Source organism: Orbicella faveolata, unplaced genomic scaffold, assembly GCF_042242905.1.
Source record: "Orbicella faveolata isolate gen_17 unplaced genomic scaffold, um_ofav_v1 contig_25, whole genome shotgun sequence".
NCBI lineage: Eukaryota > Metazoa > Cnidaria > Anthozoa > Scleractinia > Merulinidae > Orbicella > Orbicella faveolata.
In genome coordinates, this window is record NW_028301553.1 from 11,161,315 (window position 1) to 11,231,452 (window position 70,138).

At 38.7% G+C, this 70,138-nt stretch overlaps 7 protein-coding genes, 1 long non-coding RNA gene and 1 pseudogene across 11 annotated transcripts in view; 5 read left to right on the top strand and 4 right to left on the bottom strand.

Moving 5' to 3' along the window:
- Nucleotides 1–6,689: 6,689 nt before the first annotated feature.
- Nucleotides 6,690–8,630, top strand: LOC110044085 (methyltransferase-like protein 27). Its single transcript, XM_020749604.2, has 2 exons — nt 6,690–6,860; nt 7,924–8,630. The coding sequence occupies exons 1-2, from the start codon at nt 6,762–6,764 to the stop codon at nt 8,476–8,478; spliced, it is 654 nt and encodes a 217-aa protein (XP_020605263.2). The 5' UTR covers nt 6,690–6,761; the 3' UTR covers nt 8,479–8,630.
- Nucleotides 8,588–14,357, bottom strand: LOC110044086 (uncharacterized). Its single transcript, XM_020749605.2, has 4 exons — nt 13,535–14,357; nt 12,124–12,172; nt 11,397–11,526; nt 8,588–10,190 (listed from the first exon to the last, which is right to left on the bottom strand). Exons 2-4 carry the CDS (start codon nt 12,164–12,166, stop codon nt 9,770–9,772), a joined length of 594 nt encoding a protein of 197 aa, XP_020605264.1. The 5' UTR covers nt 12,167–12,172; nt 13,535–14,357; the 3' UTR covers nt 8,588–9,769.
- Nucleotides 14,358–16,398: 2,041 nt separating this feature from the next.
- LOC110044091 (uncharacterized) lies at nt 16,399–24,945 on the bottom strand. Of its 3 annotated transcripts, none has more exons than XM_020749612.2 (6): nt 22,798–22,936; nt 22,614–22,699; nt 21,787–21,816; nt 20,823–20,928; nt 19,636–19,804; nt 16,399–17,810 (listed from the first exon to the last, which is right to left on the bottom strand). In XM_020749612.2, exons 2-6 carry the CDS (start codon nt 22,687–22,689, stop codon nt 17,577–17,579), a joined length of 615 nt encoding a protein of 204 aa, XP_020605271.2. In that variant the 5' UTR covers nt 22,690–22,699; nt 22,798–22,936; the 3' UTR covers nt 16,399–17,576. The 3 variants fall into 3 exon arrangements, with proteins under 3 accessions (XP_020605271.2, XP_089149347.1, XP_089149348.1); XM_089293221.1 differs by having other exon boundaries at nt 22,900–22,914; XM_089293222.1 differs by lacking the exons at nt 22,614–22,699; nt 22,798–22,936 and adding an exon at nt 24,872–24,945.
- A 67-nt stretch (nt 24,946–25,012) lies between these two features.
- LOC110044057 (uncharacterized) lies at nt 25,013–32,149 on the top strand. 2 transcript variants are annotated; one of them, XM_020749578.2, is made up of 6 exons: nt 25,013–25,281; nt 26,419–26,448; nt 26,977–27,082; nt 29,954–30,059; nt 31,421–31,660; nt 31,874–32,149. In XM_020749578.2, the coding sequence occupies exons 1-5, from the start codon at nt 25,203–25,205 to the stop codon at nt 31,643–31,645; spliced, it is 546 nt and encodes a 181-aa protein (XP_020605237.1). In that variant the 5' UTR covers nt 25,013–25,202; the 3' UTR covers nt 31,646–31,660; nt 31,874–32,149. The 2 variants fall into 2 exon arrangements, with proteins under 2 accessions (XP_020605237.1, XP_089149349.1); XM_089293223.1 differs by having other exon boundaries at nt 25,014–25,281; nt 31,421–31,505.
- LOC149108944 (uncharacterized) lies at nt 27,820–28,891 on the bottom strand (annotated as a pseudogene).
- Nucleotides 32,150–33,678: 1,529 nt separating the features above from the next.
- LOC110044059 (uncharacterized) lies at nt 33,679–48,204 on the top strand. Its single transcript, XM_020749579.2, has 6 exons — nt 33,679–34,071; nt 35,201–35,230; nt 35,786–35,891; nt 45,898–45,991; nt 47,470–47,682; nt 47,929–48,204. Exons 1-5 carry the CDS (start codon nt 33,993–33,995, stop codon nt 47,665–47,667), a joined length of 507 nt encoding a protein of 168 aa, XP_020605238.2. The 5' UTR covers nt 33,679–33,992; the 3' UTR covers nt 47,668–47,682; nt 47,929–48,204.
- Nucleotides 40,171–41,869, bottom strand: LOC149108945 (uncharacterized). The gene is made up of 2 exons (XR_016208269.1): nt 41,662–41,869; nt 40,171–40,455 (listed from the first exon to the last, which is right to left on the bottom strand). It is a non-coding gene; the product is annotated as an uncharacterized LOC149108945 (long non-coding RNA).
- Nucleotides 48,205–50,946: 2,742 nt separating the features above from the next.
- On the top strand, nt 50,947–56,989 carry LOC110044090 (uncharacterized). Its single transcript, XM_020749611.2, has 4 exons — nt 50,947–51,456; nt 54,601–54,639; nt 55,103–55,199; nt 55,862–56,989. The coding sequence occupies exons 1-4, from the start codon at nt 51,387–51,389 to the stop codon at nt 56,292–56,294; spliced, it is 639 nt and encodes a 212-aa protein (XP_020605270.1). The 5' UTR covers nt 50,947–51,386; the 3' UTR covers nt 56,295–56,989.
- An 8,764-nt stretch (nt 56,990–65,753) lies between these two features.
- Nucleotides 65,754–70,138, top strand: part of LOC110044050 (uncharacterized) — a 5,189-nt gene continuing 804 nt past the window's right edge. Inside the window, exons 1-4 of the mRNA XM_020749569.2 lie at nt 65,754–65,966; nt 68,175–68,217; nt 68,838–68,934; nt 69,450–70,138. The exon at nt 69,450–70,138 is cut by the window's right edge and continues 804 nt beyond it. Of these exons, the coding sequence (XP_020605228.2) occupies nt 65,955–65,966; nt 68,175–68,217; nt 68,838–68,934; nt 69,450–69,615 (318 nt within the window). The 5' untranslated portion in view covers nt 65,754–65,954 and the 3' untranslated portion in view covers nt 69,616–70,138. The remainder of the gene's footprint in view (nt 65,967–68,174; nt 68,218–68,837; nt 68,935–69,449) is intronic.

Genomic DNA, 70,138 nt, shown 5'->3' on the forward strand with positions numbered 1-70,138 from the left:
TGAATTGAATTTTGAAGTATGCAGTCACAAATGAAAGGTGTTCATTTGTCATGGTGAACTTGAACTTTACATTCGCACATGTAAACATCTTACTTTTAGGTTTTGGGTATGTCTCTTGAAATTTAATATTGAACAGTTGAAAGCAGATCATTGAATGAGTGCAAATATTACAGCAAGCCATTTTGTTGTTATCCACGTGGAATTGAGCATAAATTTAAAACAAAAATTTGAAATGCATGGAGGAAAATACTTGAGGTTTACAAATGTGTGTTTCAAAACCCGATGTAACAAACAAAATTACCCGCGTTCATTCACACAGATTTGTAGGAAATCTGGCGTTCTGTTCTTTTGTAGTAAAACTGGTTTCCTGGGGAACCTACAGACAGTAAGGCCATTGTCATTGTTATTGCGGTCATGCCATTGAACCAGTTTCCAAGGTTAAGTTTAGGCCGGTTATTTTCGTTTTGTGAATAAAGTTATTATGTCTGACTTGAGAAGAACACAAGAAGAGAAGAGGTTTGTTTCAGACACAGAGTGAACTTTTTAATCTTAGTTAACTGTTTTTTCAGTTTTTACTGGCCAAGTAGCAAAAACAACGTGGAGAGGTAACTTAACACCACTTGAACAGCCAAACATTCGCCCTGTTGTTCAAGTTATCGCTGCTAGAAGCACATGAGAGCTGACCTTCAATGAAATTATATCGAATTGCTCTGTGTTTCCTAATATCTCAAAACACTCCAAACAGTGTTTCGTCACCGCACTTCCAAACACGGAGAAGATAGTTGAAAATACTCCATAGAAGCCTCTTCGTAATTTAAGCTCTGTAACTTGTGTGCGCCGCCAAAGAGCAGGAATTCGAATCGATTTGGTCTGAGATAAGACTGAGATAGATTACAGATTTCGATCAACTTGGCCTGAAATAGGCACCCTGTCAGCTCTGGCCTGGTTTGGGTATGCCCTTAAGAGGAAACTAAATTTCTCTCACTAGAATAGAGAAATTTAAAGCCCTTTTCACCTATTTACACCAATAAAAGCCATTCCGAATCCGGGAGGGGTGTACTCCCTTATATGGGCTAAGGAGGTATGTGCGGCCCCAAAGGGTTGGTCGTCTAGCTTTTTTGGCCAGAAATAAGGCATTAGTTCCATTTTTATCTCAAATAGGGTATTGAATTTTTTCTGGTCAGGTCATAAATAGGGCAGCGAAAATCGCAGATTTTGGTCTTAAATAGGGTAAGGGTTATGGAAAGCGGGCCGCTCACCAACCCAATTTTTATGCGAGTACCCCCTCGGTTTCTGGTTAGTTGAGGTCGTGTTTTTGAAACGTATGTTAAATTTCAGAAGACTGGAATAGAGTATCGATTTCTTTCTAGACAGGTCTGAAAGAGGAAATCGAAAATCTCGTATTTTTGTTTGAAATAGATTTATAGTTTCAATTACCCGAACGCGCTACATACCCCGACACAACTTTCGTGGTAAGGTAAGGTAAAGCATTTATTTATACCTCCAGAGTACCCCCTCAGGAAAATACAACACAAAGCGGAGTTTTTCTTGAAGAACTTGCAAGTGCATAATAAAATTTTTAACAACTCACACATAGATGTGTATCTTCTCAACAGAAAATGAAGCTGAGAAGAAATTAAGACGCAGAAATAAAATCAATTCAAGTCTGATTTCACTAATTTATGTCTCCTTAATTGTCACAAAGTGAAACTCAACTGTGTTCTTATTGATAAGTAGCCATAGCTTACTAGGTTGGGAAGTAAAATACTAAGTTTAGGACGGGGCACGTTGCATGTAATCTTTGTTTACTAAGAGGCCTAAAGCAGAGTAAAAGAAGATGCTCTTTCATATGACGCTCTGTATAAATTGTTTATCTCTATATTATCACTATATTATTGTCTCAAAAAGATTCTCTTTTTCTGTCTTTGACTTTTGCGATTGTATCTCCTTGCTTGCCTAGTTCTAGGACGGCTTTCTCCCAAGCCTTCACGGTCAATTGATTTTGGTGACTTATCCGAGACGAACGGCCCGAAAACGATTGACCGAAGTGGAATTGGGGAGTACTTTCAGAAAAGCTGGGTGAGGGTGTGAGGCTCACTTTCCAGAACCCTTACCCTATATTTACGACCAAAACCTATTTATGCCCTAGCCAAAAATTTGATGCCCTCTTTATGACCGTTGCGGCTGGCACAGTTTCACTAAACATAAGTTATAAAGGGCTTTTGTTGACAGTCCTACTGGTAATGATGAAAAGGTAGCTTCTTCTAAGAAACGTACCCAATTCAAGACTAGAGTGCTTAAGCGTACCGTATTTAAGACCAAAATGGCTAAAATCGATGCCCTATTTATGATCAAAACGGATGAAAAACCCTACCCTTTGGGGCCGCACATACCTATATGGCCCATATAAGGGAATCCGCACGGAACGTGGAACATCGAGGCCAAGGAATTGGGCAAGCTCCTTGTTTGTTGTCGGTGTTTTCGGCTTCTTTCTTTGCTCCACCATTTGTAATGGCTGCTAAACTGCATCAACAGGTTTCCTACGAAAGCTTTTCTTTCATTAGGCCAGCATTTTGTTAAAGCATTTTATGGACGTAAAAGCACTCAAAACACTTCCAGCAATTTAGTAAATAAAATCACTGTGAAACTATTATTTTCACTCACGTTACACGGAAGAACTGCCAAAAACTCGAACAAAAATCGCTCAAAAATGAACGCGCATCACGATCGAATTAGAAATTTAGTGTTGATTTTAAAAATCTCGCCATAGAAATGTGATTAAGCTATAAAATGAAACTGAAACTCATTAAAATTACGCCAAACAGTGCAGAGATGAACTTCGACTATAAGCCAAGCCTTGTTTTGAACATTTATTTTTCCGAGCAACCTTTTGCAGAGTACTCCGGCAATAAATTTCGCAATTCTTGGCCTCGGTTATTCTTGATGAAGAAAGCATGCAACAAATGTTGCTAATTCGCTCTAGGAAACGCCTCTCCGCGCTTTGTCGTTTAATGGCTCTAGTTGAAGAAATCCATTGCGACCTCCAGCTACAAAATAGTGGAATATTTTGAACCAGCCTTTTAGCTCCTAGCTAGAAGTTACGTCAGCAGAGAAATAAATGATTGACTGACTAACTGACTGCCTGCCTGTCTGACTGACTGATTAACTGACTGACTGACTGACTGACTGACTGACTGACTGACTGACTGACTGACTGACTGACTGACTGACTACCTGACTACAAATTACGGGTATTTGGGAGACTCCAATAGCGTTTCCGTGACATTTATTTAGACTTAATGTATTAGTAAACTGTAAAGAATATCGCGAATCTCGTAAATAAGTTTCCAAAAATCCAGAGAATGCTGAGAAATTTGGGACGACCTTCCAGATACATGACATTGTACATGGTACTGCCGAGTAAAATAACGTTTATTTGAATATTGTCATCCCCAGCGCCTGCAGACAATGTCCTGTGAAACTGTCATGTGACAATGGGAGACCAATCATTGCATCGACCTTGCCAACAGTCAAGATTTTAAAAACCGGTTAGTTTGATCAACACGTGACAATCATATTTAACAGAGGACTATTAGAACGAACTAAAAATACAAACATGAGAACCCTCGAAGGCCTCATTACTTTATACTGAACATGGCCGCAAATTCCACCAATTCAGACTCATTCAAATTTGGTTTTCGCTACAAGAGAATAACAGACTAGATGCTTGGCTAAATGAACAGAGAATCACACAAGTGACTGATGAAATTTCTTTATGTTTCCGCCCCTTTTGAAACTCCTTAGTAAGTGAAAAACTACCGTGGATGTCTTTGGCATCACGAGAAACTCTTTTTAAATGGCAAACAGTCTTTTCAGTATCATTAAAAATTAAACAACGGTATCGAGAAAGCAAGTCAAACATCACGGAGAAATTCACGAGTCCTGTACTAGTGAAAAAATAACCATAATTCGAAGAAATTTCCGCCGAACTGCGTTCAAACTGAGGAAGTGACTTCCATAGGTCTTAGATATCGATAACCTCCAAGGTGATCGACAGTAATAGACACTAAAATTCTGGAGAGAAATGAAAACTGAGTAACGGTAGGTTTGCGCTTTAATACTTCACACGGCGGAGAATATGAGTGAAGTCAGCTAAAACAAATAAAATCTCAGCCAAAGTTTCAGCGAAACAGCTTCGATTCTAGATCTCTTCGTGATAAACCGAGGAAATCTTTGAAACGCACGTGATGCCTGTAGGGACTACATCTGCAGCTTTTCGAGAGAGCGGAAAAGTAACAGTGCCGGGTACCAGTCAAAGTACTTATTTGAAAGCTTTGCCAACCTGCCTAATTGAACGCTGGAGGAGTTGATAGCTTGTCAACAAGTAGGCACCAGCAAGGCAGAAGTGACCAGTTGTATCATTAATTATTCACGGATACCAGCCTTACCCAGACCACAGATCAAAAGACATAAAGTTTCCTCGTGGAATTGATTTTGTTTTCACCGGTGGCCTGTAGAGGTCGATCAATTCATGTGCTTTTGACCTGTGGGACAATGAATTAATTTTAGAAACCACGAATTAATTAGCATCCGGGTTCGCTTTCTTTTAAGTTTCATATCAAACCGGTCGAATGGCTAAAGCCTGTGTCTGAATAGAAGTCCAGAAGTTTGCGCGCTTAATTTTCCCCGCGAGGGAGAAAGCATTGCATCCCAATCTGAGAAAATCATGTTGATGACGTAAGACTTCAGAGATCTTTGGAGCCTTTCTCACTGGTTGCGGCTCGGTAAAAAAAAATTTCACCCGCGAGGAACAAACCGTCACAAAATGTTATGCCAGAAACAAGATTTAACGGAAACGAAAAACCTTCCAGTACAGTAGTAACGCAAAGAGTAATAATTCTGTACTCAATAAACAGTAACACAAAAATGTAATGAAATCACGTTGTAACTGGCATGGCTTTTGAAGGCTCGATATAAGGTATCGACAAATTAGTAGCTCGGGGAACAGCTCAAAGTCGGTGTTTGAGCTTTTGTTGCAGCTAAAAAAGGGTTTTGACCTATATGTGTTCGTTTTTTTCCATCTTTTTTCTTGTAAAGTAATGTTATTTAGTCAATGTAAAATATGTAAATTGTACGTGAAACAATAAAAAGTGTAGACAGTAAATCTTTTTCAGGACTGACATATGAATAAGCCGTTACCATGATTTAATGATACAGAAAAAAATTCTAGCAAGTGATAAGCGCTTTTTTTGTTTACCAGTAGATCATAAAATTACTACGTTTCATAAATTAGCTAAAAATCTTAATCCAACAAACAATTACCGTAGCTAGCTACTTTCTACCCGGCTTCCAGGCCTCGCGTAAATTTGGGCTTTTGTGATTGGCCCCTCAGTTCGGTTCCAGGTCGGCTCCGTGTAAATTCTCACCGTGTCCGCCATCTTGGAAAGACCATGGGAACGAGGTTGCCGTGGACCAACTGGTTAACAGCCTTAGGGTTTGAAATTCAATGTCAAAGGAGCTACGTCGCGGTTTGTGCATCTTGAAAAGTTAAGCCTAAGTTCTTTATTTGTAATCCGTGTCCATCTTCTCGATCCTTATCCATTCTTCCGTGATCCTTTATGATATTATCTCTTTGGTGTTTTTCTATCTTAAACTACTATTTGCAGGTGTCCCTTAATTTTAAGCTAATTTTGTACAATTCAAAATGCCGTGACTGAGCTCCTTTGAAAAGCTACCAAAGCTGTTCCTTTTCAATGAGCCTCCGATTATTGCTTGATTCCTTCCCTTGAATATCATGGTGAACAAATGATGATGATGATGATGATGATGATGATGATGATAATAATAATCGTTTTTTTTTTTTGATCTCGGCAGATCCCAAAGAGGGAGGTTTGTTTTCCCATTACAGACCACGTGATATTCTCTAAAGAATTGTTTTTCTTTCTTTTTTTTAATCCATCCTAAAATTATTTATTCATATACACGCGAGTATCATCACATGGTCTGAAATAGGGCAACAAACCGCCCAAGATATAAAGGTCTATTTGACTTGATAATTAAGTTGATCCGAGTTGCATCATGGGATACTTGAATATTTCTCGTTCGGCAGATCCCAAGCTATCTAGAACGGACTACGAAGTCAGATGGTACTATTTACGGGGGTATATTTAAATTTCCAACCTTAAAAAAAAAGATAAAAAAAAATATCCTATTCAGACCGAAATGGAGAGGTATGAAGATTAAAACGTGACATGTCGCTATGTCAGTTTTTTGTTGTTGTTGTTTTTTTTTTTTAACCAGAAATACTCCAAAATTTACAATTTGGACAGCTTTTCTTTTCCATCTACTCAGAAATCTTTGCACTTGTTAAGGTTACGATCCAAGTCCTGTTATTTCTATGAAAATAATCTATGTAATGCCTTATTCACTTTTCACATTTTGAACGTTGCGTCACGCAACGCTCTTTTGCGTAATGTCAAGGAGATTTTTCTCAGAGTACACAGTCTACACAATGTGTTATGAAAATAGCAACATTTGGATTCATCGTGTTTACTTTTATCCCCAGCCAGCTTCGGCATGAATTTGATAATACCCACACTGCCTTTATTACTGTAGACAATCATTTCTCTTGCATCCAATCGTATTTCACTATTCAGGACATGTGTTAATAATGTTATTGTTCCCGACCGGCAGTGGTTAATATTCTGCCACGTCGTTCGACTCGTCGTGTAATAACTGTAGTCGTGCATATCAGCGTCCTAATGTCTAAGATGGAAAAAGACAACTGTGGTTATAACAAACACGAAACGTTTGGCAAGCTCATGGAATTCTACAAAGAGGTAGCTCCAGATTACGACCAGGTAAACAAAAGCATTTCTTATATTAAGCTTACATTTTCAATGCGGTATTTGTGTAAATGAGTCTACTATTAGAATCGCGGCGTCTTCGCGGTAAATAACCTACAAACGTAATCTTGACTTGTTTTACACGAATTGTACACTTTTAGAATTTCGTTGCCTCTTGTTTTTGCCTTGAATGGCGTTTCATGAACGTTGTTTTGTCCTTTTAATCGATTTCGCCATTATTCACCGGTTGGATGGATTCACGATGACATTAACTAGTGTTAATTTGCCTTGCAGTGAACAATATTTATGACATATTCGCCTGATTTTCTCTCATTGTTTGATTTAATGAACGCAATCCCATCGTAAACAAGAACATTTTTTTGGTTGTTTCATGATTTATGTTGTCAAAGTCAAGGAAGATGTATCGATTCCGGCATGTGTCGTTTCCAAAGAGCGGAAAGGGGAAGAAGAGCCTGCCTACATCGCTTAAAATTCTGAATTCTCAGTTCTTCTTGCCTCTTTCTTCCCCACTGAAAAGCCTGCTCGCAGGCTAGTATTATTATTACTACTAGAACTGAAAAATCTCAAACCGTTGATAGACCTGTCATTGATAAAACCTGGATAAAATGATGGGTTTGACTTGGGTTTGCGACCTGTGTCACGCAAGTTAACAATCTGTGGTTGTCACGCACAGTATATCACGGTTTGCACATCATAGTTTCGCATGACACAAGGCATCACATGAGTTGGTCGTTATAATACGTACATTTCTGTAATAGTTAGTCAAGAAAGAGGTCAATTTTCTTATGGTATCAGAAATTCAAGACCTCCCTGCTCATGGCAATCCCATGCCGACTTCGTACAGAGCGTGAGTTTGGTGGGCTGGTGGTCTCTCAGATTCCATTTTCGTCTGTACGAGATGTGGCAATGTATGTAAAGTATGTGTGTATGCTGGTCAGCAACGAATACACAACATTAATGTCCCAAAATGTTAGAATTCGTTCGGACCTTTTATTCAAAAAAGCTTATATCCTGTGGAAATTGTAGGAGTTTTAATGTTCCGGCTTTCTTTTGACAGGATGTAGAAGTCAACAGAGGGTACGTTGGACACGAGAATAGCGCAAAAATATTAGCAAACGCCCTAAAACAATTTAAGTTTTCTGAAGATTCAAGAATTCTTGATGTTGGTGCCGGAACAGGTCTGGTTGCAGAAGCATTGGTTAAGAGGAAGTTCACCAACATTGATGCTTTAGATGCGTCAGAAGATATTCTCAAAGAAGCGGAAAAGAAAGGAATTTACAAGAATTGTTACGTGGATGTACTGGGTCCCAATCGACGTTTACAGCTGGAAGACAACTGCTACGACGCAACCATTGCAGCTGGTGTTTTTACGTTAAACCACGTGAAAGCTGAAGGGGCCATGGACGAAATGGCGAGAGTTGTAAAGTCGGGTGGATTGGTTTGTTTCACGATTAGGGAAGATGTGATGTTTGAAGCAGAGTACGGGTACCAAGACAAAATGGACCAACTGTGCCGCGAGAAAGTCTGGAAGCTTGTATCACAGAGCAGGGAACAGTACCATAGCAAGAGCGACTGCATGAAATGTTTTGTGTACATTTACCAAGTTTTGTAAGGCTTACTGGTTCTTTCTTTCGTTCTACGTACAAAGTTATAAGGGAGGGCAAAGTGGAATTTTGGTCAAATCAGGATCAACCCTAGCCAGGAAAAACTTTCAACGTTGATTTCATGAATAAAAACTTTTATTAAACAAACTTTATTATTCTATCTTCAGATTTACTTCTTCTTCTTCTTTTTTATTTAACTCCGATGTAGGGTAATATACTTTAGTAATAAATCCTTTTAATCAGCATCGGCATTTTTCTTACTGCTCCAGCTGAACATGGTAGATTTGGAAAATGTAGTTACCTTGGGGACAAAAATCTCAGAAGTGAAATGATCCAGTCCATCATTCCGGTAATCATATCCTGTTTGCATTCAATTTTACATTTAGGACTGACTGTACTCACTGCTCAGGGTTTTTTTTTTTTTTTTAATGCAGCTTCCGAGATTTTCATGTCGTTTACTTGCATGGACCCCATCGACTTAGGCAAAATGAGGGGGCACCCCGGGGACAGCTTGGAATCTTGCAAATGAAGGTTTTTCCTTGAGGTCACCTTGGCGAGACTCTAAAATCGCTACATTACTCATGACAGATCTCGGAATAGTTAGCCTGACTAATTTACGATTTTGATCGTCCCCGCAATCTTAACAGGCTTGATTCTTTTTATTTATTTAGTCCTCTTCTATCCTCTTCAATCCTGACACAGATACTTATTACATGCATGTAAGCTTTCATTCATGTATCTCGTCAACGGCACTGCTGTTGTTTTTTGTCCGCCATAATGCATGTCACTGCAAGTATCCAGTGGATATTTTAGTGGGGATCTCAGATATATAACAGTAGTTACGTTTACTTTATTTCTCATGGCGGAATTGTACCTTTGGGATACAAGCACTGCACTATTTTCCGGCGATGAAATTTGACCTTAATCAATTCAAAAGCTGTTAAGGTTTTCAGAGAAGAGAATATTATTCTTTTCTTTCTGATGATTTCGTTCCTCCTTTAAACACGAATTGAGTTTTACTAAAAGCGCGCTTACTAGACGATTCCTAACACTGTGGATCGACTTGTTCAGCCGGTTTAGAAGGTGAAGGACACTATCTACACCACCCTCTGTCAGTGGGGACGAAGTGTTTTTTTTTTTAACCCCAGTGATTTGCCCACAAGATCCAGACAGACCCTCTCAACTAAGTCCCACTTCAAGCAGTTTAAGCGGGATCATTTCAATCATTTGAGAGCTGAAAACCGTTTGTCTAAGCGGCAAAGAGTACAGCGTGATGTTTTCCCTACCTCCCTGATCTTTTTACTCGTTAATTTGATGTTGATTCCGTAATTTCTCTCTTAACTCAGAAACCAGCATCTTCTCTCTGTGCATTCTCTCGTTTGACTCTTCCGTGCTCATGTTGGAATATCTAAACGACTGTTGTCTCGATGGCGGCATTCTCTCTTTGGGAAAGGAAAACATGTCTGCGCTTAACAAATCTTGACTGAGACGAGTAGGAGAATGACACGGTGGGCTGTTTGGCGGACAGCGATGCGAATTGTTCAGATTGTTTACGGACTCTATTATCTTTACTTCCATTGCTCGTGGAATTCTCATATTATCGACAAACGATGGCGAGAACATAGCTCTGGAGTTCGTCTCTCCGTGGTGCAATTGCTCTATATATCCTCGTGGATAATGGTCCACTGGATGCCTTGGGTCGCGATGGTTACCGTAAGCCCTGAAAGAAAGCAGCGAACCCTTATTAGTATTGGAAAATTAAAATGCTCTTGTTGTCGTTGCCTTTGTCGTTGATTGTTGGGGTGGTGGCGGTGAGTTTGGTGATGATGGTAGTGGTGGCGTTGGAGGTGGTAGTTATGGTGGTGGTGGCGGTGGCGGCGGTGGAGGTGGTAATGATGGTGATGGTCGGTGATGATGATGGTAGTGATGTTGGAGATGTGGTGCAGTGATGGCAGAGGTGTTAGGGATGTGGTGCAGTGATGGTAGTGATACTGGGGATGTGGTGTCAGAAACGATAGTGGTGGTGCGGTGGGAATGGTTGGTGGAGAGGTGAGGTTAAGGAGGGCTGGGAAAGGATATACTGCCCAGGTCGAAAAATCCTGTCTTGTCTCATACTAATTAATAGATCAGTGATGTTTCGATTTGTAAAATCCCTTTCAGTGAGCATCCTTCCAATCACACCGAACAAAAACAAAATTCAATATAAACAGAAGTTCACTACCATTACAAGGGCACATTTAGAGATAAGCCTATGGGGTACCTCGAGATTCGATTCTTCTGTATTAAAAATCTCTGTTTAAGTAATAGCAAACCATAGTAATCCATTTGAAGATAACGATGTCACGACTCATCTCTGGTGTCTGGTCAAACCTGTCCGCCAGAGCAGATCCCTGTCCGCCAGAGGCGAAACTGAAAGTTGCTTTAATTCTCGGACCCATTGCACAAAAATGTTATGAGACCTATCATCCCTGCGATCATGTTTTAAAGACAGAGAAACAACTTAAATTCATACACCTGACGTAGGGCGAACTCTGGAAGGTGTGGCACAAGAACGTTCAAGCTTTAAAGAGACTCAATTATGCGCCCATGGCGCTACGAGGACAGATGATAATGATGATGATGTTTTAATGAACGCCTACTACATAATTTCCGTTAAATGTTCTTCAGTTCAGAGCTCAACAACTCGCTTCGGCCTGATTACCGTCTCCATAGCAACGTTTTATGCACCTTCTTTACGTCACATTAAAAACGTGATAGTTTTCGAAGAACTCTAGTGCAATCAGTCCCTGCGTTATTCAGCGAGCGTGGTTTGAGAACGAACGCCAGAAAATTCTGCTGCAGTTTCGAAGCGTTATCAATTTATAAAAAGATTCAGCGAGTGACCTGTTTTTTTCCAAATGGTAATTAAGGGAAAATACGATCTTACCTTTTATTTTTGCGGTTCCTTCTTTGGCAGCAAATGACATAGCTGTAGTAAATAGCTACTATTATCATAGTGACCACAAGGACTCCAGCCACACACCAGATGACGATCATCCAATACGGAATGTCTGTGTCTACAGAATAAAAATAACGAAAATCAAACATGATCATCAAGCAGTTCGGAAATAGTCAAAGAGAATACCATGCTGTTTGTGGATAAAAGTCACTTTGGCTTTCAGGGTGTATTACCGCTAACATTTGTTACGGTTTGGCTTGCACGCGTAAAGTTCTTAACAAAGTTGCGAGCATCAGTAACGCGAAGATCAAGGCAACCGTTAGCCGTGTTGAAACCACTCTATTGCAACGTATACGATCTGTTACTACCTAATTCCTTGATTTACCATCAACTTGAACTCTTGAAATGGAAACCTACAATCTTCCACCAAGCCATTTCATTAACATTGTTAAACTAGCAAAAGTTAAGCTGAGGATATTATAGCTAGCAAATAAGTAAATATGAAAATTCAACAGTTATCTACTATTCTTGTCTTTACAACTAGCTACAGTGCCTCGGTACGTTCAAATAATTCATCTCACACAGATCAAACGTTTTAATTTCAAAAGAGGTGATGGGTCGCTAATATTAGGGTAAAAGAAGGAAATTTAAAACACGTTAACATTATGCAGCCTACTTTAGTGTCTTTTAACTGCTGACACAACTAAATTGTCACCTTTTGCCTCCGTTGTTGGCGATATAGTTGTTTCATTGGCCATACCAACCTACAAGAGAAGATCAAGCACCTAATCAAACATCATAGTCAGCACAGACCGAGCGCAACGAAGGTCCGTACAAAAACGACCGAGGGCCAAGATTCCCCAGCACGACTCGACCAAGCTAGGTTAGTAGGTAATTTATTATATGGCACAAAACAGAACATGCATGACTTATAACCATTTCCATGGAAACGGTCCGTATGGCAAAATCTAGACCAAGAAAGAACCAATCATAGCGCTTGTAGTTACCTCACGACCACCTTACCATATAATAAAACCGCGTATTGGTGGTGTTTTCTGGGTTTTAGTCAGAGCAAAAAAGGAAGGTATGTCTGATTGACTGGTGAAACGTTGAACTGTGTATTCGGCTAACTATGAACTGGTTATCCAAAAATCGGTTGCGAACTAACATTGTAGGTCGGCAATGTGTACAGAAAGTCAGAACGGCTACTAAAAACGGATATTATTGGATGCGGTTCACTTAGACTTTTTATCGACTAAACAACAGGCCATAGTATGAACACGGTAGCATAATCAAACGCATGGTCGCAAAAAAATGTTATGTTGAAGTTTGTTTCTCCCGGGCTAAAGCAGGAGAGAAATTACTTCTATGTACATTCTGCTATGTACATTCATTTGATGATCACGGACTGAAATTATGAGCCAAAGGAGACAATTCAATAAAAGGAAAATTAATGCTAAATCCAGCCTGAAACATCCGGCAGGTTCCTTAAGAATATGCAAAACACATTTGCTAATGATTTCGTAAACATCGATAGCTTTTAAAGCTAGAGGCTAAACGCATATATTTGTAAATTTAACGTCGAATACGTTTTTGATTTCGAATATGAGAAAAACGAGGATCTGTGTAACACAATTTCGACGTTGGAAATTAATTAAAAAGGGACCAGTTCTTTCACGACATATTTAACTTACATTAGTTACTAAATGAATCGAAAATGAGCTAATTTAAGTTTGACGACGTGTTTTATTAGCGATGTAGTTATGTGAGGTCTTTTTTTATTGCTTTCTATATACACGGTAGAGTCGTTTGTTATTTAACGAGGTGATTTCCACACTGGTTATGATATGTTTAAATTGCACGCATACAAATGTTCTAAAATTAACGGGCAACTTACTTTGCTTAATTATTTTCTCCACGTCCTTTACATGACAGAGTCGCTATCATTGCAGGTAACAAATAATTCTCACGTGCATAGTAAAATAAGCTTTTCCATCAGTTATGTGCTTTGCAGTTTCGCAGAATAAAAATGTATGTGGCATTTGCGAATCATGCACAAGTATTGCTAGTAATATTATGACGCTGAACTTTCTTAATGAAGCGGTGGCAAGTTAAATTCGACTTACCTTTAATGCTTTAAATCCCAGTGGAGAAAATTACATAGTGATACGATGTCCTCGCTGCCTTTCTCGTCTTCTTCCAAAAACGAAGCGGGAAGTTCTCCTTCGGGAAGCTGAGCGGAATCGAACGTACACGATCTGTCGTAACATTCGCTAATGGACTTCCTTGTTTGTAAATTTTAGCAGCTGAATACAACACAAACAAAAATATCCAAGAAAAACCAACGGTCGGTTCCCACGTTTCCTGGCTATATTCAACAAAACCTGTGTCGAATTATTCCTTACTGTCGAACTGGCTCCACGAAAAGCCCAATTGCAGTAAGATTTTTTTTTTCCGTCGCGCGAGTGTTCGGTTCAAATGTAGTTCATCTGAAATCATTTAAAAGCATATTATTCCTGTTGTCTTTAAACAGCCGCGCTCGCTGAATAACATTTGTCTAATACTGAGTTCGTGCCAAGACATTCGGGAGCGTGGTAATTGAATAAACTCTGAACAACGAAACAAATGACGGAATACTTTCTTTTGCCTGATGGAACGGTAGTAACCGTCACAGAAACGCGTGCCTACTTCTCAATACTTCAAGGTCCAATACACGATTCGAAAACGCCAAAAGCAATTGCTTTTTTTCATGAGACGAAATTATTTTCTGTAAACGCGAAAACTACTGTGCGGCGTTGTTCAAAAGCAAAAACAACTTAAAAAGCCGCAGGTGATTTTTCCAAATATGGAACACGACCACAGGTTCCAAATATGGCCGCTTCCGAACAAAGACACGAATTGTCTTTATGCTGGTCGGCCATCGTCCGAGTTTTCTACGTGCGTGCTATCAACTACGTTCCTTGAAGCATCATTACTTATTTTCTCGCTTTAATTCAAATAATTTGTCGTAAAATTGCGGCATTCCCATCACAAAGTTTAATTAAAATGCCACGTCTGTTGCGACAAACTTTGCATAGCTTTTCTGTCAACAATACGTTTTCCGCAGATAATTGTTTTGAAGTAGCATAATAACTTTAATTGAAGTATACAGGGTGTATTGACCATTAAAGTGTTTGACTTGTACCTGCAATAACGTCAATAATGAAGAAAAACGATCTCCATAAATTTGAAAACCTCCTATATAGCCAGCTACCAGGCTATTAGACGATATAGGATTTATTTAGACGTTTTTTCCTCACGCATATATATATATATATATTTTTTTTTTTTTTGAGTTCATATTATTATGACTAAACATTGAGAGGAACAAATACGAATAAATTATTTCAGCGCTAGGTTATTACATAATACACTGATATTTTGACAGTTTTCAATATTTCATATTTATTCATGTTGAACTTTTTTAAATGAACTGCATGCATGTATAAGATCGATTTTCAGTGCCACATTAGGCCCCTTCCACATTACGCTCAAGAAATTTGAAAGCGGCATTTTCACTCCGGAAAACGCATCAAATGTTCTGCGTCCACACTACGCCGGAGAAATTTAAAAACACAACAATCACCGGATTGTGTTTGAGGAAAACTGGGGCAGGGAAATCGGATGATTATCGTGACGTCATCGTTTTCGACAAGCTTCGTTTTCAAAATGTTTTCCGTTCACATTAAAACGCAAAGCCTGAATTTTCAAATTCCTCAGGTTTGAAGGGAGTTTTCGAAAAGTTCCGTTTTCGTGACGGATTAGAGTGGACGGTAGGCCTAACCGAAGAAAAAAAGCTGCGTTTTCAAATTCTCCGGCGCAGTGTGGACGCTGCCTAAATGTTACCGAGCCCCCTTCAACTTTTGAAACATGAGAAGGAAACCCGATCAATATATATGAAGTAAGAGAAGAACGCTTTCATGGCGAAAGACGACAGAAAGATGAGGGATGAAAGATGTCGGTCTATCAGAACAAAACAAAAATAGCAGAACTCATCTAGCATACAAATGTAAATACTGCAATCTGATTGGCTGAGCCAATGAACGTACACTACGAGCCATTAGTCAGTTGCTTACAGAATGGCAACGTTTTCTTGTTTTCCAAATTTTAGGAAGATTGAAATTAAGCGGAAATTCACTGGTACACAAGATTAGAATCTCAAAATTATTGAGACTCTACAGCAGCTGCCTCAAATGCAATTCATTTCGCCCGTGATTTCCATAGCTATAGCGGAAATCATCACAGTTAGAATTCTACTAAAAAATATATTATGAGTCGAGATTTCTATGAGGTGATAGCAGATGCAGCCTTCGGTCTCATCAACTCAGTTTATAGAAATTTCGAGCTCATAATGTGGTTAATTAGAATATTATAAACAGAAAGTATGCCCCCGAAAAAAAAACAACAACCGATTGAGTAACAGCTATCCACATCGACACAAAACAAGTGCAACGAAAGACATGAATGAGGTCCGTTGATCCCTGATGAAGAGATTTCGCTCGATATGCAAATAAACTCGATAATTATAAAGTCGGCCATTTTTACGCAGAGACCCCTAGGAGCCTCACTCTGATGTTGATAGGTTAACATTCCCCCCAAGCCTACATCATAAGGGAGGTCCTGTATATTACAGTAAGTACTAAATTGTGGATAGTGCACGCTTTAATTTGGTATGAAAGTGGGTATGATTTTAATAGGAAACGAGATCGTACCATAATGCTTATTTATCTAGGTGATGAGACTTGACATTTTTTCTTCAAAAGGACGTGTCGCCTGTTCGTGTTATTAGTGTTAATTCTCGTGCTACACCGCATTTTTGTTCTTATTCCTCAGATCATTTGAAATGCTCTAAATTGTTAGTTGACGAAATTTCGAAATGTTTAACTGCCTAAATAAGCCAGCTCACTGCAGTAAACGCAATCTAACAAAATGAAAACACTCAGACTTCCACTGAATTTTTAAGCAATACGGGTACGTTTAATCTGGAATATACAGCCATATGTCTTAACCGATTGATCCGGTGTTTACTACAAGCCTCGTGTATGGGCGCTTGAGTGTGCTGTTACCGTTCCCAAATTCTCAATTAGCCAATCATAAGCTGTGTATACTGTCGGGATATCCTGCGATATCGAGTCACTGACCTGGTATAGTCACGAGGTCATGGTCACCTGGCCGAATTTGGGTACGGTAAATACCTAATCGCACCTTTTTGGTACGCTTCGGCTGCATATCAGACTCATTTGGTCTCTCAATGGATGATTTGGATCGACTACGTCTCGCCAAAATACGAACCCTGACTCGACCAAACTTGCCTGCTATGCTGCCAAAGCGTACCAAAAGAGTACGATTGGGTATATGGAAAAAAAAAATACACTCCATTAAAAGTTAAGGCGTAAAAAAGAATAGTACGACAGGACTCAGAACAGCATCCTGCAGTTTAAAAGAATATAAATTTACAAATCATCGAAAGTATCCTTGTGGCTTGTGGTGAAGAATCGTAAACTCAGTAACTCGTTCGCTGCGCTCACTCGCTCGTTTGCCGATTCTTCACAACTCGTAAATAAAATTCGTTCGCGCTCACCGACCATGAAGTAATCTACCCATCTCCAACGTCACTTTATAACTAAATCTCGAATCTATTAAGCGCCTTGTTTCCTTATAGTCCAGCAGATTCGCGCACTGGTTTATAAGAATTGTGGGTTTTGTGGTAAAAGCACCAAACTTGGCACGGTGATGGTTTATTACATGGTGAACAATATTGGGTATGGAGCCCATCGAGATCTATATCCAATAGGTAACGCAAGGCTATTCCTGAACCGGTAAATAATTGCATGTATTTGTGGTTGACTAAATGTGATATGTCTGACCTGCTCATCATGCTTAATTTTTACTGTTACTTTTTTTGTTACGTGTGCACTTATGTTAATACATTGTAACAAGTGCAATCACTTGGAATAAAGTTGGAAAAACAACATTAACCAGCTGGATCACATACACAATAACTCCGTTCCATTTCTGAAGCATTATTGTGTCGCTCGCCCAAGCCCGTTTTTTTTTTTTCAAAAGAAACGCCCTTACATGACACGCGCTGCCAGTATAGGGCTTCAGAGAGCTTCTTTGTGCTTGATTCTACAGCTGTTTAGAAGTATTGATGGTAGTGGTGGTGTAGCGGGAGGTGCGGCTGGAGTGGGAGGTGTCGTCCACAGACCTCTCTCCCCTCTCGTAGCCGCTGTTGTCGAAAGTTGATTCCAATTTAGCCATTTTCTCGCTAACCATGGTATCCTTCTGACCCTTTTCTGTTGGTGGTGATCCTCTTTTTACCTCGACTTCCATAACGGCCGCTTCATTTTCATAAGCAGCATTCTGTTAAGTGTAAAAAAACGTCTTTATTTGTACGTAAAATATAAAATGGAAATGTGTGGTTTCCTGCCAAGGGCTATAAATCGTGGGCCCCGTCTCCTGCATCTTCAGTGTTACATGGTTAGCAGGGGACGTTAAGAAACCCACACACTTATCACAAAGTGTAGGGCACGGAGTCCCCGGTTTTGTGCTCTAGGTTTGTCTCACGGGTTGGTGCTTCACCTGGCGTTAACCTCTTTGCACCTTTTCCCCCTTGGACGGAATTTTCCAAGAAAAATTGCTATGTCTTTGTCTCTATGTCCATGTACCTCGAAAAGGTAAGGTTGCGACGCGGTGTTGAGAGAAAGGAACAAAGGTCTATATATTACTGCAGACTGTCTTCATCAACCTTGTTCCATTGGAAAGAGGTTGAGTCTTTACCTTAACTGATTGATTTGTTGAGTCGTTTCTGTTCAGTTTTGTCCTCTAAGTGAAGTATTTTGTTTACGTCTGCATAATGAAGAATAACAACAAAAACGTAGATTTCTCAAGATGAAGACTGAAGAAGAAGAAGAAGAAGAAGAAGAGGAGGAGGAGGAAGAAGAAGGAGGAGGAGGAGGAGAAGGAGAAGGAGAAGGAGGAGGAGATGATGATGATGATGATGATGATGATGATGATGAAAAACAACAACAACAATATAATGAACAAGAAGACGATGATTATGCAAATTTTAATCCAGGCCTATGAGATTGAAAGGCGAGTGCTGAATAGAAACTATTTTTGTATCAGAGCTCTATCGTTAGTATGACGTCACTTATTCTTTAGCCAGAAACAATCACCAGAGATGGAAATACAGCAAACAGTCAATGAACATCAATGAGCATAAAATACAACAAAGTAAGCTGAATAGAAAATTAAAATCCTCAAGAGTAAATAATAGATCGATTTACATAGTACAAACAATTTTGCATGGCTGAAAATTCTTGGATAGGCTTAGAGTTGTTTTGAAGTGAGTGTACTAAAACCAGGCCAATGCCATTACTTAAGTCAGTTATAAACGGCACAGGCAATCCAGTCATCAAGGAAAGAAGGACGATTTTTTTTTCTTATTTTTTTAGCCAGTAGCTACACTACTGACCAAAGCTAAATCAGATCACTCTATGTACATCGTCGAACGATGCTGTTATTCTCTCTAATTCACAAAGGTAACGTTTCTCGGACGTAGAGACCGTACAGTTGGGTTGCAGAAAAATTACACAACTGACCTTAATCAATTTTACAACAACTGCTCAATTCTCGCGCGCTCATTGGCTAATTTTCATTATCAGTAGGCAGACAGACTCGTGAATTAATAATTTATGCGATGCAGACACCTTCTTGATATTATAAAAAAAAAATAACGACAAATAGACGTCAGTTTTCGTGCGTTTGTCCTGTTATCAGGAACAATTAATTTCGTCATAAAATTGTCAAAGTGAACTGCGGTGAAAAATATGAAGATTTCATTTATCATCGCAGTGTATATGATCTTTCATATATTCATTTGCATTCCTCACAATCTACAGGTATTATGACGAACTCACGATGTGACTAGCTCCCAGTTGGCACGATAGCTCAGTTGATAGAGCACTTCACCGGTATCGCAGAGGTCATGGTTTCGAATCCCGCTGAAGCCTGAATTTTTTTGTGTGTGTGTGTATGTGTGTGTCAGGCTTGAATTTCACAGCTGCTTAAGTTGTGTATGTTACTGCGATGATCAATGATGTCTTCATCCAATCTATTATGTCATTATGTCATTATGTCGTCTATGTCGTTATGTCGCTAATATGAACTAAGCACAAGTCTTTACCTTCACTGGCTTGCCATCTGTGCCAATCACTGTAGCCGAATTAATCCCAGGTAGGTAAATGGAGTTCGTTGTGCGGCGAGAGTAAATGCTATGTCCATAAAAGGGACTGCTTATGTCACCAACACTTTCGCGTTCGCGGTAAGACACTTGGTATGTCTTCTGTAGCGTCCTAAAATTGTAGACAAACAAAAAAAAAATAATTACACAATCACAATATTTATTATAAGTATAAATCTACTAGCGTTCTATCACGAATGTCGTTCACTGATTGGCCACGCTACTCACTATCTATTCTGTTGTAGATAGTGAGTAGCATAGCAGTGTGCGAGTGTTAACAAAATGACGGCCGCTTCTTTGCGTTTTCGAGGTGTCTTAGATAAAGGGTTGAACGACAAGTAGATTTATACTAAAACAATTAGATCATTTTCTCTCGATCCCGATCTCTATGCGTGAAAGTTAACGGGGGTGCAGCCCGAGTCAACTATCACGCGATAGAAATATCGAGCTCATAATCTAATTGTTAAGTAGAATTCTATCAGTATACTAGTGCAAATTCTGCAATCTGATTAGTTGAGCCATTGCACATTATCACCCATTAGTGTCCTATGGCCTGAGGTCGTCCGCATAATGACGTTTTTGTAGTTTCGCCGATGTTTCGAACGAAGTTTCAGAAATATTACTGGATGGTTCAATCTTTAAGAAGACTAAAGAAAAAAAAGTGCTGTTATGCGAGTTTAAAACCTTGCAGGGGCGGATCCAAGATTTTTGACTCAGTCAAGTGATGTTGAATGGTACCTTGGGATTGTAGAAGTAATGGGGCATGCCCCAAAAATGTTTCAATTTGAGAATTGGAACCTTATTTAGAACTGTTAAACCACAAATACTAGGCATGCCACAAAGTAGAGATAACATTGAGGTAGCTGTCCTGAGTGTTCCCCTTCATTTCTGCTACGATATTCACAATTTATTTCAATTCGTTTACTTTTTGCTTCCTCAAAAAGGGTCGGCTAGCCACACAATCCACCCTTCCCCTAAATCTGCCCCTGCCTCAGAATTAGTCAAATGTGCAACATGAAGCATTTAACATGCAACATGCAATGGACTTTCAACATGCAAAATGCAACGTTGAACATTCAAAATGCAACATGCAACGGTTAACAATCACTGCACTACTCTGGATGGCTCACCTGTCTTCGTCGATTCTTCTGTAGACACACACTGACATTATAATCAAGAGAATCAAGAAGATTATTGCCAACACAAGGAATGCAATGGCACACCTTACAAGGATGGCTGAAAAAAATACGTGTATTGATAATCCAGTTAACATTGTTATTATTCTTGAGGGTGATCAGGGGTCTCAGCAATGTTGGTTTGGTGTGAATTTGCGGTTAGAAGCATTTACAAATTTGATATTTCATATTTGATATTTGAAAGATAAATGGTTAGTTAGTATAAGCATCCAGGTAAAAATGACAAAGATGCATTTCTTGGTAGACGTACTTCACTAAACGAAGATGCAGCTTAGCTAGAGCAACTTCCTGAATCCGTAGCTAGTTCTGGCATATAATGAATCTAGGTTTGGGCAGACCCGCATTGCATGACTTGCAGCATTGAATCATTTAAAGCGTGTTAATAGGTGTTCAGCCATTTAGTTGTTTTAAAAGTACATAAATCGCAGAAACAATATTATCGGGTTCTTGGGAGTTTGGCATGTGTTGTCAAAATTATATAGCCAGAAACTTCTGGTTTATACAACAGTGTTTACACGTTTTCCTGAAGTTGCACGTTCTGAGGACAGGAGCTTAGGAGTTTGAACAAAGGTGGTTGGTTCATACAGCATATACACTTGGCACACGTTAACATGAAATATTATATATAATATTAAGACTTTAAGTTTTAACTCGAGTTTTCGCTAATGAACGATCTTCGAATTATCGTTAGTTATGACTCTTCCTCAATTTTTTTGAGATGAAATACGAGAGATCTACCTCGCTCAAGTTTCCAATTGGTTTCATAGTAGGCTCCGAAGCAGTGTGGATCTAAATTTGCGTAATTAAAAAAGCTCATGAATTCATGGTTAATACAGGGTTCGATTGCTCAACGAAAGGCGGGGACTTTCAATAAAATTGTTCTGCTCTTTCAACATACCATCATATTCCTCGTTTATGATGTACTCTCCTGCAAAGAGATAAAAATATATATATATTAATCACACACAACGGGAAAAATTGAACTTGAAAAATTTTTCTAAGGACTTGATAAATGGTTGGAAATAAAACTCTGTTATTGTACTTAAATTGTACCAAATAGCAACTGTATATACTCTTGACTCTTACTGAATACAACACATGGCTCAATATTTCTGCATCCATTAGGCTGCTATCAGGATATAATGGTGGTTTCATGCACACAAAACTACAAAACGAGGAATATCTAAAGCTGTAGCTTTCAATACTTCTTGTTTGGAGCATTTAAAATACAGTCTCACCGTAACTTTCCAAGGTAAAAAAGTGTTTGGATTTACTTAGTTCACCATTCTACTGATTAACCTATCCACCGTCGTACATTGAAACACAAAAACATTAGCACATCAAAAATCCAGTTACCTCTTGCTACAGAGGAATAATTTTTCAATAATATTTCAGCGACGCTGATAGAAATTTACTGTCATGGATCAAGGCACAATGATTCGATTTTTTTTTTTTTTTTTTTTTCATTTGGAGTGAAGGCGATTTAGGTTAACTGAGAATTTTCTGCTTGAATAATTGTTTTTATTCCAAAGGAATGGAAGTTCGTGCGAACAAATGGAAATTGTGATCGAAAATGCGGCAAACATTCGTCAACACGGCGTCTATATTGGCACATATATGTTCTCTGTGGGTTGGCAAGGACTTTGTCGTAAAACGTGTAAACTACACATTTGTGGTGTGTTCCTTAAAATGCTTTACAAGTTAAGTAACTGACCACAGACTTACCTGCTCCTTGAACGCTGGGCAACCAGAAACTACACAACAAACCAAACCAAATGACTCCGAAAGACAATTTCTTCATCTTAATTTGGCTGAAGTATCAAAAGAATGAAAGACACGCGGTGTGAAAACCGATCCTGTTCGAATGGAAGCTTAAATCAGAGGAAAAGATGGCTTCTTCGAAACTTACGATTGGAATGGCTATCTAGCCGTTAACTCCACTGGGCATGAAAGCAAGCTTAAATTCTTGTTGTAAATAACACAAACAAAAATGTCTTGTAATAACATGTACCTTGAGAGTTAATTAATCCCAAAAGGCAACAGATTCAGTGGGCCACACAAAAGAAATTCATGTGATTTTACATATTTTTCGCGGTCCATGAAGCGCAAATAATGAAGGCATAATCCGGGAATTCAAGCGGAGTTGGTGGCGAGAATGTTCGAGCTCGCTATGAATTGTTTCAGATTTCTTTGGTGTTCCCCCTCCGAGTGAGATTAAAAGAGCTATTTTGAAAACAGTGGCCAATGTTTTCAAGTCCGGTCGTTCATAAACCGTCTCATTCCTAATCATCATTGTATGTTCGGTTCATTGTAGCTTCTTTGTTGTCTTTCTGCCACAAAGACCAATTAAATTTTGCAGTCCTTATGACGTACTATAATCATTAGTTTTATGGTTTCCCTTACAGTTTGAGAGAATTTTATACCAATGACAAAAAAACGACTTGTTATAGCTTGACACAGTTCCTTTGACGGTGACATAGGCCTGTCACCATGTAAACCAAGGATTCAATGCCAACAAATTCCTCCTACAACTACAAATACATGTTGTAACGATTTCGCAACCTTTGATAATTAAAGTGGTTAACCTCTTCAAATCTAACGGGAGCTATCCGAATAACTCATACTTATACAACCTCTCACCCTAAAAAATTAATATCCAGCTATTTCAGACCAGAGCAGACTCGGCACATTTCTGACAATGACGACTTGAACCTCATTGAATGAGAGAAAATTAAACAATTGGAAGTAAAAAAAGAAAGGAAAAACAGACAATCCATCCAGGAATGTAGTGATTAAATATGAGATGTTCACAGAGTTAGGTCAGAGTTACAACAACGAGTCAACAGAAGGATGTTATGAATAAACACTTCTATCGTTTAAGAACATTTTATTAATATACGGACTAATATAATATTGTTTTTCGTTTCTCAAAATGCCTGGCATTTTTGTAATTCCACTCTTGGCCGGCGATTTTTTGAGGGGAGTGGGGGTGGGGGTGCTTTCAGATTGTCATAGCAGGCAGGCGAATGTGACATATTCTGTCCCTCTCCTCCCTCAAGAAACCTTCCTAACCAAAGAAGAGATCAGCAATCCATAAAAAATAGAACGTTTTCACATGACGTCACAGCAGCCATATTGATGTACGAAAGGAACGGAACTGCGACCACGTTGGTGTCCTAAACCAGTCCTGTTTGAGTTGAACTCTATACTAAACACAATCTTATTCCAACAAATGTTTATGGCTGTTGACCCCTAAGTGGAAATGCTCTGTACACTAGAATTCTAGATGGATGCAATAACTTTTCAGATAATTTATGTCATTTTAGCGCATGTGTAGAAAGGAGGGAAGTTAATAGCAGCAATCAATTTATCTGCTATATCCAATATTAAGTCACGCATAAACTTTAATTTAACCTAACTGTATAAAAGATAATAATACTACGAGCAAACAGGAAACATCAAAGCGTTCTCTTCATTTATTGTCCATTCCTGTTGTATTGAACCCTGGGAAGTCGAGTCAATTTGACAGAAGCTTCAAAAAGTAAACTGAAAGGTTTTGACTGTAAACTGTATTGACTCAATTTTGAGTTTTAACAAACGTCCTTGCAGAAATTCTCGCGTGCTCATTGCCTAATTTTCATTGTCAATAAGCGGACAGACACATAAATTATAATTTATGCGATGCGTCAGCGAGCGAGAGCGGACAATTTGATATAAGTTATCGTAAAAAACAAATTGACGTCATTATTTTATGCGTCTTTCCTGTTATTGACAATGAATTTCGTCATGGCATTGTCAAATCCACTCTGCTATCGCGTCATGGATCCACAACTACTTTGACAATGTTATGACGAAATTCATGATCAATAACAGGACAGACGCATGAAAAACTGACGTCAATTTGTTAAATCGTGGCATAAATGCAAGGCAAAAGGATCAAAACTAAAACAAAACAAAATTAACTTTTCTGTTAATTTCAATACCTGTCAAAATATCTCTCTGATGCTTCATCTGTCGCGTACGTGTTCAGACTAAACAGCTTGGTGCTCAAGGGAATTTAACCAGTTATGCAGAAAATTTATTGGCGCTTTTTTAAGACCCTCTCTTCATCGGAACAATATCATAGAAAGGAATATTGTCTAATGTTTGAATGTTTGTGAGCAATCCACTCCTTATTTTGAGTTTTCTTCCCCCGTAAGAAACGTTTGTGGAAAAAAGACGACACCATCTCCGAATAAGAGATTTATTTCCTCGTGACTTCTTGTTTCGTTCAGGCATCCCGCTGTCGAAGACAAGTAACTCTCATCAAGCGCAATGGGCATGAAGATCAACTTCAAAGCTGTTGGACTTTGTGTCGCTATAGCCTTATCTTTTGCTCCAAGTGTATTTGCAGGTATTTGGTTCTTGTTGTTTTCTTTCTTCTAAACAAGGTTTTACAAACCTTTAAAAGTAAGCTTCCGGCTAAACAACTTGGGAATTCAGTAGTTGGTTTCTTTATCAGTCAGACATTTTCCTTTTACAGACAGGCATTTATGAATAAACATTACTGACCACAATAGGTTCATCGTTCTTTCGCTGTAATTAGACAAAACATGGGCAAAACGAGTGTCAGAAGGCGAGTTAAATCTTTAGAACTAACGAACCTTTTACTACTGTCAGTGTGTATTATATATAATAATCGTATGATAACACTAAAAACGGTTTCAAACGCCTCCGTGAAGGCGGTAAAGAGACTCGGACCGGATCAAATTGGATCCTCACCGACCTAAATAGAATGGCAACGGATTCAAGAACATGGAGAACGAAATATAAATAATTTTTGCTATTCTTATCCAAATTCTTTACCTGCCTCACAAATATCCTGATAAGTTTCCATTACAGTCAATATTGGTTATCTCAAATAAAGATCTCCAGTTCTAGAACACCTTTTTCTCATAAAATGATCAATTGTAATTTTTGTCGCTTTCTAAGGAGTTGACAGTTCAAAACGTGCAAAACAACACCGACGCTAAATTTTTAAATAGCTGTACCTATATCAGCATGAGAAAATTTCCACCGATATCCAGGTGTTGCGTGGCCGACATGCAAGCCAAATCTAACATCAGTTGTCATTTATACTAGCTTATTGGTAAAAACTCTGCCTGAAAGAAAAAAAAGCAGTTCGAACAGTTTGTACCTGTGTACATGTCTTTCCAGGGCAACGATTTTCCCTATTTTTAGACAGTTCTGTACGGACGCTCACAACAGGCAGTTCGGTATTCGCTAATTTTGTTACTTTAGCATTACAGACTGTTCGTGCCAAAACCATAAAACTCCTTCATGCTTTGAAATTCCAGCTCAGTGTCGTTTCATGTTCTCTGTGAGATAATGAAAGAAAAACTAGCAACTGACGTGTAGTCTACGTATTCTAGCTGTATTCCTGCCACGTTATTACTCAGTTAGTCCATGTCGTCTATTCCAAAAACTTCCAGCTCATGTATTTCTTATACTGTAAGTGGCTAATCACTGACTTGTTGTTTTCTTTGTGAAGGTCGGTACATCATCGGAAAAGAAGAAGATGGTAGGTTTCACTCTAAATTGTATTGTGTTTCTCCATCGCACTAGTGAATAAAAAAGAAGTCAGTATCCACTCTGTTTCCCAAGGTCTCCATACTGTGCAGCCTGTAAAACATTTTGCCTCGAAAATCTCAATGCCTCACCAACTAATTTTTGAAACTGGTACTCAAAATTTAGCAAAAGGTATACCAGCATGCAGAGGAATCAGTATTCAAAGGCTGGCAACAAGGAACGGCTTATGAGAAATGGACACCTTATTTGGGACTCAAAGAAAAGTAGACAAACAAAAAAGGCTAACGAGCACTCCACCATGAACTCTAGACTTTCAGAAAAGTCCTTCGCGGCCTAAAACCTCTCAGCTCGCTTCTCTCGCTTAGCTATTCTACCCTGAAACTCATGAGGTCGACTTGCGGCATGTGAACTCTTTCCCTGTCTAAATATTACCAATTACAAGGTCACTTTTCCTTCTCTTATTTTACTGCTGGACTTTGTTCTTATGACTATTCCTTCAGTTTTTAAATTTGTTTTACAGAGACGTTGTTGAGTCTGAGCATTGCATTTCTGGTGATCTGTAGCTTGTTTCTGCTGGTCAGCATTGTGGCAACCTTGATGATGTTTAGACGCACACGTGTATCCTGGTATGTGTAAAATAGTTTGAAGTGTTTCCAAACGGAGGCAGAGTGGCCTAGTGGTTTAAGGTGCTCTATTTTTGGTCTGGAGGTCCCAAGGTCAAATCCTCCACCCTGCCAGTAGATGGACTTGTGTTTGGTGGTCCCAGATTCAATTCCTCTACGCTTTGTAAATAGCCAGCTGGTCAGCCTCCCACCAGTTAGGATTTTTAACAAGTTTCTTTTCAATTAAAAATATATGTTTACTTGTTTCAGTGTCCCCAGTTAGTACAGTTGTGAGGCCCCATTAGGGGGGGTCTGAATATCCCGTATACCATTAATTTTTGTCCCAAATATCCCGTATCCCATTAATTGCTGTAGTTTGTATCCCTATAATTCAAGTTAATACTGATGACGTCACTGCATGTGATAAGTCTGATTACCAAATAATGTAAAACACATTTTCCGGTGCGGTTTCATACGTTAAAATAGAAATCGAGTGCAAATAGGGTTTGAAGGATGATTACAATGTTTTTTTTGGTGGAATGCTTTTACGCAGCATCCTGTTTAAGGTGGGAATTGTCTTCGAACTGAAGCAAGAACACAATTTTGTATTGTGTATCACTACAACTATTTCCCTGACCTGACAAGCTGGGTAGATGCACGGCGATCAAGTTTTTACGTCATGTACTTGTATTAATCTGTATTCTACTCAGAGGAGAATAATGGTGCAGTTGCTGGGGGTAAACTATGTTCAGTGTTGCTATTTAGTCATAGAATAAGAAAGCTGTTTCCTCTGGGCGCCTTGACTTTCTCCCAGATCTTGTGGTTGAAGCCCTAGCTCCTTGCTGAATTTGTCCCTCTTCCATTTCTGGAGCCTCAATAGACAATTCTTCCGCAGTCTCCCTGGCAGTAAGTGGATCTCCATAATCCAAGCACTGAACCACATAATTGAAGTATTCCTCTTCATTGAATACAACGAGGTCGTCTTCGAGAGTAGGACTCGAGACTTCTGCTAAAATGCCAGTCATATCTATTGTGTAAAGCACTTGCGAATCATGAAAATGGAAGGGTAACAATAATTCTTTCGTGTAAATAGCAACTTCAAACTGCCTTTCCGAAGAAGATACGTTCTTTGTGCATCTACCCACGTAAAACGGGCTTGGAGTAGAAACGTTGACTGATAACCAGGCTTAATGATCACAAAGGATTGCTTCTTAAATAATGGAGGAACTGAAGAATCTGCCAGACTTTGTTGATTGGTTGTTTCTAAGTGGGCAAAGTCCACAGGTCGAGGTTGAGTTGGATTTTCAACATAACAGTTGATTGGTTGGGTGCCGGGGTTATCCTTTGTTGACTTGTTTCTCACGGTAACTTGTCGTACACTCTGGCCAAATTCCTCCCGCCATTTTCTCATCTCTGCCAGCTGCTGGGTGGTGACTGCACTGTTTGTTGATGGCTTGGGCATTGTAGGGAGCCTCGAAAAAGGGAGGAATCCCTTCTGTTTAGTGTAATACGACGAGGAGCTAGTAAAGTAATTGAAGCCACACTGAGTACTTCGCTTCAAATGTTCTCTCAAGGTTGAAGAAAGTCTGTGTGAGAACTGCAGAACCAACGGCATGTCATTTCCCTCTCGCATTTCAGCAAAAAGATTCTCCACAACAAGGGTAGTAAGTGAAGACAAGTCAAGGACGTTAAGGAATGCTGGCTTAAGATCATTGACTTAAGATGATTTTCGATTTTGGTCAAAAATGACCATTTCATTGCTGGCTTTTCGTCTGCTTTGTAAATACAAGCAGTTTCTTCGTGAAGAACTTTGTCAACTTTCAACGCCACCATGATCGAATGATAAGGCCAACTGTGAGGTTGATGCCCACGAGTGAAAGTGTCAAAAGTGGCGGGAAATTGAAGAAAGCCAGGTGGGGGAGGGGAGGGTTTTTCTGGGTAAAAATATGTCGGGGGTGGGGGGAGGTGTTGGGAGTGGTAACATTGTCAATGTTTCATGGGGAAATACATTAATTCGCATTTGCAAGTACTTTTTTTTACTTTTCGCGGCGTCTTTCATATTGTTCAATTAACCTGTTTTATTCTGTCAAAAAAGGAAACTTTGACGTTCGATATCCCACTATCTCTTTTCTAAATATCCCATATCCCTATAATTTTTCCACGAAATATCCCGTATCCCTAAAAACCCTAATGGGGCCTCAGTTGTGCTAAAACACTTCGATACTTCATTAAAGTGTTTTTTTTGTTATTTTATTTTCAAACGTAAGAGGGGACGAGGGGACTGGATACTAAAGAAAAATGAAAGAAAGAAGCAGAGAGCTCCGATAACACACCACAAGATCCTTAAACCTTTTCCAAACAAAGTGTAATCTCTTATAGATAACCACCCATACAATTTGAAAGTTAATGCTAAGCTGATCATCCCAAACGATACACGACTATTTACCCCGAAAAACAACCATGGAAACTTCATACCGACTGATCAAATTTTTCTCACTGTACTATTATATTTAAATTCATTTTCTGGAAGTATCACCGTGCTCCACATTTTTGTTGTTGTAAAAATGGAATTTCTCGCAGCAGAATAAAATGGGTTCCGCAAAAATCCCTACTGAACTTACAACCTTTCTGCCTCTTGCTAAATAAGTTTTTGCTGTTCCTTGTCTATGAATAAGGGAAATTTATCTATTTAGCGACAAATATATTTAGCGAAATTGCATATCCCAGAGGAGGGGTTTCATTCAACCTCCCTCCCCCACCCCCCGTATCCTGCACGATGAGCCGATTATGGGTTTACCCGTACGTCCTAAGGTTAAGCTATCATTTAGCCAGAAACGTGTGTTACAAGCCTTTTTATCGAGAGCCTGATTGACAAAAGAGTTTTTCTGTCTTCAGGGGTAGTATGGATTACGCTTTAGAGGACTTGGATGTTAGGTATGAAAGCATGTATTCTGGCAAGCAGAATGGAGAGAACATGCCGGCACAGTATGAACAGCTCAAGGTGAGATAGCTTGGCTTACAAGATGTCGCTTATATCATGCAAATGATGCAATAAATTCAGTGGAATAGGCCCAATGCAAAAATGGCTGCCATTAATTTTTGTCACCGAGAAGAAGTGTTTGTCAACAGAAATATGTATTTTTGTTTTAAAGCCATATTCCTATCTGACTGGAAATTACAGGGACATATATTACGTTAAAAACATGAAAACGAGGCTAGTCAGAGCATAGTAATTTTTTTCATACAAATGTCTTCAATTTAAATGTTTTAAAACTTTGCCATCGTTAACGTAAAAACACTTACATTTTCTGGAAAGTATATTATTTCATTTCTTTTGACGCTGTATCATACGTGGTTGAGGAAACGTTACCACGTAACAGAGATCAATGGCAGCAATTGTTGCATAAGGTCTATGGCCTCCATCGATCAGTAATACCTTAAACAAAACTCACTTCATTCATAAACTTGTCATCCTTGCCTCATTGCTTCATTGGTGAGTTTGCTCGAATTTGAAACGTGGTGATTAATCCGAAACCGAGGCCCCGTTCGTGCGCTAAGCATTGCCTTAGACAAGTGTTTCTCTTCACCTGCGGCCTCAGGTTAGGCTAATCTAGGATTAGATAAACACAAAATAAAGAAAGAAAGAAAACACTCGGTTAACGTTGACCGATCTCAAATGTATCCCGGATTACCGTCACTCTTTCGAAGAACGTATCTGCATGGCTTTGATGTTTAAATGATTTCCTGCAATGTTACTTCAACATGAAAAGAAATTACTTCAACATCCACCTTTCTAAGTGACGGGCGAACTTCGCATGCAAATATTACTCAGTATTTTTAAGATAAACGTCAGGGATTTCTTGATTTCAAGTCGTATTTTGGCACTCTTGTGCGCAAAAGGCTCAAACACTAGTTTGATAAGTTACAAATGTCGCCTACAAAGCAGCACAAATCTTAGAGGAGTCCCGCAAAATGTCTTTTGTAATATACATGTAGCCCAATGTATTAAATACTTTCTGTGTGACCCAGGTTTTAAAGCTCAAACATTTACAATTCAAAGGATATATGTACTCGTTTGAACTTTTGCTACCCAGCTTTGCCGGTTTTGAAAGCCGGCATTTCCTTCGATACTACCCCGAGAAAGCAAAAACTTTCTCCAACTACTAAATTCTGCAAGCTCTTTATTTCTGTGTGGTTAATTTATATCCAGCATGATGCCTCCTCTACGCAAATTCCCATGCTAATGAGTCAAAATGTAAACATGTGTAAATATGAATGGTGTTGCATCTGGCCTCGCTTTGATGGACAGGCATAAGGCAACTCGGATTTGGCTTATTCAATTGCACTTTTCGCCTTCCACAGCTAAGTGAGCCAAGTAATGGATTTTATCAGTCTTTGGACAACACCAAGGAACGTGGCAAACAAAACAACAACAAGGACAAACAGGGTAAGGAGAACGGTCAAGAGGACGCCAGCGAGACAGAACTCAAAAACAGGCCACTGAGTTCCTTCCAGAATTCTGCTTACCAAAGTACTAGCATGAATTCTGGGCTGGATGTAGCTAAAGACTGTGAAACGCCGATGTAGAGTGGTTCTCGCAAGGTAAACTTGATGCAACCCTACTTTTATTCCAACAGATTGATTAATTGACTGACTGGCGGACTGACTGACTGACTGACTGACTGACTGACTGACTGACTGGCTGACTGGCTGGCTGGCTGGCTGATTGATTGATTGATTGATTGATTGATTGATTGATTGATTGATTGATTGATTGACTAATTGATATACTTATCTTTATTTTTTTATTTGCAGGGTTTTCCTTTTGCATTGGCATAAAAGATGTTTACGTATTTCATTTAATACCACACAATTTGCTTTGAGACAAGTACTGTAGAATGAAAAATTCTGCCGGACTAAACCTTTAAATCAAAGCAACATATTGATTTTCAACATTGAATGTATAACTTTCTTTTGTAAGTTTTTTTAAGAGCAGAATTTTCTTCAGTTTTTGGTATGATGTCTGACCTTCCTTAGGTTATGTTTACTATGTACAAGTCACAGTTTTGCACAATAAAGCATTTAACGAAAGAGTTTCCTTTCTGTTCATTGGTAATAGGGTGCCATTTTTCTGGTATTCCTCTGCAATCAACTTCCATTTAACCAGTATTTAAACCCCTCGAGCAAATCAATCAGTGTGTGGCTCGAGCGTCGTAAAGTATACCACTTACAACTACAGAAAGGACATTGACTAATTAAACCACATTGAATGAGAGAAAATTAAACAACTGGAAGTAAAAAAAAAAGGAAAAACAGACAAACCAGACATGAATGTAGGGATTAAATACGAGATATTCGCCAGTTTCAACAACGAGTCAACAGAAAGATATTAGGAATAAAGAGTTTCAACCGTTTAAGAACATTTTATTAACATAATATTGTTGTTCGTTTCTCAAAATACCTGGCATTTTTGTAATTCCACTCTTGACCGGTGATTTTTTGAGAGGAGTGGGGAGAGGATGCTTTCAGATTGTCCTAGCTGGCAGGCGAATGTGACATGTTCTATCCCTCTCCTCCCTCGAGAAACCTTCCTAAACAAAAGGAGAGATCAGCAATGTATAAAAATAGAACGTTTTAACATGACGTCACAGCAGCCATATTGATGTACCAAAAGGACGAAATGGCGACCATGTTCGTGTCCAGTAAATCAATCCTGTTTGTGTTGAGCTCTTTACCAAATACAATCTTATTCCAACAAAGTTTTATGGCTGTTGGCCCCTGAATGGAAAAGCTCTGTACACTAGACTTCTAGATAGATGCAATAGCTTTTCGGATAATTTATGCCATTTTAGCGCATGTGTAGAAAGGAGAAAAGTTAATAGCAGCTACAGTTTATCTGCTGTTTCCAATATTGCGAACTTAAGTCATGCATAAACTTAAATTTAACCTAACTGTTTAAAAGATAATCCTACTACGAGCAAACAGGAAATATCAAAGCGTTCCCCTCTTTTATTACTGTATATATAGGTCTTAGCATAGAAGAGCCACGCTTAGTGGAATGCTAAAAAACCTTTATTTTTTCAATTTTTTTTTTTCCTGTTGTATTGGACCCTGGAAAGTTGAGTCAATTTGACAGAAGCTTCAAAAAGTAAACTGAAAGGTTTTGACCGTAAACTGCTTTGAGTCAATATTGAGTTGTAACAAACATCACATTTATATTTTACGATAACTGCAGAATTCTCGCGCGCTCACTGGCTAATTTTCATTGTCAATAAGCAGTCAGACACATGAATTTATAACTTATGCGATGCGTCAGCGAGCGAGAGCGGACAATTTGATATAAGTTATCGTAAAAAACAAATTGACGTCAGTTTTTCATGCGTCTGTCCAGTTATTGACAATGAATTTCGTCATAGCATTGTCAAATCCACTCGGCTATCGCCTCATGGATCCACAACTACTTTGACAATGTTATGACGAAATTCATGATCAATAACAGGACAGATGCATGAAAAACTGACGTCAATTTGTTAAATGGTAGCATAAATGCAAGGCAAAAGGATCAAAGATAAAACAAAACAAAATTAACTTTTCTGTTAGTTTTAATACCTGTTAAAAATCTCTCTGATGCTTCGTCTGTCACGTGTTCAGACTAAACAGCTTGGTACTCAAGGGAATTTAACCAGTTACGCAGAAAATTTATTGGCGCTTTTCTAAGACCCTCGCTTCATCGGAACAATGTCATAGAAAGGAATATTGTCTAATGTTTGAATGTTTCAGAGCAATCTATTCCTTTCTTTGAGTTTCTTTCCCCCTAAGAAACGTTTGTGGAAAAAAGACGACACCATCTTCGAATAAGAGATTTATTTCCTCGTGACTTCTTGTTTCGTTCAGGCATCCCGCTGTCGAAGACAAGTAACTCTCATCAAGCGCAATGGGCATGAAGATCAACTTCAAAGCTGTTGGACTTTGTGTCGCTATAGCCTTATCTTTTGCTCCAAGTGTATTTGCAGGTATTTGGTTCTTGTTGTTTTCTTTCTTCTAAACAAGGTTTTACAAACCTTTAAAAGTAAGCTTCCGGCTAAACAACTTGGGAATTCAGAAGTTTGTGTCTTTATCAGTCAGACATTTTCCTTTTACAGACAGGCATTTATGAATAAACATTACTGACCACAATAGGTTCATCGTTCTTTCGCTGTAATTAGACAAAACATGGGCAAAACGAGTGTCAGAAGGCGAGTTAAATCTTTAGAACTAACGAACATTTTATTACTGTCAGTGTATATTATATATAATAATCGTATGATAACACTAAAAAGGGTTTCAAACGCCTCCGTGAAGGCGGTAAAGAGACTCGGATCCTCACCGACCTAAATAGAATGGCAAAGGATTCAAGAACATGGAGAACGACATGTGAATAATTTTAATTATTCAACTTCTGTACCTGCCTCACAAATATCCTGATAAGTTTCCACTACAGTCAATATTGGTTATCTCAAATAAAGATCTCCAGTTCTAGAACACCTTTTCCTCATAAGATGATGAATTGTAATTTTTGTCGCTTTCTAAGAAGTTGACAGTTCGAAACATGCAAAACAACACCGAAGCTAAATTTTTAAATAGCTGTATCTATATCAGCATGAGAATATTTCCGCCGATGTCCATGTGCTGCGTGGCCGACATGCAAAGCGAATCTAACATCAGTTGTCGTTTATACTAGCTTATTGGGAAAAACTCTGTCTGAAAGAAAAAAAGCAGTTCGAACAGTTCGTACCTGTGTACAGGTCTTTACAAGGCAACTATTTTCTCTATTGTTAGAAAGTTCTGTACGGACGCTCATAACAGGCAGTTATGCTTGCCAATTTTGTTACTTTAGCATTGCACTGACAGGCCAGCCAATTATTCGTGCCAAAATCAGTAAAACTCCTTCATGCTTTGAAATTCCAGCTCAGTGTCCTTTCATGTTCTCTGTGAGATAATGAAAGTAAAACTAGCAACTGACGTGTAGTCTATGTATTCTAGCTGTATTCCTGCCACGTTATAACTCAGTTAGTCCATGTCGTCTATTCCAAAAAATTCCTGCTCGTGTATTTCTTATACTGTAAGTGGCTAATACAATGACTTGTTGTTTTCTTACTGAAGGTCGGTACATCATCGGAAAAGAAGAAGATGGTAGGTCTCACTCTAACTTTTATTGTGTTTCTCCACCGCACTAGTGAACAAAAATGAAGTCAGCATCCACTCTGTTTCCCAAGGTCTCCATACTGTGCAGCCTGTAAAACATTTTGCCTCGAAAATCTCAACGTCTCACCGACTAATTTTTAAAACTGGTACTCAAAATTTAGCGAAGGGTATACCAGCATGCAGAGGAATCAGTATTCAAAGGCTGGCAACAAGGAACGGCTTATGAGAAATAGACACCTTATTTGGGACTCAAAGAAAAGTAGACAAACAAAAAAGAAGCCTTTGTACTTTTTCCTAAAACGAGCACTCCGCTATGAACACGAGCTCTATCCTTTCAGAAAAGTCCTTCGCGGCCTAAAACCTCGCAGCTCGCTTCTCTCGCTTAGATATTCTACCCTGAAACTCATGAGGTCGACATACGGCAAGTCTAAATGAACTCTATCCCTGTCTAAATATTACCAATTACAAGGTCACTTTTCTTTCTTTTATTTTACTGCAGGACTTCGTATGACTATTTCTTCATTTTTTAAATTTGTTTTACAGAGACGTTGTTGAGTCTGAGCATTGCATTTCTGGTGATCTGTAGCGTGTTTCTGCTGGTCAGCATTGTGGCAGCCTTAATGATGTTTAGACGCACACGTGTATCCTGGTATGTGTAAAATAGTCTGAAGTGTTTCCAAATGGAGGCAGAGTGGCCTAGTGGTTCAAGGCGCTCTATTTTTGATCTGGAGGTCCCGAGGTCAAATCCTCCACCCTGCCTAGTAGATGGATTTGTGTTTGGTGGTCCCAGATTCCATTCCTCTACGCTTTGTAAATGGCCAACTGGTCAGCTTCCCACCACTTGGGATTTTTAACAAGTTTCTTTTCAGTTAAAAATATATGTTTACTTGTTTCAGTGTCCCCAATTAGTACAGTTGTGCTAAAACACTTCGATACTTAATTAAAGTGATTTATTTGTTATTTTATTTTCAAACGTAAGAGGGGACGAGAGGACGAGGGCGAGGGGACTGAATACTAAAGACTAAATGAAAGAAGGAAACAGAGAACTCCGATAACACACCACAAGATGCTTAAACCTTTTCCAAACGGTGTTATCTCTTTTAAATCACCACCCATACAATTTGGAAGTTAATGCTAAGCTGATCGTCCCAAACTATACACGACTATTTACCCCGAAAAACACCAATGGAAACTTCATAACTACTGGTAAAATTTTTCTCACTGTACTATTATACTTAAATTCATTTTCTGGACATTTTACTCCACATTTTTGTTGTTGTAAAAATGGAATTTCTCGCAGCAGAATAAAATGGGTTCCGCAAAAATCCCTACTGAACTTACAACCTTTCTGCCTCTTGCTAAATAAATTTTTGCTGTTCCTTGTCTATGAATGAGGTAAAGTTATCTATTTAGTGACAAATTTATTTAGCATCATTGCATATCCCAGAGGAGAGGTTTCATCCAACCTCCCTCCCTCCCCTGTACCCTGCACGATGGGGTTATGGGTTTACCTGTAGGTCCTAAGGTTAAGCTATCAGTTAGCCAGAAACGTGTGTTACAAGCCTTTTTATCGAGAACCTGATTGACAAAAGAGTTTTTCTGTCTTCAGGGGTAGAAGGGATTACGCTTTAGCACTGGAAAATTTGAGCCATTTACAGACTTCGTTAAAACTCTGTAAAATGTCAACATTTCCTTTGTAAATTTCATTGTCTGTAAATTTGCACACTTACAGAGATTTTGTAATCTCTGTTAAAACTCTGTAAATTTTAGTACATGTTTCGCGGTCAGATCGCATAAAATGTCCACGAAATGTTGCTATTTTTCTTGTAAATGTTTCGTAAAATTTAGAGATTTTATGGCATTTAAAGAAATCTCTGTAAAATGTCCACATTTTCTCTGTAAACAGGGCAGGAGAAAAATCTCTGTAAAATCGAAAACATAAAATCTTCGTATTATGTCTGTAAAGTTTAAGTTAAAATAATATCATAAAGTGTTATTAAAATCTACACAAATAAACTGCACACAATGTCACACAAAAGTACACATAATGTCTGTAAGATGTAAGCATTTTATTGGTGTAAATCTCTGCAAAATTTCCACATTTTCTCTGCAAAATCAGCCTGTACAAAAGGAACGGTTACAAAAGCCGTAAGACATAATCTCAATAAAATCTCTGTAAAAAGCAAACAGAATATTGCGTTAAATCTTAGTACAATGTAGACAAATAAACTACACAGCAGGTCAAACAAAAGTACACATAATGTCTGTAAAATCAGCAAATAAAATAGGAAGGTATTGAGAACCAGAACATTATCTTATGACACTTCTTACAACGAGAGGTTTACAAACAGCAAAATAAGGACTGTAGCAGGTTTACACAAAATAAAATAACCTTTGTGCCTTTCAATAACCAATAAATTCTGAAGTTCAAAGTTGTGCAACTAACAATTGAGATTTACGCTGCACATATCAAAATTATGACATACAAATGAAAGGACCTTGGGAGTAAGTACTTTATTCAGACACATTTCACCAGTGAGCCTGGGGCTCGTTTGAATGTGAACGTGTTTGCTAAAATTAAAATGTAAAATTTAAATATATTATCTATTCAATAAAAGTACAAAAACTAGACTATAAAATTGAAAATTGAAAAACTAGACTATAAAATTTAAAAACTAGACTAAGAAAGAAGATATAAACACAAACAAACTGGATCAAACTGGTGGCGTGACCTTTTAACTCTCAGAAAATTTTGGTGTCCTTCGATATTCCTAAGATAATTGACAGCAGTGTAATTTGGTAATATCATTCCATAAATGAAGGTATATTAGCAGGCGGTGTTGGACACGACTCGCAAAGCATGCCGGGAGAAATTTTGCCTGGAGCTCATTTTCATCTGATCGCTGAACGGCAAACATCTCCACGCGCTGATGGTGATGTGAAAATATGACTTATAGGAGGTTCGTTCGCATCCGATGCTGAAAGAAATCTGGAATGACATCCATATGAAGTGTTCCGCAGGCCAAGTAATAGCTCTAGATGACTTCTGCTCGATTTACAAAGCCACCATTTTCAGTGCTAAACAGATGATTTTAGGAATCGAAGCTTCGCGGTTCGTCGAATCTCTACGGTTGAAAGATAAATTATTTCCGTTTCTGATCTCTTCGAATTCGATCTTAACTTGCCGGAATTGAACCTACCTTCGGCACTTTCCTTCTTAGATATCTCGACTTGTGTGTGTGTGAAGTGTATCAGTGTATCGCAGGCCAACAACATGGTTGTTGAGAGATATTTGGTTTTCGTTCGACGATAAGAGAGCTGAGAAGTAAAACCTACGAAGAAAAGGGTTGAATAATTTGAAATCAAAGCAATGTTTTGTCCTTGAAAACTTGATTAATCGAGTCCCGCTGTATTTCCTTATTAACCAAAAGGAACCATAAACAACTTGCTAATGAGCTATGGCTCTTTCAAAATAACAAAAATAATTTGCAATAAATGGAATTAAAAAACTAGAAGCTTAATGGGAGAAGTAGAGTATGTTTTGCTTCAATGTAAGTGGTAAAAAATAATTGTATTCGTCCCCTGTACCAGGTCACACTTCCAGCAAATTCTTGTTCAACTTACAAATCCAAGATTAAATATGTACTGTGTGGATCTATTTTGTAGACAATGGGATAACACGATTTTGGTCTTGTTCAACTTCTTGAATGTGTTTAAAGTAAAAGGTCTACAAATGACTTTGCCTCAGACATTGCCACTAGCAATATCAATGTTCAAACTGATGAGAGTTTGAGATTTCTCTTTGCCTAGTGCTTAGGTGTTGGATGTAACTTGTATCTGCTCCAAGTGTCCATTCTTGGGTTCTCAGTACATGTGGGGCCATGTGAAAGGGAAATCAGGCTCAATGGAAAGAAGACTCGGTTGAGTTACATGAAATGAATGCTTTGGACAAATAATATACCTCATGCTATTTAAAGTGGTTGCAACTAAAATTGCAGATGGAAGATGTGAAAAAAAAAACAATGATTTACATTTACTTGTAAAATAATAATTCAATTCCTAAGTATGTTTTTTAAACTGAATATTTGCAAAGTACTGACAAGCACAACAAAAAAACCAGCAAAATAGCACAAAAACCATATTCTCTAAACAGCAGCCAACATTAAGTTCACTTATAAATTAGTAAACTGGAAGACTGTGAATGATAGGCATGGTCAATTAGCAATGACTGAATTGCATGTCCTCATATCACAACTGTGCTGAAGTTTAAGGTTCAATGTAACTTGTGTAAACTAAAGGGAGCTCCTTACCCAGAACAGTGCTATGCAGGTCATTTGAAATATCTATCAGTTTAAAATTTATCATTTACTGCAAGTCCTGTAGTCAACAACACAGTGATCATGTACCAATATTAACATTTCCTACATTGGCTGTTAAATATTTTGCCAAAAACAGTCTCCACAGCACTACCTCGTGTTGACTCGTAATGACTGTGACCAACTGAATTCAGAATAATCTAGCATGTAGCTGTATCCTAGATCATCTATAGTGAGATGCTTTCACTGAGATAACTAAACTGTAACAACATTTTTTAAGATACAAGCAGATGCACTATATTGAACACTTGCAGTAGCTCTTAAAACTTGGGATTGCCATGCAGCTTTCTAAGTAGTCACTTGCATTATGTCATTATGTATTCTGTTTTGGTCTATTCCATTCTAAATTTGATATCCTAAACAGCAGCATGCTGTAGCTTTCCCTGTTAGATCACTACAGTGTAAGTGGATAAATTTAGTTCTTAGGAAATATAGCAAAGTTAATTCCAAGCCCATAGTCTTTTAAAATACCAGTGGGTAATTCAGCATTTGCTTCAAACACATTGGCTGGTTCTGCTCCAGGTGGGTTGACAATTATGCGTAACTATACACTTGAAACACTTATTATTTATTGATGTATAGTCTCCCACTACTACCAACATTCAAAGGAAAACAAGCATAAAGAAGTGGGAGATCAAAAATAATCAGTCACAGACGACTGAACAATAACATCCGATCCAAGAGTAGTAAATTTCTGTTAGAGATAACAATTCAAGACAGGCAGTGATCATGATAGTGAAAATTCACTGTAAATGAGATGATATCTTTAATGGACTAGCATCCAAAGCAGGATTCAAAAATCTTGAACATCGGCCAAACAAACGGATGACATACGCACTACAAAAAAAAAAAAAAACATAACAAGAAAACATTAAGATGTAAAGGGAACAAGCCGAGCCACAAAATACCAAGGGTAGAAATCACACAATCACTCCTGCGAAATACCGCGAACATCCGACACATCAAGGAAAATACCCCAACTTCAAGTCCGATTTTGACCGTTAAAACGGCGGGGCCCGCCCGGCAGGTATATTTTGCAGGGTGCAGGGTGCAGGTTGCAGGTTGAAATGTAATTATAACTGGAAAACCGCTGGCACTTGAAAGAACGTACAGTTGGTAGAATTACCGTGACTGTTACATAACGCTGTTTACAGTCACTCAGAAAGGTGGCTTCCACCTAAGTGCCAAACCGACTGAAGCGATGGGAGGAGAGTGTATTTCAATGATTTTAAGCCTGCAATGAATTATTGTTTTTGAAGAAACATCTGAAATATCATCTGAAATATCTGCTGAATTTGGTTTCTTCCCTGTGAGTACCAAAATGAAAGCACACTGAGTTTGCGCCAGTATATTCCGTCGGTTAAAATCTTATATTATTTCATTTCTTTATTTATTTGCTTCATTTGTGATGGCAATCTTCTGTTGTTGAGGGAAGACTCGAGCCAAATCTGGAATCGATGGAGACATCTGTGGAGCGGCCATCCAGATGGCTTTGAAGAGATTTCACCAGTCTCTGCGTGTCGATCGATAAGTACTTATAGCGGATCGATCGTGTTTTCGATGGACATGAGAACATCGCTCAAACCAAGTGCGATCACAAACATGTTGGGAAGCGTACGAAGTCTCTAGTTTCTGTATACGGCGTAACAAGTTAGAAGATTGTCAAAGAAGGCCTAAATATTAATAACAGCGCGTTTTCACTACGTGAAAGAGGCGAACTACTTTATGTAAGAACCCCCGACGAGTATATAGGTTATCAATTATTTTTAGTGCCAGCGGTTTTTCAGTTATAATTAAATTTCAACCTGCAACCTGCAACCTGCACCCTGCAAAATATACCTGCCGGGGCCCGCCTGGGCCCGCCGGACTTTTCTTAAAGCTCAACTCTCGAACTAAAGTTTCATGCAAAAAAAAATTCACAATACTGATCCCTGTTACCCTGCAAACGACCAAACGAATATCCATGTCAGGCGCGTGTGGTAAACAAACGTTTTCAACATAGCATGATTTCCATTGACTAGTTCTGATGCAAAAATTGCTTACCTGCACTTGAGGCTTGGCAAACAACTGGTCTAGATATTACACTAGCAGCTCCTAGAAAAGGTTCGTTTGATTCTCATGATGAATGCAGATATCGGTCGAGAAATGACAACCTACTCTCCGTTCGCAACGAAAAATGTGTCCGCCATTGCTCCGGCTGAGACGACATATGATTGGTCGAATACTGTCACGTGAACCGTGTCCAACACCGCCTGGTATATTACAGCGGTTTTCAATTGAGTGTTGTAAAACCAAAACACAACTAATTACTTACCAATTAGACTACACGGCCAGTCTCGTTCATCATACTTAAACCAAAACCAAAACCAAACCTAAAGGTATTCTTTGATTACTTAATTCGACACTCAATTGAAAACTGCTCTAAAGAAATAATCTATTAAACTAATAAGTCCACCTTGATGTTCATTTTTTTACACTACTGTACAAAACCATTACTAATACTACTATTGTTGACACTACAGTCTTAATAACAGCCGATTTAAAACACTTGTCTCAAGATATATGTATCATAGCAATAAGAAAAATTCAATCTAAGATATCAGCGATCAATAATACTGTCAAAGCTCTCCCTGCAGCCATCTCAAGAATTCACAAAAGAGCTCTTATATACAACCAGGGATTAAAACAATATAACCTGGTCTTTTATGTGAACGTTTAGCATAAAGCCTGGGACATGTACATGTAAATGGTCACTCTCTTGTGCGAGTTTTTAGCGTTAAAAGCCTGGGGCATGAAAATGTTCATTTGCGGTATTCCCAGCAGTTGTAAATATCCTGAAAATAATTGCCTTTGATACATGGAAGAGATTCTTGGGTTAACAGGTAAGGTAACTACATGTACAAGTTTCAGATGGAAACCTGCAAATCTCTCATTTGAATGATGAAAATATTGCACACTCCTTTAATGGCTGCTTTCAAGAGCTTAAAAATAATTTATAAACAATTAGATTAGCTGGTACTTCTCAAAGGTGCTCATGGCTGCTAAGGGAGAAGATCCTTTTAATTGCAGGGTTTGTGTGACAATTCAGAAGGGGGTCAAAATAGTGGTTTTAACTACCTATAGGCCAGAGACAGATGCAAAACATGTTTGCATAACTGTAAAATACACTTTAATCTCTCACTACGGACACCTCCACAATAAGGACAGCTTATTTGGTCCCAGAAAAACTAGAATTATTATAATCTGTACCTCTATAATATGGACACCTCCATAATATGGACACTCACCTCTGGCCCTTTGCTCTTCATATTTAGGAAGGTCCACCATAAATTGAAAATGCTTCCAGATTGTACATATGTGCAGTGCATACACTCAATTAACATGTAAAAAAATAATTTGGCTTAATATTTGTGTCATCTGAGTGACTCAAATGGAGCTTTCTTAATGCTTAACCATTCATTAAATGATTTATTCCTAACTATCCACATGTAGTGACGTCAAATACAATTAGTGCTATATACACATACATAAATATAATATACATTTACAACAATGGAATAGCCTCCTGAAGCTTGATAGTATTTTCACAGTTCTTGTAATGTTATTCTTTCATTCTACAACTGAAAGAAAGAAAGAGAGAAAGAAAGAAAACAGTGTTATTACTGCTACATAAATGCCCAACAGTCGTAACAAAACAAGATGCATGTAAATCACAATGACAAGTGCATGTACTGTCAAACTGCTCAACAGTGCAGATGGCCAGTCCAACAATCCATTAATTTTTCTTAATCAGAATTGAAGACCAAATGTATATGTATAGTACTTTATTTACAATATTTAGTCGTCTAGGTAATTGCCGAATATCTTGCATCGAGCAAGGTACATTTTAATTGACAGCAATACCATTATATTGATTTGGCTGAGGGATACAATTAAGTGACATCACAGATCATCTTTCAAATTATTCTCACATTCCAATAATATTGATTCTTACTTATGATCAATTAGCAAGGACAGACCTACATTTCAAGAATATATGACACCATCAACATTTGTATTTTTTTTGGTTTCTTTATTATATAAAACAGATAGATTCCATGTTGCCATGCATCTGTTCAGTAATTGATCACACCAGACATGACAAGAAGACCCCAAGATGTAGTAAGAACATCAGTGACACACTCGGCTATCACATTAGCCGCTGTTCCGAAAAATGAGCCCGCACTTCCTTCCATCTCACAGTTCTCGTGAGATGAATCATATTTTGCTACGTATTAACCGGGTGGTCGCAAGTTTTGGGAAATTACTGAACAAATTGAGATAAGCTTTCAATTCGTGCAAATCAAACTAACCAGAAATAATATATTTGTTTGATTACGCGCGTAGAAACAAAGTCCGTTGATCGATATATGGCCGATTGTATTTAAAAACGTAATCAACCTTCGTTCTGGTATACCCTCTGATTGGTTGATTTTGACAGGATATGTCAACATTCGAGCGTTACTTACGCAAATGAGAAATGCGATATGGCGGTCAGTGTAAAATGGGATTGACGGACCTACACGACTAATACGGTCCGTGACATTTGTACATTTACCGCTATCTCCTCGGTCTCCGGACCTTTCTTTCTTTCAAATGTGTTTATGAAGCGTACTTTATGTTGTGTTATTAGGGCCCGGCTGTTTGATTCCAACTATTTACAGGTACAGTATGTTGCTTCTTTTCACGGATATCATATTTATCATTCTTAATCATTTATCTTCGCCCGATTTTTCTTCGAAGACTGCCGTAGCTTTACTTCGAGCAAGAACGTCTTGAATTGCCGGTCGATACCGTCCTGTCGAGTTTTAGCACCCTTCGCGCAAGGAGTATCTCCAGTCGACGATCTAGCGTTCGTTTGTCGTTTTGGCAAGAATTATTTCTCAACACATCTGCTGACAACTAAGATCCACGAGCCGGCAGTCACGTTACGGGTCCCTTTAGGAAGGACCTTTTGTTAAGTTTGTCCAAGGGCGTTCTTTCGCTTTCTCTCGCCGCACTTCTCCCCTATTTTTTCACTCGCCGTTCTTTGCGATGCACCCCAACTGACCAGAGTTTGGTCCGCTCAGATTTGTGGTTGATTGATGATACCTGGCTTCGGAATTTTAAGGAGGGGAATTTACATAGTCCCTGGACCAAAATATGCTTTCTTTTTGACGCCCCGAGTATGTCAATTTATAGAGATTTTATGGTGCCCCGATTATGTCAATTTACAGAGATTTTGCAGAGATTTTATGGTGCCCCGACTATGTCAATTTACAAAGATTTTACCGTGCCCCGAGTATGTCAATTTACAGAGATTTTATGGTGCCCCGAGTATGTCAATTTACAGAGATTTTATGGTGCCCCGAGTATGTCGATTTACAGAGAATTTGCAGGGATTTTATGATGCCCCGAGTATGTCAATTTACAGAGATTTTATGGTGCCCCGAGTATGTCAATTTACAGAGATTTTATGGTGCCCCGATTATGTCAATTTACAAAGATTTTGCAGAGATTTTATGGTGCCCCGACTATGTCAATTTACAAAGATTTTACCGTGCCCCGAGTATGTCAATTTACAGAGATTTTATGGTGCCCCGAGTATGTCAATTTACAGAGATTTTATGGTGCCCCGATTATGTCAATTTACAAAGATTTTGCAGAGATTTTATGATGCCCCGAGTATGTCAATTTACAAAGATTTTACCGTGCCCCGAGTATGTCAATTTACAGAGATTTTATGGTACCCCGAGTATGTCAATTTACAGAGATTTTATGGTGCCCCGAGTATGTCGATTTACAGAGAATTTGCAGAGATTTTATGATGCCCCGAGTATGTCAATTTGCAGAGATTTTACGATGCCCCGAGTATGTCAATTTACAGAGATTTTATGGTGCCCCGAGTATATCAATTTACAGAGATTTTGCAGAGATTTTATGGTGCCCCGAGTATGTCAATTTACAGAGATTTTACATGATCAGGCTAAACCTGTAAAATCTTTGTAAGTGGTAAATTTACAAACATTCTTAGAAGATTTTGTTAAGTCTGTGAATTATGAGTCCCATCCTCTTACTCTAGCTGCTACAATTTACAAACATTTTACAAACATTTTGAAATGAACAGAACTGAAAACTAAACAAAATGTTTGTAAAATAAATTTACAGACACACTGTTTTTAAGCAGAATAAGTACCAAAGTCTGTAAATTCAGGATCTACAGACATTTCATTAAGTCTGTAAATGTGTCAAATTTTCCAGTGAAATTACAGAGGACATGGATGTCAGATATGAGAGCATGTGTTCTGGCAAGCAGAATGGAGAGAACGTGCCGGCACAGTATGAACAGCTCAAGGTGAGATAGCTTGGCTTACAAGATGTCGCTTATATCATGCAAATGATGCAATAAATTGAGTGGAATAGGCCCAATGCAAAAATGGCTGCCATTAATTTTTGCCACTGAGAAGAAGTGTTTGTCAACAGAAAAATATAATTTTGTTTTAAAGCCATATTCCTATCTGACTGGAAATTACAGGGACATATATTATGTTAAAAACATGAAAACGAGGCTAGTCAGAGCAGAGTAATTTTTTTCATACAAATTTCCTAAATTTAAACGATTTAAAACTTTGCCATCGTTAACGTAAAAACACTTACATTTTCAGGAAATTATATTATTTTATTTCTTTTGATGCTGTATCATACGTGGTTGAGGAAACTTGACCACGCAACAGAGATCAATGGCAGCAATTTTTGCATAAGGTCTATGGCAGCCATCGATCAGTAATACCTTAAACAAAATTCACTTCATTCATAAATTTGTCATCCTTGCCTCATTGCTTCATTGGTAAGTTTGCTCGAATTTGAAACGTGGTGATTAATCCGAAACCGAGACCCCGTTCGTGCGATAAGCATTGCCTTAATTAAACAAGTGTCTCTCTTCACCCACCCTGCATGGCCTTGATGTCTAAATGATTTCCTGCAATATTACTTCAACATGAAAAAAAAATTACTTCAACATCCACCTTTCTAAGTGACGGGCGAACTTCGCATGCAAATATTACTCGGTATTTTTAAGATAAACTTCAGGGATTTCTTGATTTCAAGTCGTATTTTGGCACTCTTGTGCGCAAAAGGCTCAAACACCAGTTTGATGAATTACAAATGTCGCCTACAAAGCAGCACAAATCTTAGATGAGTTCCGCAAACTGTCTTTTGTAATATACATGTAGCCCAATGTATTAAATACTTTCTGTGTGACGCAGGTTTTAAAGCTCAAACTTTTACAATTCAAAGAATATATGTGCTCGTTTGCACTTTTGTTACCCAGCTTTGCCGGTTTTGAAAGTCGGCATTTCCTTCGATATTACCCCGAGAAAGCTAAAATTTTCACCGAGTACTAAATTCTGCAAGCTCTTTACTTCTGTGTAGTTAATTTATATCCAGCGTGATGCCTCCCCTAGACAAATTCCTATGCTAATGAGGCAAAATGTAAACAAGTGGTCAGTGGCTGTGCTCAGCAAACATACTCCTAGTCCTCCTAGCCGCTTCATGCTACAGAAACCGGGATAAACTACGGCCTGATCGGCCACTTGGTTCCTATGCAGATTTAACCTAGGTCACAGAATAGGCTGTTTCCGAACTACCTTTAGCCTCTTTCTCAAAGCGGGTCTTGGTGCCCATCCTTACATATGAAAATGAGATTTCATTCACACTGCACATGCAAATTTAACTCATTTTGATATGAATGGTGTTGCATCTGGCCTCGCTTTGATGGAGACGCTTAAGGCAACTCGGAATTGGCAATTCAATTGCACTTTTCGCCTTCCACAGCTAAGTGAGCCAAGCAATGGATTTTATCAGTCTTTGGACGACACCAAGGAACGTGGTAAACAAAACAATGGTCAAGAGGACGCCAGCGAGACAGAACTCAAAAACAGACCACTGAGTTCCTTCCAGAATCCAGCTTACCAAAGTACTAGCATGAATTCTGGGCTGGATGTAGCTAAAGACTGTGAAACGCCGCTGTAGAGTGGTTCTCGCAAGGTAAACTTGATGCAACCCTACTTTTATTCCAACAGATTGATTAATTGACTGACTGGCGGACTGACTGACTGACTGACTGACTAACTGACTGGCTGGCTGGCTGGCTGGCTGATTGATTGATTGATTGATTGATTGATTGATTGATTGATTGATTGACTGACTGACTGACTGATTGATTGATTGATTGATTGATTGATTGATTGATTGACTAACTGATATACTTATCTTTATATTTTTTATTTGTAGGGTTTTCCTTTTGCATTGACATAAAGGATGTTTACGTATTTCATTTAATACCGCACAATTTGCTTTGAGACAAGTACTGTAGGATGAAAAATTTTGGCGGACGAAAACTTTAAATCAAAGCAACATATTGATTTTCAACATTAAATGCATAACTTTCTTATGTAAGTTTTTGTAGGAGCAGAATTTTATTCAGTTTTTGGTGTGATGTCTGACCTTCCTTAGGTTATGTATTATATGTACAAGACACAGTTTTGCACAATAAAGCATTTAACGAAAGAGTTTTTTCTGTTCATTGGTAATAGGGTGCCATTTTTCTCGTATTCCTCTGCAATCAACTTTTATCTAACCAGTATTTAAACTCCTCGAGGGAATCAATCAGTGTGTGGCTCGAGCGTCGTAAAGTATACCACTTAAAACTACAGAAAGGACAGCATTTTCTTATTATTTCTCCCATTGCAATCCTAAAATATACTTTGACGGCTAAAAATGGCGGCGTTTCATCATGAACACCCTAAGTGAGACCAGAATCCTTGATTTATACCCAAAGCGAGACGACGAGCATCCCCGACCATTTCATATGGGAGACCCCCCCCCCCCCCCCCTCCAGGGAACGATGCACATGTACAAGTCTAGGGAGAAAAAAAACAACCACGACTGATTAGTTCTAACTTTGGTACAGCAACAATTTCAGCTTATTTAGTATGTTATTTGATGGCTGAACTAGTTGCTCCGATTGCTTATACCAGGGATCATTTTCATCCATTTACAACACACCTACCATGCGTAATGAACAAACATTGTGACCTGATAGTCTGAAATGTCTGTCATCTCCCCCCCCCCCCTGCGGGCCCCCTCCCCCCGCCCCCTAGATCAGCTTAATCCCCGGGTGAGGGACTCCTCTCTTGCCTGGGGATTACGCTAATGTGACCTGAAAGCAGATTGGACAAAAAGTGTTCTTAAATAGCTGGAAGTCCAAGGCTCGCCGTTTAAAAAATGTATTTCTGACTGAGGTTGCCGGTACGTATTAGATTGGCTGCTTAGGGCAAAATTACATGAGAAATATTCACTTGCCACTGAAAACTGGCCGTTTGTTGCATCTGGTGGTTAAGATCTTGCTATTTTACCATGGGATTTGAACTTCTATGTTTATATTCCGTTTCGCATCTTTTGTTTGGGTTGAGCTGATTTAAAGCCAAGAAGTTAGGGACTATGCAATAATTACCTGGAGGGGGGGTTGGAAAACTAGAGGGGGGGGACAGGAGAAAATGACCACAATAGAGAGGGGAGTTGTTAAATTTTGAAAATTTAATAAAGAGATTGTTCGTCAACGAGGGAAAATTGCCCTCTCTTGAAGAAAGTTCTTTGCAAGAGGTATGTTCCAGCACAACGTGGACGAGACTGCATGTTAAAGTTATGTACAGCACCTTGAGTTCCTCGATGCAAAAGCCAAAAAAAGAGTAAGAGAAAGGAACACTCTTCCGCTTATTTCTTGAACAATTGAAAAAGATGTAAAAGCGCTTACCAACAAGCAGCTGAAAATGTATCTAGAGCAAAAAGGTCTTGAGATAAGTGGAAGCAAGGCTAAGTTGATTGATCAAGTTCTTACCCATGCACGCGAGAACCTTAGTGCCAGAGATGCTGTAGAAGATGAGGAATCTCCCAATTCATGCGAAGACGACACAAGCTCAGAGTCCAGTGATTCTGATGACTTTTCAAATGACACTTCGACATACGTCGAAGAGTCATTTGAAGTGATGTTTGTACCGGAGGAAGAACTCCAACAAGTAAACAAGGTATGAGGGAATCAATGGGAGGAGACTTTTCTCAAGGAAGGGGGGAGGGTTAGCCTTAATATTATCATTTGCTTAATGATAGGGGGTATGACTTAGTTATGGGGCATATTTCACCCATTTCCCAGCCTCCCCCCCCCCCCCCCTCCAAGTTATTATTGCACAGTCCCTTAGTATGGGATTGTATCAATCTCTGTACTCTTTTTCGAATGAACATTAGCAACATGAAATTTTATACCTATTCTTACATTAGTGTTATAATATAGATATAAAAAAAGAAACTTTTTGTTACATATGGTGAAGGAAAAAAATAAAAAGATACTTTTGGGGTGACGCACTTAATTTCTTCTTCCACTTGACAGTTGAAATCACATTTGTATTATTTGATGCGCGAAGCGGTTCAGCGTAAAATAGCAACATCATCAGAATATACTTAAAATCAAGAGTCAACATCATTAACAACAGTGACAAACTATAAGGTGATTAGTTAACTACACAAGCAGCCTTGAAAACAAAATCACAGTCACAGACATAACAATATAAAATGTCTGCCAACCTTCTGACTTCAGATCTCCTTCTCATAACCGACTCCCGCATAGAATGAAAAGTACTACTTAAAGGGGCAACCGAAGAATAACGTCTTAGATCGTCTTAGCTACATATTTGCATTCCGTGGCTCTTGCAGAGTACATTTCTCTGAAGAAGACCGCAGAAGGCGGTCGAAAATTCAGTTTTAACGTCTTTTAGATATGTTTTAAGCTCCTATTTAAAATTTTGATCACGGATACAGATCGCTCCCACAGTTTTATGTACTACTTAAAGTAATATTGCATGTCAACGAGATCGCTTTCATTGCTGACCAACCACGCAACTACTGAAATATATAAAGAGGTTTTGTATCTGTAGGCAGATTTGAATGACAAAACAAATTGACGTCAATGCTTGGAAGCATTAATCAGTGCTGTAGGTATCTTATCTGTCATTTTCAGTGTCTGTAGAATTGGAAGACAACACCAAGATTAGAGAATGTGTCAATCCGTCACACAAGCTAACAAGTCCACTCTAAATGTATTTAGTCTTAATCACGATTGCTGAAAACGAAAAGGCAATAATATTGGAATCACTTGACAATGACTTATAATTGTTATAGTACTTCAGGAAAAACCGTTTCCTATATTTCGACTCCTGATTGGCTAATGAAATTTGCGCATACGTAGAATTATGACTCAGGAAAATTGTGAACTACCGCAAGCTCCGATGAAATCGCAGACAGCAACTAAGGAATATCTTACACAGTGAAGGATATTTCCAAGCCGAGTAGTTTGATAATTGCATGACAGCTATTCATGCTTGAAATATCTCACACAAATAGGCTTCAAAACACGTGCAAATTAAACACGTGCCCGCGAAACATTTGCGTGTTTTTACGAGGGGCTCCACAGTAGCCACAACAACCAACTTGAGACGATGTTTCGAAATTTACATGTTACAGACGATATTGCATTACCAGGCACCGAGCCGTGATATTGATTCATTTCTGCCGCAATAACAGTCCCCCAAAGACTTCAAATGTGTACAAACTCCTCGTTCTTGAGAGCATTTGTGTTACGTTAATATCAGTAGCCAACAGTGCTTTCTGTTAACATTTTCTCTTGGTAAGAGCTCAGTATGAACTTCGGTGTCATTGCAAGTTGGACGTTCGTGTTTTTGGCGTTATTCTGTTCCACGGCTCATGGAGGTAAGTCAGAAAATCAGAGCACAGTTTACATTATTTTGCGAACAAACATTTATGTGAAATTTATTTTCGGAAGTTTATTTTCAACTTAAGAATGTCACATGGAAATCCTTAAGAAAACCTCTTAACAAAAAACTTCAGTTTCAGTCATGTGATTTTAGACATGCTAGCTGTGTGATCGATTACATAACGTATCTTTTCATTTCATTGCCAACCTGCCACTTGTAAAACTTTTAGAGCATAAATCGTGTCTCTTAAGTTTGTAAGTGTTCGAGGGCTGAAAAACATTTTCTTGTTATTTCGTGTTTGCCCCATTGCGTGCTTGTTGAATTACTCTCCTCCTGGGAGCAACGACGAGCGGACATTGTTTCGCGCCTTAGAAACCTATTTTTTTATTTCATCGATGGTATGCTAATTAGAGCTTTAGCTTGTTAATGGCTGCCTTATTTACACGATTTCAAGCTCGGTTTCTGGCTCACAATACAATAGATGAAACAATGCAAGCTATGGTGCTGGTCTAATTTAATCCCTGTACAACTTGGTTTAAAAGACACATAATCACAACCTTGGCCCGGAACAGGCAACTGATAACTAACGAAAAACGCGGTGTTTATAATTCGCACGCGTAGAGCGCGTTAAAAAACCCACTATTGACATGGATGTAGTCATTTTCACTATGTCTTTCAGCGCTTTGAACGGTTTACAATTTCAGTATTAAAAATTAATAATATTCAGACCTTGTTCTAAAAATCCCGTCTGATAATCTACAATAGTGCTCTAACAAGATGACTGATAACTAACGTAAACACGGTGTCTTTAATTCGCTCTTGCGGGGCACGTTTAAAAAAAAAACGCTAACCACATGGATGGAGAGATTTTCACTTTGTTCTTCGGTGCTTTGAACTCACGATTTACAAATTGAGTATTCGATGTTTACAATATTTTCAGACATTTCTCTGTTGATCAAGCAAGATAATGAGACGAATTGTAACCAATATAAGTTGCGAATACAGAACGATTTTCGTCTGTTGTTTCAAGAAGACGAAAATCTGTCTGCGTTCACAAACTGTAACTGTAATACCACAAGTTGTACCAGCCTCACAGTCCCACCGTTATCTTAATTGACCTTTTTTTTATCTTACATTATCAATACATTGCTTTACAATCCCACCGTTTTCTTAATTAAGTTTTTCTTTTTTTTTCTTACATTTTAAGTACATTGACAAAAGACGGCTGGCGCGAATAAGAAACAGTCGCGAAGTAGAAGATGTATTGTCTTGATCTGTCCTAAATTCTCATTACTAAGATTGAAAGAAATGCACGGAAAAGGCAAAAAGAATTTAAGCCGGGCAGTATTCCGGCTGATGAGTTCAGTAATCTGTTTTAATTACTTTGGCTAAGTGCTTGCTCAAAACTTTGCTTTGTTCTTTTATAATAGAAAGAAAAAAAAACGCTAAAACTGGAGAAAACTGACAACGAACTCTTTCGACAAAAAAGAAAACTGATTACTTACATTTCCAAAATTTAACCATAACGGCAATTTGATTTGTTGCAATCTGGTCACAAAATCAAATTTGAATACTTCCATCCTTCTTCTCCAAAATACCTGTGTTATTTTGACTAGTAGAATCTTTTAGCCAGAGGATTTGAATATTTGTTAGCATTTAGCCATATGACGAGAGAGATTAAAAGAAATTTCAGTCAACGTTTCGACTGGCATCAAGCATCATTCTCATGACTGAGGTCGTTAATGTCAAGGTCGAAGTTGTTATGTAAGAGTTGAGTTTGAAGTGGATTGCATTCCAATATGCTAGTCCAATTCTGGCCCTCTCTCTATCACGCAACACTACGCTCTCGGAGAGAGGGTCCAGGGACAATCCTCCGTAGGAAAAAAGAGTGCGACTGGTACATTTACCCATAGTTCTTAGCGTACGGACACCTTAACAACGTTCATAAAAACGTACAGAAAAGTAACAAAATCTTCGAACCTAGGCTACACAATGTCCTTAGTACAGGGACAAATATTGTAAAATGTGGCTTTCTTTGTGCCTTATAGGCTGTGTTAGGTTCGCTCTTCGCAAGGTATTGTGGTAAATTGTTCAGCAGCCATCTTTTTTCCTACGGTGGATTGTCTGCGCATGGGTATCTCTCTCTCTGAGAGCGTGGCGTTGCGTGACAGAGAGAGGGTAAGAACTGGACTATCCAACATGCGCGAAATTTAAAAATGTACTAATCATCAGTGAATAACTTCGCGCGGATCGAGTCAGACTGCACGTTGAGTGATGCTTTTAGTTCTGTTATGAATAGGATTTCATATATTAAGCAGTCAAGTTTAGCGATACAACATGGAAATTAGGTAGCTATAGGAGAACGGTGGATAATCAGTGCGTACACTGAGCCTTATATCTTGTCTAATATCATCAACTTCGGCGGGCTTAGTGGGTTGAAGATACCTTTAAAGAAATACGAAATGTATTAAGAGCCGTTTTGAATTGATATGACTTAAAAGTAAGCCACTGGCGTCTCAAACATCTACTTTGCTGACCGGCATTGCTTTATTTGTTGCTAAACAGTGTACCCTAAACTTCCGAATGCAATGACCGTTCGTTACTTTCGGAATAAGCAGCCTTTGTGGCTCGCGACTGAGCACTTTTTACGAAATAAGAGACGGAAATTCGTCAGTAAAACAGCCCTTAAAACATGAGATGAAATTCTTCCTTCCAGTTAAAATATATGTCGCTGCCACACGGGGGGTGGGGGGGGGGGCATCGTGTTGTTGGTCGGCCGGAAAGCTAGTAAGTTTCTATTTCGGGACGCACTGCTACACGTTAGTCTGCTGTATCAATATCTCATTGCGCTAGTCGAGTTTTCAATTTTAATTTGTAGAAACTCTCCTTTGAATACGCTCCTGTTGAAAATGACACAGAATCTATAGATCTCGTACCAACCTCTACGATGAACATTGAGTTGTGACAATGTCTCTAAAACTAGCCGTGTCATGTACTTTGAATGATCATGACGACATAACGCAATGGCACTAAAAATATGTCAGAATAAACTTATTCACAGGTCTAATTATAGAGTGCTTGAGGTTTTTTTATACCTTTTATACATTAGTAACGATCCATGCGTTTTCTTTTGTTTAAGATTACGTTAGTCATTCAGATGGCAAAGAAGGGCACAACAGTAAGTCAAGATTTGGACCGAAAATGTTATATTTAACTAGTAGTATTAAGCTGTTATTTATAGACAAGGTTACAGCCTCAATCCTTGACTAACAGTCCTGAATATCCTATTTAACCTCAATATATCAATTTAAAGTCAACACGTGAATCATAAAAACTAAAAACCGAAAATAGTCACAAAAGAGTACTGTTAATTCTTGGCATAAAATGAAATTCTCCAACTGTAGTAGGGTACTATCTGTGGAGTCAAGGAAGAAGAATGTAGCGATGACGAGCCGCCCTCCCACTTGCCACGACCCCTTTGCTATGTTAACGTATTCGTATTCAAAAGCCAAAAAAACGTTAAAAGAATATGCAATCTTTTGCATGACATGTCAGCAGTGTGCAGACCAATTGTTTCGCTAGTTTTAACATTAATTTTTAAGGAAGAATTTTTTTTTGTTTTGTTTTTTTTTTAATTTCAGCTGCTTTTACGATTGTAATCGTGCTAGGAGTTGTCTTCGCCATTCAGTTTCTTGTCTTTGTGTTCTTTGCATGTAAAGGATGGGACGCAGTGTTCGGGTAAGTATCTCTCACACTCTTGTTGCCGATACTTTAACTCAACAACATTTATAACTTTAGTACCATAATTTATTCCACAAGTCCAGTCAGGTTTTCAAAACTAAAATCCTGCACGACCAAAACCATGTGCGTACATCCGGGTTACAAAGTTTCTTACATATCTTATACTTCATGTAAAGTCCTCGTAATGTCAAATCCGATTTAGATAAAACTACGCTGCGGCGGCTACAGTTGTTGTTGTTGTTGTTGTTGTTGTTGTTGTTGTTGTTGTTGTTGTGGAGTTCGAAACAGGAGTTTGCCATGTCATCGCACAAGGAAAGGTCAAAATAAAATCTAATGGAAACTAGGACACTATATTTCCGGAGTTTACTGGAAAAGAACGCCGATCAAAATTATGACCAACTTCACAAAAAAAAGATATGGGAAATCACTCTTTATTTGTAGAGGACGGTTTAATAGTTGTAGGGACAATTTAAAAATCCCATTATCAGCCCCATTACAAAGCACTCGCGCTCACCCTGAGAATATCAGTGTCTTTTGTTGCATCATTCCAGAAGTGCATAGTTAAATGAGAATAAATTTAAATCTTCAAACTTTTGAGCTAAACTGATATCTTCGTTGCGCTTCAGTTACCAGTAATTTTCTGACTTCTTGCTTTTCAGCTCACGGTCTGTCCGCAGTGACCCGGAATCTCAGTTAGCGAACCAGTTTCCTTTCTTGCCTTCTTACGAGATGGCGATGAATGAAGCGCGTGAAAGTCAACAGAACACTAATACAACCCCAGAGAGTTTGATTATTGATAACGGTGTCATACTGGAAATAAGAAATACAAGAATAATCCCCTCCACAGAGAGTCGAAGTAATATTATTGAAGCAAACGCTACTGTGAACACACCAAGAAATTACAGCCTCGATGATGAAGATGTGTTAGAGATAGGAAACTCCACTGTGGACGCAATTGTGCAAGACAGTAATGGCAGTGCTGAAGAGCAAACGGAAGCAAATGTTACGTCACCTTCGGGGAACTGTAATAACGACAATGAAGTTGATTTAAGTATAGGTCCGTCGAGTGTACATACAAGTTCACAAAAATGAAGATTGGTGTTGCCACATTCTTGGAGCTGGTGTAAAAACGGGACTTAATAAAAGAAACAGTTACGAAGTTATGAACAAATTTACATAAGATCGGATGTTTACCATCGAGAAAAAGGAATGGACAAATAAAGGTTCAATCGACCACGTAACATAAATGTTAACTGGTTATCATGTAAGATATTTCATACACTGTAAATTCCTAGTATATGTACATATATATATATAATATAAATAAAGTTTTAGCCTGGTCTGCACGAGCAATTTTTATATGACAATTTTTATGTGACATTTTGATCGCGTAAATGGGACAGCAATTTTTTTTTTTCTGTCAGCAGTTCAAAGTTTAGTGCACCAGCACTGTCTTTGGACAGCACATATACGCAGAAACAAGGCGGGGCTGCTTAGTGGCCACACATTTTATGTCATGAGTCGTCCAACACACCAGCTTTTCAGCGAGTACATTTACCATGCACATAAAACTTTGTCAATTTTCCTCGTCTACACATAAAAATTGCTCGTGTTGGCTAGGCTTTCGCAATCGTGACGCTTTATAATAATAATAATAATATCAATAACAATAATAACAATAACAATAATTATAATTATGCACTGTAGTGCGCTTTTAAAGTAAAAAAGTAAAAAATAAAGACCCTCATGGAGTAGACTTGGCGAAATTAAAATAGATAAAACAGAAACAGTCTGGAGCTTAAATGTAGAAGGGTCGTAGATGGAGAGAGCAGGAGAGAGCATGGTATCCATTGAAACTTCCAAACGAGAATCCCCTATCCCCTATCCCCGCACTTTTAACAGTACGTTGTGTAACAATTTCTTACATCGATTATAATCCAAAATTTGCTTTGTTTAAAGCTACCATCTGTTTTAAAAAAAGAACAAGGCTTTACAGTTTTGCCGTGTAACACAAAAATTTTGCGGGAGTTTATTTTCGCGAATCGGCAATTTTTTTGCATTTTGCGGGAACTAATTTTTGCCATTGTACAAGACTGGTTTTTCTTGCTTGGAACTAATTTTTGCGAATTTCGGGAAGTCGTATTTAATTATTATTACAACGTTTTCGCATTTTCTAATTAAGCTGCACAAAATTGAAAAGGCATCACGCTGAAGAGCATCACGCGAAAAGGCATCACGCTTGAATGCATCACGCGTAAAAGGCATCACGCTGAAGGGCATCACGCGAAAAGGCATCACGCTTAAATGCATCACGAGAAAAGGCATCACACTGAAGGGCATCACGCGAAAAGGCATCGAAATTAAAGGTATCACGCAAAAAGATATCAAGCGAAAAGGCATCACGCTTAAAGGCATCACACGAAAAGGCATCACCCAGAAAGGCATCGTTACAAAAATTATATGGAATCCGGTGCTAACTCTTCTTTCTCGTGTCTTGTAAGATAACAGCCTTCTCAAAGAGTTTTTGACCAAGACATTCCGTATCTGCCTCCTCGCGGTCTCAATTCAGTGCAGGAGGCGTGCCTCGAGAGAGTTCATACAGCAAGTGAGCAATGGAATCGAAAACGATTGCATTTCTTTCCGATTGGTGAGATCAGCGAGTATTTTTCAAGATGGCGGACAATTGCCGGGCGTTCTTTGTATGACATTGGCGATAGTTACAAGAACCTCCTGAACATGAATTCACTACTGCAGCTACACCTCTCCTTTATTATGGTGCGAGAGGGAGATTACGTGTAGAGAGACAAGCAGAAGCGTTAGGCCTTTTTGTGTGATGCCTGTTTGCGTGATGCCTTTTCGCGTGATACCTTTTTGCATGATGCCTTTCTGCGTGATGCCTTTTCGCGTGATGCCTTTTCGCGTGATGCCTTTTAGCGTGATGTCTTTTCGCGTGATGCCCTCTAGCGTGATGCCTTTTAGCGCGATGCCTTTTAGCGTGATGCCTGTTTGCGTAATGACCATTTGTAGAATCGGCTAGTTGCCATTCGGCTTTTGATTGATGCATGTACAATTTGGATAATTTGATATCAATTACCGAGTACTGAATTTTGTCATAGATATACCTCCATATGTGGAGATGTAGTAATTTAGTAATCAGTGTCACGCTATCACAATTACGCCATGTTCTTATGCGGAAATGTAGAATGCTCTTCTCAATGGAGTACCTTCAGACGATCCTTTCGGGTAAACCTTTTTTTTTTATTTCTGAACGTTTTATTTCTCGTTTTATGGTTTTGTTTCTGAACGAAAGAGACGTTTTAAATAAATGGCAGCAACAAGCTCCATGTGAGGTTTGTATGTATAATTTTGCCAGTGGAGTATATTTTGGCGGGAATTATTTTTTGCAGGAACTTTTTTTTGCGGATCATCAAAAAAGCCGCAAGAATTGCAAAAATTAGAACCCGCAAAAATTTAGTGCCACAGGGTAAATACATGTTTCGACAGTACTGCCTGCTATCGTGTGTTCCATCTATAGTAAATTAATTTGAATCATACGTACCACCTGTTCCTAGATATCAAGTAACAAACTTGACCTTCGAAAACAAGCACTTGACAATGCTTCTAATGCTACTTTATCGAAGTGCTGTGTTAAGAGTAAATTAAAATAGAATTACAGTAATATAATCGTAAGCTCTAATTTATTCTTAACTGTTGTTTTAGTTTAGCATACACCATAATATCGTTTAAATTGTCCATGCGGCTACGTAACCAGTTTTCTAATTTTGAGTTGATCGGGACGTAATGTATGAGAAAGCACTTAAGATGCGGAATAGAATAAATACTGGAAAAGAATAATCGTATGAAAGCTCGATCAATTCAGGTTTTACACTACTCGTGATATTTGAAAATTCTCTCAAAACTGCAGGAGCCTTTAGCCGAGTGCAATTCGAGAGAATTTTCATATATCACGAGTAGTGTAAAACCTGAATTGATCGTCGAGCTTTCATACGATTACTCGTTTCTTATATGACTGAGAAAATTGCGAATGCACGCGCGTTAATTTGCACTGCAGTGCAAATTAAGAATTAACGATAAATTGGCCTGCTCTCAGCCAGTCACAATGAAGTAATTTCTCAGTCATATAATAAAACTGGTAATCTATGTTTGTTCCGTCTTGTTTTAATGTCCTAAGTTTCTGAAATCAATTAAAGCCATGCATTCTGGAAGTGTAACTGTCATTTTGAAACACAGAGACATTAAAATAACACGGGACAAACATAAGGTGAGTTGGCAAGGTAGTTTTTTTTTTTTTTTTTCCAATTCTTTCAGACATTTATATTCAAGTCACGTAGACAGTTTTCTGAGCCAGGGCCGCCTGTCGTGTCAGTACATATACTTCTTTTCCGGGGGACACTAAACAAAAGTTTATGCTGGAAGGCTCCACACCAAATCCAAACCTTTGCGCTATTATACACCATTTTTGACACAAGAGGTAACCTTTTCGTATACCTTCCAGAGGAAAATAGCGTCCTTTATGGCTTTTACATACTTACAGTACAAACGCTGCCGTGATGCGTTAAAAAGCTCCTCCAATAAAAACCTCTCTGTCATCGAAATTGCGATAAAATATGGCTAAGGGCCATCAACAATGTCACCATAATATAAAGTCGAAATTGGCGAGACATTTGTAAGATATTTTGGAAAGCCCTTTTAAATACCTAAATGATAGTTGTCCTCGACCCTTTTCTACATTTCAATCCTGATAGTAAAACCCGTCCCCTTTCGGGCGGAGCCTCCCCGCACAGTTCACTATAAGGAGTACTCCCCGGGACTTCCTCAATTTTTGAAGTGATTATGCTGGTCTCTCTGGATCACTATCCGAAAACTTTTTTCAATTTAGAATATTCCATCATATCACCTATTATTGTCCATGCGATTACGTATACAGGCATGTGGTTTTCTAATTTTGAGCCGTTTAAGACATAGTGTATGAGAAAGCACAAAAATTGCCTTACATAATGTATGTGGAATGGAATTAAAGTGGTAATCCCCGCGGGACTTTCTATTTTTGAAATGATTATACTGGTCTCCGTTTCACTATCAGAAAAACCCTCCGGATGACGCGAAGCTAGTTCCTGCTTAAAACCATTCTTGGAGTATAACTACCATTTTGAGAAACAGGAGAGGCATTTATATTCAACTCACGTAGACCGTTTTCTGAGCCAGGGCCGCCTGTGGTGTCAGTACATATACTTCTTTCCCCGGGGGATCCTAACAAAAGTTTATGCGGGGAGGCTTCGCTCTGAATCCAAACCCTTAGGCTATTATTCACCATTTTGATAGGAAAGTTAAGCCTTTCAAAAACCTTTCAGGGAAAAATAGCATCCCTATCACATACTTACAGTAGAAATACTGCCGTGATGAGTTAAATTTAAAAGCTCCTCAAATAAGACGCTCACTGTCATCGAAATCGTGATAAGATTCGTCGCTAAGGGCCATCAGCAATTTCAATTTTTAAAGTGGAAAATGGTACAACATTTCAAGATATTTTGGAACGTTCTTTTAAATACCTAAATGAAAGTTTTCCTTACCCTTTTGTACACTTCAACTCGCGAATACCCTACCTTATATAAAAGGGTTCACTTTCGGGCGGAGTTTCCCCGCATGGTCCATTATACGGAATGCCCCCGGGAGCTTCTTGGAATTTTGACCATGATGTTTTGAATTTTGCCCTCTGGCCTGAATTCAATAATGCTACTTCACCGACGAGTAAATTAAAAATATAATAACAGTAATGTAATCGTAAGCTCTAATTTATTCTTAGCAATTGTTTGACTTTTATAGCATGCTCCATGCGACTACATAAGGTGAGTTTGTAAGTTCGGTTTTTATTTTTTGTTTGTTTTGTTTGTTTCTTTTGCTTTTTTTGTTTTCAATTCTTTAAGACATTCAAGTCACGTAGACCGTTTTCTGAGACAGGACCGCCTGTCGTGTCAGAAGTAATTGTACTTCCTTCACGGGGGAATACTCGACAAAGGTTTATTGGTGGAGCTAGAAAACCCTCACGCTATTATATACCATTTTTGACATAAAAGATAACCTTTTCAGTTACCTCCCAAAGGAAATGGTATCCCTTTCACATATCTGCAGTATAAACTATAAACACCGCTGTGATGCCTGAAATATCTACTCCAATAAGAAAATCAAGCTCTCTGCGTCTAAACCGCGATAATATGCGTCGCTGAGGGCTATCATGAGTGTCTATGTCAACTGGAAAATGGTGACAGGTTTATAAGAACTTTTGAAGGCCGTTTTAATTATCTAAATGATATTTTTCCTACCCTTTTCTACACTTCAACTTGTCAAAACACTACTTTTTTCAAGTTGGAGGCATATAAAAGGATTCCCTTCCGGCTGGAGTCGATCTATTATACGGAGTATCCCAGGGAATAGCTGGAGACTAGCGGACTACTTAGATTTTTGAAATGATTATACTGGTCTCTCTGGATCACGTTCAGAAAAAATCTAAAGTACGACGCCGTGCTAATTCGTCGCTTAATTCGTGAAGTCAGTCAAGTCCATTCTGGGAGTGTAACTACCATTTTGAAAAACAGAGACATTAAAATAACACAAGACAAACATAAGGTGAGTTGTTAAGCTAGTTTTTTTTTTTTTTTTTTTACCAGTTCTTTCAGGGATTTATATTCAAGACACGTAGACCGTTTTCTAATCCAGGGCCGCCTGTGGTGTCAGTACATGTACTTCTTTCCCGGGGGGACACCGAACAAAAGTTTATGCGAGGAGGCTCCGCCCCGAAAACAATCTCTTATGCTATTATACACCATTTTTGTCACAAGAGATAAGCCTTTCATATACCTTCCAGAGTAAAATAGTATCCCTATCATATACTTACAGTAGAAACGCTACCATAATGAGTTAGAAGCTCCTCCAATAAGAAGCTCTCTGTCATCGAAATCGTGATAAAATGTGTCGCTACGGGCCATTAACAATGTAAATTTAACGTGGAAAGATATTTTGGAGAGCCCTTTTAAATAACTAAATGATAGTCCACTTACCCTTTTCTACACTTGAATTCGTGAAATCTCTACGGAGGTATCAGTAAAAGGTTCCCCTTTCGGGTGGAGCCCCTCCCCGCATAGTCTATTACAGGGAGTGCTCACCCGGATTTCTTCAATTTTTGAAAATATTTTAATTTAATCGAACGTATGACGCGAAGTTAATTTGAGTCAACTGGATCGATTTAAGCTGCAACTGCTCCGTGGTTTTAGTTTGACTAGATTTCCTCTGCGCCCTGCAGGGACAATGCTAGTGGAAATGTACTGCAGCGTACTTGACTTCTTTACAAACAATATCGAATTGCTCGTTTACTTCTGTTGTCAATTTCTGGTTTTAATATGTAATTAGACTGTTCACAGCCCTCTAATTTGTCGTATTTTTATTCGATCGTTGAACGCGCGTATAGATTCACGAGAGAACTGGTCGCCAGCGCAAAACGGAAGACTTGACTGGGAAGGGTTTAAGCTCAACAGATTAATTTTCCTTCAATATGTAAGAAGAATAGCCAAAATTCCCCAAGCGAATAGCAAAGGAACAAGCGCATATCCTGCAAAAATCGGACGGACTGCTTGCTTTCGGCTTTCTCCCCCTTTTTCCAGGTTTTTTAATTAGGAGTTGAAGAAGTCGTCTTAGACGACTTCCTCAACACCTGAACGTACGTGTTGTTGTTTGCAAACTGATACTTGTAATCAATTAAACAAGCAATTTACCGCTCAGATTTTATTGGTCCGATTTAGTTAATTGGTCAAGGGGCGGAGCTGTTAATAACAAGGCAATAACAGGGAGAGGAGTCTAATAAGTCCATTTTTTTCCAATGTCTACAGTCTCTCTATTGTTCTTGCTCTCTTTGCTCGCAAACCCCCCCCCCCCCACCCCCCCGCGTGCTTCACGCTCGCGCGCTTCGCTCGCTTTTTCTTTCGCGTGCGCGTGAATAGAGAAGCTGGGAACAGTCTAGTATACAATCGACGTCTTTGCTTGTCTGAAACGTCAGACGTCTTCTCTCCCTATGTCACGGTGTCACTAATTCCTTACATGGATTATAATCAACACGTTGCTGATTATTTGAATCAAACAAGTTTTTCGACTTCGTTTAAAGCCACCATCTGTTTCTAGATATCAAGTAACAAACTTGACCTTCGGAGACGAACATTTGATAATGCAACTAATCTGTATTTCACGGTGATATTAAAAATAGAATTTTAATGCCCCTAAGTTCCTGATGTCAGTAAGGCCATTCTTGGAGTAAAATTACCATTCTGGGACCCAGACATTAAAATAACACGAGACAAACGTAAGGAGAGTTGGTAAGCTAGTTTTTCTACAGTTCTTTCAGACATTTACATTCAAGTCACGTAGACCGTTTTCTGAGGTAGGGTCGGCGGTATTTGTACTTGTTTCCCGGGAGGGGGGGTGGTTACTCAACAAAGGTTTATGCGGGCAGCCTCTGCCCAGAATCCAGACCCTTACTTAAATTATATACCATTTTTGAGACAAAAGGTAACCGTTTCATACACCTCCCAAAGAAAATAGCATCCCTTTCACATACTTACAGTAGAAACACCGCCGTGACAGGTTAAATAGCTCCTCCAATAAGAACCTATAACTCTCTGGCATTTTATGTGTCGCTCAGGGCTATCAAATATCTTATCGTAAGAACACAACCTTTCTCAAGTTGGAGTTATATAAAAGGATTCCCTTTCGGGTGGAGCCTCCCCGAGTAGTCCACTATAAGCAATACTCCTGCTCCCAGGGAATTCTTCGATTTATGAAATGATTATTCTGATCTCTGGATCACTATGATCAGAAAAACCCAATGTATGACGCAAAGCTAATTCGTCGCTGAGTTCCTGAAGTCAGTTAAGGCTATTCTGGGAATATAACTACTATTTTGAGGTAAGCTAGAATTTTTTCCAGTTCTTTCAGACATTTGTATTCAAGTTACGTAGATCGTTTACTAAGCCAGGGCCGCCTGTGGTGTCTGTACATATACTTTTTTCCCGGGGGATACCGAACAAAAGTTTGTACGGGGAGGCTCAAACCCTCGCGCTATTATACACCATTTTTGACACTAAAGATAACCTTTTCATAAACCTTCTAGAGGAAAATAGTACCCCTATCACATACTTACAGTAGAAATGCTGCCGTAATGAGTTAAAAAGCTCCTCCAATAAGAAGCTCTCTGTCATCGAAATCGTGGTAAGATACGTCGCTAAGGGCCGTCAACAATTTCAAGTTAAAGTGGAAAATGGTGAAATATTTATTTGATATTTTGGAAAGCCCCTTTGAATACCTAAATGATAGTTGTCCTACCCTTGTCTACACTTTAACTCGTAACAACCCTACCTTCTTTAAGTTGGAGGTATATTAAAGGGTCGCATAGTCCACTAAAGGGAGTACCCCCGGGACCGGCTTCTCTCTGGATCACTATCCAAAAAACGAACGTATGAAGCGAAGTTAATTTGAGTTAACTGGATCGATTTTAAAAGCTGCAGGGCCGCACTGTGGTCAGTTTAATCTTAACTACAATTACCTACAATTGCTCATGTACTTCTGATGTCGGTTTCTGTTTCTGTAATCGACGTTTGCGTTTGTCTGAATTCTCAGACGTCTTCTTTCGCTATGTCAAGGGGGATTCCTTATTTAGGCCGTATAGATGTCAGTGGTGTACAAACCTATATACATAACTTAAGCCGTTTTGGTCGAAATTAGGGCATGAATTTTGACCATAATGTTTCGAATTGTTCCCACTGGCCTTAAATTGGCTACAATGTTTCCATGAAACTGAAGTTTCCCCCGTCTCTCAACTCCCCCCGTTAAAAGCGAGGAATTTGAAACCATCTTTCCTTTTGCGCCAACGTTAGCCATTGTCATGTGATAGAGACGTGAATTAATTTTAGAGTTCTAAACACAGTTAATTAATAGTGAGAAATTGGCAAAGGGAGGAAACAAAGATAGATTTATGTTGCAAAACAGCCAATAAAAACGTACAACAAAAACCTTTGCTGGGTTTCACAACCATTTCCCTCTTCTAACTAGGGTCTGAACCAGAGCATAAATTTTCGGTCAGGTCCGTAACTGGGCTTTGAAAATCATACATTTCGCTCTGAATTTAGGAAGAAACGTGAACTGCTAGCGTAAAATTTTCGAGAAATAAGCTTGTATGTACTCCCCCCGGACCTGCATAGGACGTGACTAGAAACGATTAATAAAACATTCCGAGACAAGGCCAGTGGCGGATCAAGGGAAGGGGCCCGGGGGTGGGGGGCGGGCCCCCTCCTAATTTTGGGTAAAACGATAGAAAATCGCATAAGAAAGAAAAGCCGGCAGGGCAAGCAAAACAAAACCGCTTTCCCTTCCCCCTCTCCCCCCCCCACCCCCCCCCCCCCCCCCGCTAGGTCAAGGTCTGGATCCGCCACTGCATGGTGCATTTAAAAAAACATTAGAGGGGTAAGACATATGACCAAGATGTGAATAACGGTCATATTTGTGACATAACATTCCATTCTATTCTAAAACTCGCATGTTGGTCACACGATTTTCGTATGTTTTTCATACACGGTTTGATTTAACAAAAATCCAGTAGTTACCAAGTGTCTAGACATTACCACTTTTCTTCCCAACGGAGGAGAATTAAGCACGCAGCTTGCTAAGAAAAAGGAAGAAGCGCCCGCTTTGATGGATGATGAGGTACCCATGTATTTGATTGTTTTATTTTGAATGGAGATGCTTATATCCTTAAAATTTCCGGCCCATTACCCTCAGGGGTTATGGCAAAAAGTGAAGTTAACTTAAAAAATATTGTACGCTAGGAACATTACCACTTTTAGCATCCGGAACCGAAAACTTTCTAGTTTTCCTTAAAAGTTTTGTTCGCCGGGCATTGGTTCAATGCACAGTTTACTGATTCAGACAATCGACCAAAGAATTGGCAAGCAACCAGAGTTAAAGTTATTAAAAAGGTTAAGAAATGCGTTCTCTTGTTAAATGTATTTTAAGCCCTACACGAGGTTTCAGTTGCCCGGTTAAAATGTTTAATCTTTAGATCGATACGCTTAGCGGAAACTCGCTAGTTGTCAGGCATGCCAATTCAAACTGAAAGAAAAAAGTATTTGTGGAAAGAAATAGTTGCAGCGTTTTTCGAATGAAAACCATCTTTTCAAACAGGCTGCAACCTGCAGAGCTGCAAATTCATAGATTTAGAAGACTTTTAACCGGAGACAGCTTTTCAAGCTTTTTAAGCAAATTACATCATCAATGGGGAAATCCCAATTGAAACCGCGAGTCACGAGAGAGTGAACTCTGCAACGCGTTGGTCAAATTATTTTGTCATTTTTATGGTCCATAGCAATGTAGATCATAAAAATATGTGGTCAGTTTGCTTCTATTTTTTACAGTTACTCTGAAAATTTACTGGCGAACAGTAGCAAAAATTGTTGGGGGTGTGTAGGCGCGACAACTCGTTGTATCACTTTCATGGCAGCCGACGATCGAGTTCGTCCAAGATTTTCGCCTCAAATATCAATACCGAGACACTTCAAAACTCACTGGTTTCAATATTTTGGAAGAGATGAAATAATTTCTCAAGGTTTCCAAAGTTGCCTTTGGTTACGTTACAAGCCTCACAAGCTACATCATTTTTAGGGAGAAGGGCATATATCGCATAGCTCTCTAACATTTTATTTCAAAAACATAACTAACAAACCATTCATATTTGATGATTGACAGACACGCTGACATCATGCTATTTTAGGGTTCTTTCATTCTGCCAGAGTAAATCATATTCTTTTACTTTTTAAATAGTTTACCCTTTGAACATTTTACGGATACCCTGTTCCTAATTTGGGATAAATAATTTCCTTGAAATTGATCTCGCAAAACATCATCATGCTTCGGCGAAAACAAAATGCATTTCTACGTAGACTGAAGCCTTGTAAAATTCGCTAGGACCTCGTGTTAGACAGATCAGTTGAACTTCGTTTGAATTTTGTTTATATATAACTGAGGGGGTCTCCTCAATGGTCGATCTAGTTGACTTTTCCTAGCCGTTATCCTATTTTTTTTTTTTTTTTTTTTATGGTGAAGTGAGTTTAGTCTATTATTATTTTAAAAAAGTCTGAAGTTGCAACGCAAACATTAACTTGCCTCGTCTTGCAGCAATTGCGCCATAGGTAGGGAAATTCCCATAATATTTAAGAAACACCTTATGTATTTGACTTGAGTCTACCTTCGCCAGACTTCACGTCTGGAGCGTTCTTTTTAATCACAGAAGAAAATACTCTCTCAATTTCTTTTTGGACTAATGGAAAGGGCCTCACATGTAATTAAGTTGCAATTGCTTATCAAAAAGTAGATTATTTATCTTTACTGGTAATATTAATTGTATTTGACGGAGTAGGTTCAGTTATAAACTGCACTTAGTCGGCTTTTCAGTCTCATAGGTCCTACGATTGTTTATCCTCGCGAACGCGAGTGCAAAATAGTGGTATGAGTGAGTAGGGATTGGAGCGAGACGATGTTTTTCATGGTTTTTCTTCTTGCCCGCGTTGTGCGCGTCACTCTTGTCGCTTCTTAATCCCTTCTTGTCTTAAATCCCCTGCCCCGTACTAGATTACCATTATCGCTCCTTTCAGTAATAAAGCGATAATAAATGACTTCATGCATTTTACGCATCTGGAACTGTTACGATATAACTATCACGCACCATAGAAAGTTTTTACAGTTTGAGGTAGAAAGCAAGGCGACGAAAAAGACTGTTGTCCGTTGCACGTTGATATTTGAAAGTGACAGATTTGCTTACCAAGCCCTTCAAACTGAATGGTGGAATCACCTGAAGTTCTTACACCATTACAATAAAAACGAAGCCATTCCATAACTGAATTTTTTTGTGTGTATTAGGGTCCAAATGCAAATCTCAACAAGGAAGAAAACAACGGAGCTAGTAAGTCTTATAATGTACTCATCTTTCACGATCATACCCTAACTAGGGAATTTCTCTATGATGGGTCTGAGTCGTGAAAAAAATCGCGTGAAGTCGCCTGAATTTGCTCAAAATTAAGGTGGCTTAATCTTTCGAACCCAGAGTAGGCTAGAGTTGGCTAGGGGCGTAGCTTGCTAGCAGGCAAATGGAAAAATAAAGAAATGAACAGACCAAGCCTAAATCTCCTAGAAATGCTGACCAATCCTTTGTGTATCATCGAGGGAGATGGCTTGGGATCATATACTGTGACCGTAATTAATTTTTGTCCACTGCTTTTTCTCTCCACTCAAGCTAAGCGTTTTCTATCAAATAATGGCCGAATTTATATTAGAGACAAATTATCCGACGCCGAATTTGTATTAGGAGACGATTTATCCATCTGAGATAATTTACCCCTCACAGGCAGACGAATTACCCGTTTCAGAGGGCTAATTCGCCACAGACGGATAATTTATTCCTTGCAAACTTTGGTCAGTGACAATGCTAACTAACGTGTCATATGTCTCCACCTTTCTTGTTAGCTTGTCGTAAGTGTGCATTAGCACATAAAAGCCTAACATGTTTTTCTTTACTTTTTTCAGCTGGTTTCACTCTTTTGGTCGTGCTAGGACTTGTCTTAGTCATTCAGTTCATGGTATTCATTCTGTTTGCATGTAAAGGATGGTCTGTCGTGTTTGGGTGAGTATTTTGAAGTCATTCCATAAAGTAGTGCCCGAGTGTAGATTTACTCATCAAACAGGGAGATGGCATAGTTTGTCATGTGATACTAACACATCTGAGCATGCGCATGCGTATTACACTGGATGCGCACGCGCATCCAATGTAACGTACATCCAACGTACATCCGTACATTCATCCTTCGCATCGCACTCGTTGTCTTTAAAAATAAACACGTATTTTTATGCCATGTGTTTCCTAGACTAAATCACAACAGAAGAGACGAAAGGAAATGAGAATGAGATAACGTTACATGGCCTGACCTGGCATGACATTGAAATGATGGAGCGGTAAATGTGAGACGATTTTCCCAAAATGCAAGGAAAATGATCATTCTCCTTAATTTTTGCAGCGAAATTTCAGCCTAAATTTATAATATCGCATGTGAAATTACAAAGTAGTAATTTTAGTAAGTTTTTAAACTCTCTAAGCCAAAATTTGTAACTATTCAGAAGAATTTTTCTTTCGCTCTGCAGGTATCGACCAGTAACGGAGGAGCCTGATTTGCCCTGGCCTTACCAATTTCCATTCTTGCCCTCTTATGATATGGCGGTGAATGAAATGCATGCAACTCCACAGAGCATCGACGCCGTGCAAGACAATCCACAAGATGATTTTAGAGAAGGAGTTGTCGGAGTGTGAACGGGCAACGACGAAGCAACGTAGTCTATGATGGAGTTTTACAACCATCAGTTGTTGGGCAGTTTCCAGTGTGACTATGTCCCTTAAAAAACGAACACCATAAAGTCAAGCGAACAAACATTGTGGAGGAAAAACATACCATGTAAACATACCATTAAAGAACTCATATAAAGACAATGAAGTCTAATTAAAATAGGTCTGACAAGCGTACATATCAAGTATAAGGATTGTAAGACGGTCAGAAAATTCACCTTGGAGTAGGCATAAGACTAAGAAAGTTCTTATCTTATCTTATCTCACCTGTCGTAGAGGACCACACGCTTTAGCTTCAACCGAAAGGTTACCTCCTTCTCGACAAAATTGTCGTTTGGTTTTTCGCGCCAAATTTGTACACTATTTCACCGAAAACTGTTTCTACACGATCAGTCATAGTTCCTTTAAGTTTGACATAGACTTCATCATAAAAACACTATAGAAGTACTAACAAACCGAAAAAGGAACGATGATGCTAATTAGATGTGAG

Coding starts and splice junctions, on each gene's coding strand:
- LOC110044086 (XM_020749605.2), bottom strand. CDS start 12,166: ATGGCCAATGAAACAACTATATCGCCAACAACGGAGGCAAAAG. Junction 11,527..12,123: donor GCCAACAACGGAGGCAAAAG/GTGACAATTTAG, acceptor TTTATTCTGTAG/ACACAGACATTCCGTATTGG. Junction 10,191..11,396: donor AGGAACCGCAAAAATAAAAG/GTAAGATCGTAT, acceptor GCTTTCTTTCAG/GGCTTACGGTAACCATCGCG.
- LOC110044091 (XM_020749612.2), bottom strand. CDS start 22,689: ATGAAGAAATTGTCTTTCGGAGTCATTTGGTTTGGTTTGTTGTGTAGT. Junction 21,817..22,613: donor GCCCAGCGTTCAAGGAGCAG/GTAAGTCTGTGG, acceptor ATCTCTTTGCAG/GAGAGTACATCATAAACGAG. Junction 17,811..19,635: donor CAGATGGCAAGCCAGTGAAG/GTAAAGACTTGT, acceptor TACACTTAACAG/AATGCTGCTTATGAAAATGA.
- LOC110044059 (XM_020749579.2), top strand. CDS start 33,993: ATGGGCATGAAGATCAACTTCAAAGCTGTTGGACTTTGTGTCGCTATA. Junction 35,892..45,897: donor AGACGCACACGTGTATCCTG/GTATGTGTAAAA, acceptor CAAATTTTCCAG/TGAAATTACAGAGGACATGG. Junction 45,992..47,469: donor CACAGTATGAACAGCTCAAG/GTGAGATAGCTT, acceptor CGCCTTCCACAG/CTAAGTGAGCCAAGCAATGG.
- LOC110044090 (XM_020749611.2), top strand. CDS start 51,387: ATGAACTTCGGTGTCATTGCAAGTTGGACGTTCGTGTTTTTGGCGTTA. Junction 51,457..54,600: donor CTGTTCCACGGCTCATGGAG/GTAAGTCAGAAA, acceptor CTTTTGTTTAAG/ATTACGTTAGTCATTCAGAT. Junction 55,200..55,861: donor GGATGGGACGCAGTGTTCGG/GTAAGTATCTCT, acceptor CTTGCTTTTCAG/CTCACGGTCTGTCCGCAGTG.
- LOC110044085 (XM_020749604.2), top strand. CDS start 6,762: ATGTCTAAGATGGAAAAAGACAACTGTGGTTATAACAAACACGAAACG. Junction 6,861..7,923: donor TAGCTCCAGATTACGACCAG/GTAAACAAAAGC, acceptor TTCTTTTGACAG/GATGTAGAAGTCAACAGAGG.
- LOC110044057 (XM_020749578.2), top strand. CDS start 25,203: ATGGGCATGAAGATCAACTTCAAAGCTGTTGGACTTTGTGTCGCTATA. Junction 26,449..26,976: donor CATCGGAAAAGAAGAAGATG/GTAGGTTTCACT, acceptor TTTGTTTTACAG/AGACGTTGTTGAGTCTGAGC. Junction 27,083..29,953: donor AGACGCACACGTGTATCCTG/GTATGTGTAAAA, acceptor TTCTGTCTTCAG/GGGTAGTATGGATTACGCTT.